We start from the raw sequence: 66,852 nt of genomic DNA, 5'->3' as shown, positions 1-66,852 counted from the left end.
TGTGTGTGTGTGTGTGTGTGTGTGTGTGTGTGTGTGTGTGTGTGTGTGTGTGTGTGTGTGTGTTGGTGTGTGTTGGTGTGTGTCAGGCTCCTGATGGTCTCAAACTTTTTAAGCACTTTGGATACAAGTGATATGTAAATGTAGCCGTTCATTATTTATATCAAATCAAATCAAATTTTATTTGTACAGCCCAAAGTCACAAAGTACATTTCCCTCTGAGGGCTTTACAATCTGTACAGGGAGTGACACCCTCTGTCCTTAGACCCTCGGTTCCAGTGAGGAAAAACTTGCCCACAAAAAACCTTTAACAGGGAAAAAATGTGTAAGAAACCTCAGGAAGAGCCACAGAGGAGGGATCCCTCTCCCAGGATGGACAGACGTGCAATGGATGTCACATGTACAGAACAAATCAACACAGACATATTGTACAATTACAATGAATGATAAAATGACAATGAATCACAATGAATGATAAAATGACAATGAATTACAATGAATGATAAAATGATTACAGTAGCAGTGGAACATGTGATAGAGATAGAGAGACACAGATGCACAGCAGCAGCAAACCATGAACTAACTATAAACTGTAATGGAGATATGGTAACAATAATGACAGTAATAAATGTGTAGTGGACGTCATGCAGGACCACAGCAGCAGCCACGATCCATGAGAACCTGCTGGACGACAGAGCACAGAAACTCCAGGGAAGAAGTTTAGTTAGTAACATGCATTAACATGAATTAATACTATGCCTGACTAGGCATAACCCTGAAAGACACAGACAGACACAGACAGAGAGACTATACTATAAGCTCTATCAAAAAGGAAAGTCTTAAGTCTACTTAAAGGTGTTACCGTGTCTGCCTCCTGAACCCAGAATGGTAGTTTGTTCCACAGAAGAGGAGCCTGATAGCTGAAAGCTCTGGCTCCCAATCTACTTTTGGAGACTATAGGAACCACAAGGAACCCAGCATCCCGAGAGCGCAGTGTTCTAGAGGGGTAGTAAGGTATTATGAGCTCTTTTAGATACAATGGTGCCTGACCATGAAGAGCTTTGTAAGTAAAGAGAAGAATTTTAAATTCTATTCTAGATTTTACAGGTAGCCAATGCAAGGAAGCCAAAATGGGAGAGATGTGATCTCTGATCTTGGTTCCTGTCAGAACACGTGCAGCAGCATTCTGAATTAACTGCAAAGTCCTAAGAGACTTATTAGAGCAGCCTGATAACAAAGAGTTACAATAGTCCAGCCTTGAAGTAACAAATGCGTGGACTAGTTTTTCTGCATCTGCTTGAGAGACAATGTCGTAACGATGTTACGTAAGTGGAAGAATGCAGTCCTCGAAATTTGTTTTATGTGGACGTTAAAGGACAAATCCTGATCAAAAACAACTCCAAGATTCTTTACAGTGGAGCTGGAGGCCAGGGTGATCCCATCTAAAGTAACTAAGACTCTAGAAAGAGAGTTTCTGAGGTGTTTGGGTCCAATTACAAGAACTTCAGTTTTGTCTGAATTTAACATCAGAAAATTGTAGGTCATCCAACTTTTTATATCCTTAAGGCATGCTTGGAGTTTAGTTAACTGATTGTTTTCATCAGGCTTGATCGATAAATATAATTGGGTGTCGTCAGCATAACAACGAAAATTAATGGAGTGATTCCTAATAATGTTCCCTAAAGGAAGCATATATAAACTGAATAGAAGTGGTCCTAGTACAGAACCTTGTGGGACTCCATGACAAACTTTGGTCTGCATGGAGGATTCATCATTGACGTGAACAAACTGAGATCGATCTAAGAAATACGACTTAAACCAGCTTAGGGCGGTTCCTTTGATGCCAATTTGATGTTCCAGTCTCTGTAAAAGAATTTGATGATCATTGGTGTCAAATGCAGCACTAAGATCTAACAGGACAAGTACCGAGATGAGTCCTTTGTCTGATGCCATTAGGAGGTCATTTGTAACTTTGACTAATGCGGTCTCTGTGCTATGATGCACTCTAAATCCTGACTGGAGATGCTCAAATAGACTATTGTTATGGAGAAAGTCACACAGCTGATTAGCTACAGCTTTCTCAAGTATCTTAGACAGAAAGGGAAGGTTTGATATCGGTCTGTAGTTGGCTAAGACCTCTGGGTCTAGAGTGGGCTTTTTAAGAAGAGGTTTAATTACAGCTACCTTAAAGGACTGTGGTATATATCCCGATAATAAAGACAGATTAATCATATCCAATAAAGAAGGGCTAACTAGAGGTAAAACAACAAGAGACAGGTTGACGGCTTATTTGAGGAAATTATTAAAGTTATTTGATGAAGTTCGATGGGAGAAAAACAAGTCTAAATCACACAGAGCTTTATTTGTGTCAGGGTTTGTTCAGGATTAAGACTGAAGTCATGTTGTGATATTTCAAAACTGATGTGTCTGTAATACTTTTAAGTAAGGTGTGTAAAAGTGCCTATGGTAAATGTCTGCTAGATTTCTACTGATATATAAGTATACACAAAACAGTTACTTTAAAACATATGGGCTGAAATATGTGCTACCAGAAACAGAATTTGAATCATTTATATTTGAATTTGAATTGCTTAACTTAAATAATTGAATTGAATCTGAATTGTAATTTAAAACTGAATTTATTAGTTTGGAAATGAACATTCACTTCTCACAATTCAAATTTTTACATGAAGATGAGAGAGTACATTAATAAAAATGCTGGAAGCGGTTATTGATAATGCAACATGAGATAAATACAATCTACACTGCTTATTGTGAAGTTAATATGCTGACAGTGTTTCTCTGCACAAATGAAATACTCACAATGAAATATTGGTGTCCAGTGCAGTGAGTCAGTAAGTTATGTTATTGTATGAAGAGGTGACAGATTAGAATCTACAATAACTCAGAGAGAGAGAGACAGAGAAAGACTCAACAAACTGATCAAGAGGTCCAGCTCTGTCCTGGACTGTCCCCTAGACTCCATAGAGGAAGTGGGGAGAGGAGGAAGTTAGCAAAGCTGACATCATGAACAACTCCTCTCACCTCCAGCATGAGACTGTGGAGGCCTTAAACAGCTCCTTCAGCAACAAACTGCTACTCCCACCATGTAAGAAGGAGCTCTACCACAGGTCCTTCATTCCAACAGCTGACTGGGAAAAACTGTTCTTGTGGCATGAGGTTTTGGTCCTGATGGACTACAGCTTCCTGCCAGAGGGAAGTGTCCCAAAACGTTTGGGCCCAAGGTGTGAGGGGTTAGCCACAATCCCACCCACACATCTCAAAGTCTTGGAGGAGTACAGGTTGTCTCAGCTGACGACGGCCTTAGGCAGTAGCAGCAGTGTACAAGATGGTGATGGAGTTGTAGAAGTGCACCAGAATTGTCTTTGGCAGGTGATGAATTTCTTCAGGAAGTACATCCTCTGCTGGGCTTTCTTCACTTGAGGTCCTGGGAGATGATGTGCAAATATATGTGCACATGGATATAATATATTGCAGAAGTTCAGTGCAGCCTGCAAAGAGGCAGTCAGGGAGGGTTAGCAGGGTCCACACTTCTTTCCTTGTGTTTAGTTTTTCTGTCTTTATCTGATGGGTGTCATTGCCTTGGGCTGCCCACAGACTGTTCTCAGAAAACTGGCCCATCGTGAGGGAATAATTCTATTGTTGTTGTTGTTTGTTTTTTTTATCTCCACCAGGCATAAACCTGGAAAGGGCATACATCTGTGTGTGTCTGGAGTTAATTTAGCATTCTAACGCACATCAAGGGCCTTTGATGGTTGCGGCGATTCACAGTGTTTGAAAAACAGAGTTTATTGACTCTTCACCTGTTCCCCATTTCGGTGCTCAGTCCAGCAAGTACTCAATATTCATGTAATAATCACGTTGTAATGATTACTGAATATCCTACTTATGTGTCACAGCTGGGTGATCCCTTTGCAAGATGGTCTCTAGTCTGTATGGAAGCTTTCAGCTGTGGTTGTGTTGCAGCTGGGAGAGTACTCTGGTGTTGTCCCAAGTGTTTCCTTGTGTTTCTCTCCTGAAAAACTTAATACTGGCTCTAGATAAGGCCTTTCACCTTTTTCATGCATTTGGTGTAGCTTGTACCTACTCTAGAAAGTAAAAGAGACAGACTGACTGACTGAGGAACAAATCCATTTAAATGAGACAGACATGTGATTCTGTGTTGGCCTAACTCCTTGAGATCAGCATGAGTCTACTCTAGAAAGGAAAAGGTGAGGCGATCAGCAACTACACTGCTTTTATTGATGGCGCCTTCACAGATATGCAAGATGACATTTGAACTTTGCATTAGTAACAATCTGGATGATCCTTTACCTTGTTAGCCTGACCATGACTTTGTCAGTCCCTCTCAGATGAGGTGAGCCCTGAAGAAGTCAACAGTTTTTCTGAACATTATTCAATATCTGGCTTTCTCTTTGCATGTTAGAGTCTGAACTAATTAATGCAGCACTGTCTGAGGGGTTGAAGGTCACAGCCATCCAGTGTTGGTTTTTGCCTTGTCCCTTACACGCAGAGATTTCTCTGGATTCTCTGAGTTTTTTATTTTTTTAATTTATTCTTTATTGACAACCTGCATCAAACATACTCTTCTGTACAGTGCATTTCAGATATAGTACAGTGTATATAGTGATGTATGTTACAGGTCCTGAATTTTTTTTAAGAAAATAGGCCATGATGTGATGTAATATCTTATCAGACATTTCCAACCAAACTCCCTCCATTTCTGTGAGATGGTACATTGGTATCTCCAAATTGTTGTCCACTCTTCCTCTGATATGCTTACACCTTCTTCCTTCTACCATTTAGTTTTGACATAGTCAGTTGAACAAACTTTAAGATTTGACAGGCCTTATACACGCTTAAATAACTGTACCAAAAGTATTTGAATTATAGGCTTTTCTGAACACTTCTATGAAACATGAACTCTCAGTTACATCTTTCACCTTTACATTAACATAATACCGCATCCGCAGATATCGATAGAAGTCCTGTTTCTCTAATGGATATTTCTCTTTAAGTATTTCAAACTGAGCATTGTTCCTTTCTTTATTACGTTGCATAAAGCCGTTATTCCTTTAGCTGTCCAGTCCTTAAATCTATTATCCAGTTTATTTGGTGTAAAGCAGACCCCTTGGGTGATAAACAAACAGAACAGGGACCTCCATATGTTTGTTTTGTTGTTGTTGTTGTTGTTGTTGTTGTTGTTGTTTTTAAATGTGTCACATTTTAGGCCTGGCCTATAATAACTTTTATATTTACTATATTCACCTTTTATTTCACCTCATTAAATGTGACAAATGTATCCATTCAGCTTCACTTCATCAACTTACATTAAGTTATTGATTTATGTTCAAAGAACTGCTGTGTTTCACCCAACACCTTTCCTCACCTTTTCTTTTTTTCCCTATACTGTAGTTGCTGGCCATGTTATGTTAGTATCATATATAATTTTTTGTTATATTTTTTAATTCTCACAAATTATTTTAACAAAAATTGGCGGACCGACTGCAGTACAGTGATCCCTCGCTATATCGCGGTTCACTTTTCGCGGACTCGCTGTTTCGCGGATTTTTATCAGTGTAATTTTGCATGCTTTTTTTTTACTGCGTACTGTACAGTATGAGCGCGCATTGTGTTCTGCGTCCTAAATCGGCTAAGGGAGAACCGCACTGCGTCCTGATTAAGGAAGTACTGTACAAAATGCATGTAAAAAGGTGTATAAAAGTGTGTGGTTAGGGGTTTTACGGCCTTAAAACATGTATAATAATTGTAAAACTTACTTCGCGGATTTCGTTTATTGCGGGCTATTTTTGGAACGTATCCCCCGCGATAAACGAGGGTTCACTGTACCTCTGCGGACCCCCTAGGGGTCACGGACCCCCAGTTGAAGACCCCTGTCTTAAACACTTTGTGTTTTGTGGTGAACTTCACTCCATCCTTTCTGAGCCTTTCGAGGATGCCTCTTTCAAAACCAATTCTGATACTACCTCCTGATACCAATGCACCTGTTCACCTATGCTGTTTCTGTCCACAATGAGCATACAATTGAACCAGCATCTTCCTGTAAGACCTCTGCGTTAGTTTGAACTGTCAAGTTCGTGAATATTCATCATTTTAGTGGCTTTAAAAACACATTCTATCTGTTTGGGGAAGCCAGTCATGTCCGTTGATATTTCTGCTGACAAAGCATTTGAATGTATGTAGGGAACTTTTTTTTTTTGCTGCACATCTGCAATCCTTAAAACACAGTTTAAAGAGCCTTCACTGCGGCCACTGTGACTTCAGGGGTTGTCCAACAGTGTTCTAAGGTCAGAGAGGAAAGAGGTCAACGTCTCGGCAGACTGTGCTCCAGTTTTTCCGGGACAGCAGAAGATGCCACTCTTCCTTTGGACTCTGCTCTGTGAAAACAAACATTACATAAATAATTTGAGGGGTTGAGTTTTGAACCCTCCCCCGTTTTGCCAGCTTTGGTTGAGTCCAGGGTTCCAGCAGATCCAAGATGGCGGCCTGAGCAGCGACGAGCAGAAGTTGACTTTTCCCTGAAGCTGGACTGTCTGTCCTCCTCCGTGCTGTCGGCTGGGTGTGTGCTGAGAACGACAGTCGGTAAGTCTGAAAGCACTGACACGGTTCAGGTTCCGCGGCGCCCTCTCGGAGCTGAAGCCCGTTTTCTCCGCGGACTTGTGTGAGTAGCTGTCGTAGCCTCAGCCGCTAGCTGGAACGTTATTCCAGCTCCCGGTTCTCCCGTTGCTGTCGGGGATGGGGGTCGCTGGGAACTGTTCTGACGGGCTCAAAAACATGTGGACATGTCAGCACGGTGAAACGTGAGGGAGAGATGGTTCGGGTCACAGGTTCGGGTCAGAGTATCACCAGTGAACGCTGTTGTTAGCCGTGCTAACGTTAGCCACAGTCTGCCCAGACTGTTGCTTTACACATCCAGCTAGCTGTTAGCATGCTAGCTGGACCCCTCGACGAGCTGCTGGAGTAAAGTTTCTCCTCCATCACCGACCCGAGCGTTCCTCTTCTTTGTGACGTAATTGCACTGTTGTATGACGACACAGACGCGCGTGTGCTTTCATGTCGTATACCTGCTTGGTTTATTGTGGGGCAGCATGTTTCCATCAGTGTGAGGGCAAATGTGAGCCAGTGTTTTGGTGTCTGACGTTACCCTGATCACAGCTGCCGGGCTCAAGCTTCGATGTTCAGCCCGCTCCGGTCACAGCTGCCCGTCCACGTCCACGTCAGACCGAACTACTCAGCTGGAATCTCACAGAGCTTTACGGTCTGTCCTCCGTTTATCGCCCTGTGTAGCTAATTAGTGCAGAATAGAAGCAATGAAGCCAACTATTGATTGTGTGTGTGTGTGTGTGTGTGTGTGTGTGTGTGTGTGTGTGTGTGTGTGAGAGAGAGAGAGAGAGTTATTGTGAAATAAGTGTAGTGACTTGTTGAAAGAGGCTCTGTGAAAAGGTGTTTTACTCATGTTGTTCTCCGATGAATTATCATCTGTTAATGATGATAGATTAACAGTTCTGGGCGTGGACCTTAGTACTCTAATAAACTGTCTGTGATTATTGTAAAGGTTGACACGGGTGGTCAGTTTTTTTAGTAATGTTTACTGATCTGTGATCAGACATTAGCTGATATACCTGTGTTGTGTTGTGCAGTCCAGCTGCAATGATTAGCTGATTAATGGACCAGTCGTCAGATACTGAGTGCATCTTCATTGATCATTTGAATCAATATCTGATAAAGAAATTCTCTCCCGTGACCTGAGCTGAATATGTTTCTGACGTCTGACACATAGTCACCTCAGGCTTTGGGAAACACTCATTAACATTTTCTACAACTAATCGATTCTTTTTCTCAAGTTGTAATGACAAAAATCATTAGTTGTTGCTCCTGTTGTCTTTGGCAGTCACAGCTGACCGTTGTGGTGAACTGACTGCAGCTTGATGAGTTGTTATTAACAGAGAGCAGGAGAGAGCGTACATGTATGGACTGAAGGAAAAAAGAAGTGACACATGGACTTCTTTTGTTTATGATGTGGTGTCAGTACAGGGCTGTACCATACGGTCAAACATTATCACTGCAATATGATTTACTGTTTGTGGGAATAATCACAGTTAGACATGACATATGCACGTCTCCTGTATGAAAGGTGATACACTCGAGGAGCAGTGTACAGTGTGCTGACGCTGTATCTACACACCGCTGCTGCTCCCTGGATCATGCAAATGTTTGAATGTACTAAAAGCTTGTGAGTGCTGCTTGTGTTCTACTCAGTCATAGTCAGGTGCTAGTCCTGGATCATCACACCTAACATGAACGTCATGGTTGGACAGTGTTCCTGTTGATCTGCAGGATGTTTTGTCACAGTGTAAACCTTCCTTCCTGTGCACTGTTTTGATGTTTGTTATTCAAACTGGACTTCTAGGTTCTGTTCCGTTTGCTCTGTAGTTTTAATGCAGTGCTGTTTTAATGTGTTTACTTTATGGTATTGTCACATCTGTTTATGTTCTAATAATATCCAGAGAGCTCAGTAAACCTGCATCTTGGGACAGACCTAGAAAGCAGACCTCTGTTCATTTCCCTGCACCGTGTCCTCTCTGCAACATGACAACACTGTGCTCAGTTCACTTCATGCCCAGTGTGCCTGTTAGATTAATAGACACTTAGCCATGGACTGCCTGAGGAAACCTTAACCTCATGACAGCACTAGGAAAGGTCGCCAGGTTCACCCAAATCATCAGGAATCACCCTCTGGTGAGCATGACATGCTGTCTATCTGCTCTGGACAGACAGACAGACAGACCTGTGATTCTGTGTTGGCCTAACTCATTGAGATCAGCATGAGTGGCTGTGTTTAATGTGAAAGCAGACACTGATAGACTGTGTGCAGTTCTTCACTTATGTATTATGAATCACCTTTTCCCCATTCTAATTGGTTTGCTGGCGGAATTGAAACGAGCGAGGCTCTGAAGTGACAAATTGAGAATGAGGTGGCTATAAAAAGCTTATTTCCCTTCATGACATTCCCCGCTGTGATGACTGGCTTGTTCTTTTCTGCTTTTGAGTGGAGACCCAATTAGTGCTGAGCTGTAGGCCGAGGCCCACTTCTGTGTCAAGCTTATCACTGATGTCTGAGATAACACTTTGTAATTAAGAGGAAGGCCCCGGGGTAGTTTTCCCAGGGAGATGGTGTTTGTGGATGAGGGCGAGGCCATTAAAACTCTGCCCTGTGGTAAGTGGACCTACTTGATATCTCTGGTTACACTATAACATTTTATGGATTTCACACATGGACCGAAAGCTGCCAGGAGACAAAATATACTGGACAAAGCCAGTCTTATTTTAAAATTCAAGTCTTCAGACGAGTATGTTGAAGTTTCAGCCTAAATTTACGCCATGTTCTCTGTCTGTCTGTCTTCAGCTGTCTGTCTGTCTGCCTTCAGCTGTCTGTCTGTCTGTCTTCAGCTGTCTGTCTGTCTTCAGCTGTCCGCTCTCATAAGTTGAAAGCTGTCCAGAGTTCCCAGGGAGTCCTCTGTGAGTTTATTCAGCCACGTCTCTGTGATGCTACACTCTGCATACTCCCTCTCTAGCCTGGATAGTGCTGTTAGCTCCTCCATCTTACTGTGGACAGATCTTACGTTCGTTCAGACAGTACTCATGGTTTGTACCATCTTTAGATCCCGCTCTGCATCCCTGTCTCCTTTCCCCTCACTTTAGCACAGATCCCCGCTCTTTCCACGGAGAGTATGCTGACGCTGCCTAGTGCTAACTGTTGTTCTTGGGTGAAAGAGAGCCATGGATTCGTTTCATTGGGTGACCAGTATATCATGAAGCAGTCTGTATAAAAAGGAAAAGGAATCTCCATAGTTCAAATGCATGTTTGCACACAAGACAGATGATTGGTGTCGATGTCCAATCATGGTCCATGCACGGGTTTAAAAACAACCAGTTTAAAGAAAGATGAGACACAACTGTGTATTACTGTGTGAGAGAGACGGGGAGCAAGTAAGGCGGCGTTCACCTATAATACATTTTATAGTGTACCACCTACACAGCAGAGTCTGGCCTTTGGATTAAACTCTGAATTAAAACTCACTGAGTGTACATGCTGTACATCATAGACTGAGAGACGCAGAGATAGGCAGCTGTAGTCCCATGCGGAGTAAAACACCTCTCACCTAGTGTTCATTCTGATATGAACTCTGTCATAGTGTCAACAGTGAACACTTAAGTGTGCTTCATTTAACACTTCAGGTACTCTGACATCTGTTGCACATAGCGTACAGACAGAGAGCGGCTGCTATCGGTTCATGAGTTGTTATCACAGTTCGTCTTCACTGTATCTTAATGCCTCCAATGAATGCATCCTTTTTGTTGGCCAACTTGAGGGCAGATTAAGAAAAGGGCACAGAGGCTGATGGAAAAAGTGAAGATGAGAATGATGATGAAGGAAATGTGAGCAGATACCAACAGGTGAGTCACATGGTGTGGAAACGTTCCAAAAACAAACAGCATTGTGTTTTGCAACTCAACTGTTAGCTTGTTATCCAGAGAGGTGGAGCGCCTGAGGCCACCGTGTCATGCCCAGTAATTAAAAAGTTCGTCCTGTAGATTGTTCCATTGCTGTGGATCATAGGATTAACCAAAACTGGAGCAATATTTACCGTTACCTTGTAAACATTCCTTCAGTGCAGCTCTTGTGTCTTTTGTTACTGTGCAGACCGTACCATTTAACTTGAAGACATCGCGGTGCGTGGCAACAGAGGAGTTGTAAAGATGTATGAGCACCAGGAGAACTGTTGAATCATGCTACCAAACACTGAGTGAGGCTTCACAGATACCTGCAGCATCAGGCCACAAACCACTGCAGAGGAGTCTACATTTCAATTGAATTCTCCACTCTGAATAGAAAGTACTGACTCAATTTGTTTAGGTTCAGGGGGTTGAGCACAAATAAAGAGATCCTTCACTGAAATAACTAGTTTTGTTGTAGAGCTGCTGACTTGTGTCAGAAGTCTCTATCTGCTGTATATTTGCTGTACGTCTACACTGTACTTCAGAGACAAAGGGACTGGGCACATGTGAACATGTGCAAACATGAACACCTGGACGATATCATGTAACCAAATACATCAAGCTGCTAATTTACCTTTGGTAAAGTTTAAAATGTTCCGTTGTTGTAGAGACCCAGGCCCATACCATGAGGCAGGATACAGGCTTAGTGAGTTTAGTTCTGGGTTCTCCTTCGATAGTGCTTCACTTCTTTAATTTCCTCTTCATCTGTAAAGAGTGTCGCTCTGCTGCAACTCGTCCATGTTTGTGATTGCCCATATTCTGCAAACATTGCCACTTTTTGTCAACATACTCATAGCTGGATTGGATAACTCTGGGTTGACTTACTAAGTTTTTAACCAGCATCGTCTGACTGCCTAGCATGGTTGTTATTTGTTATTGAAGCCAGATATTGAAATATATATTGTGGGTATGTTGAACTGGCTTCATAGAGCAGTTCTCTGTTTGCTGGATGGTGACAAGCAGCATTTGATCCTTTTTGTGATGAATTGTTTGTCTCCCCTCCTGTGGAGTTTAGCAGTAACTGAGAGACATTACTGTCGAATGATAACATACATCTCACAGGAGTGCTTCACTAAAACATCCAGTGATCCAGAGTCAGAGATAGCACAGAGTAACATGAATGTACCTGAGCATGTCTGTGACAGGCTGAACATCATTAAGCAGCGCTGTGGAAGGGCACCGTCTTCCCAGACTACACCATAACAAGACACATTGATTTAGTTATCTGTCATTAGTTCTGTCTGGCAGACGGTTTCCGTTTAACTTTGGGGTGAAAGAGGTTGAGATAAAGAGTTGGAGTTGATGGAAGTCATTTGCTGTTAAATGTATCCGCATTAGTGTGGCTATGCTCTGAGTGTTTTTGCTAATGGGCTAAATGCTGGAACGAAGGCGTCCCCTGAGGAAGGAAGTTCTGTCCTCCCAGCCATGGTGTGTTGGTGTGTGTTGTCTGTGCCTCCCTCACTGTCAGCAGTTCAGCAGAGTTAATCATAACACATGACCTTCTCAGCAGAACTTTTTGAATAGAGACAAAGCAACAAAGTCCCGCCCACACCACAGGGGAACCAATTGATGCTCTCCGTTCACTTTGTATTGAGTGAAGCTGAAGAACACACAACTAAGCTGCCCAACTGAAGAACTAAAACTAGAAGAAACTGCAGGACTACAATAAACATGAGGCAGCATGAGTAGGGAGAGAACTGAAGCTAACACTCAGCATGTCTACGTGCGCACCAAGCATACGAAACTAGTTTTCAGAGTATGACCTCTTGACCCCATCTCAACATCAGCTATGATATTCTATAACAATGTCAACCAGGACCATAATTAATATTATCATTAGCATTATTGTGGGTTCAAGTGTTAAAGCTGAGTGAATTTGAACACCATAGGCAGGTGAGCAGTAACATGTTAGCTGATAGTCTGTGTGTGTGTGTGTGTGTGTGTGTGTGTGTTTGTGTTGTGTGTGTGTGTGTGTGTGTGTGTGTGTGTGTGTGTGTGTGTGTGTGTGTGTGTGGTATGAATGAAGAAACACTGGGTTCAGGGCATTATCTTGTGTGGAAAGTGTGTACCTAGAGGGCGACGTGGGAAGGTGTGTTAGAACATGTTAAGACTCGACCGGCAGGCTGTAATAAATAGTTTGTGCTGAAAGCTGTGCTCAGCCTCGCTCCCCCGCCCTGTGTTGTCTGTAGTCGGGCTCACAGGGATTTGCTTTGGAAGGTGTTACACTTTAATATAGATTCTTCTGTTTAGTTTTTTTAAATGTTTGAAATGGAAGTGCTGTTTGGATTTGTGACATTGTTTTAGATCATAGTGTTGTTACAGGAAGTTAAGGAGGACTGATTCTCCTTTTAGTATATTTTGTCTGGAAAGCAGGAGTCTCTGTGGACAAGAAAGTCTGTGACCGTAAAATGAAACCATTGTTTGGTCCAGTGGTGGAATTCCCTCATTGGTCGTTGCTCTTTCAAAATGAACAGGCAGGAACATTAGTTACATTCTGTAACTGTAACTCCACTTCTATGAGTGTAGGCACTGCATTAGTTTCTGCCCACTTAATACATGGGCCCCTCCCCATTCTCACCTAGTATATAGGTTGGACTTAGACTGAACAGTTTTCTTCACTTAAAGGGACAACAGGACCCGCAGCTTAGATGACTGTATACTCATAGAGTCTGGACTTACAGGATAGTAAAGCGCACAGCTCATGTATTAAGGTTAAACATCGTTGCTGCAAAAACCCAGGTTTGATTCCAGCCCGGGTCCTTTGCTGCATGTCATCCTCTCTCTCTCCCCTGAATTTCCAGCTGTGACAGAAAAAGACAAAAATAAAAGAAGTGGAGTTAGAGTATGGAACTAATGTTGTATTTTTGTATAATCTTCCTCTGCAGCATTCACTAGTGCTGGAAGCACATGTCATACTTTATGACAGATCAGTAACCAGTCCGTCGCACAGATGTGTCACAGCACAATGGTGCATCACAGTTCATCATATACACACAGATGACGCTACAGTACCTGTTGTTAATAGTGATGCACAATATGAAAAATTTCTACCGATAACCGATAATTTCCTGCTTCTCATGGCCGATAACGATAACCGATAACTTCATATTTCAACCCAGACAGCGTGAGATGCATGCATAATACAGACGATCAACGTCTGCTAGGAAGCACCAATCTTAACATGTAGCATACCAAAATGACGGGGAGAAACTCAGATAAAAACTCTACCAAGCACTGCTACCCAAACGAAACATAGTTCAACCCCCAAGCAAATATCTGGGCATGTAACAAAAACACAAACAGCGCATGTCCACTTTAGCGCCTTTGCTAATTTCACCACTTGAACTAAACCACGCAAACGTTATGTGAAAGCAGAGACTCCGCTGATTACAAAGATATGTGTCTCATGAAAACTCCTGACTCTGATTGGTCGATAGTTGATAGGTGTCAATCATCAAACACTCTGTGTTGTTTCAGCCTTAGCAGCACCGCTAGCTGCTACCTCGGCTGCTTCATATTCTTTTAATACCGCTTGTTTCAAACATCGCGTCGTATTAAAACTCAAGGTTTTCTTTCCTCCTCTCGGAATCCTTGCTGAAAAACTTTTGCAAACAGCAATGCTGTTGTTTCTGTTTCTATCTTCTGCCACTATGAAAAATGACCACACTGGTGAAGATACGTTCATTATTAGTCTGGCAGAGACAGGGCCAGGCTGCGGTCTTGCCAATAAGGCGCGACAGCTTTTGGGGCTACTCGGCCTGCAAACAATTTCCCCAATTTATTCATTTATTTATCAGATCTTTTTTATCGGTTTCCAGGGTCGATGGCCGATATTTTATCGGTCCGATAAATATCGTGCATCCCTAGTTGTTAACCATGAGGGAATGAAACAACAGAAAACATACGCCAATGGTTCTGCTGTGGAACAGTCCAGCATAGAGCAGAGGACAGAACACAACAGGTTTTTCTATTCATTTGAGTGGGAGCGAAAAACGTTTCAGCATGTGGGAAGAAGCTGAGCCACATCCAACTTTTGGAAAAACTGAAGCCAACATCATGCTTCGGCCGCCAGTCAGCAACCCACCTCAGAGTTACACAGGCTACGTTCATGATTTTGTATCAATATTGTTTGAGAATAAAGAAAAAGTTTCAGAATGTCCCCCATAACCATAGTAACTTTAGACCTGAGCTAACTATAATAACTCAGTTATAGGAGAGGTAGAGAGAGAAGAAGAAGAATGAAGCAGCTTACACAGATTTACTCTAGACAAAGTCCAGACCGGAGTCGTCGTTTCACACATGTAGCACACAACAGGAGACTCTATGTCAGACGTGTTCTCTCGTATTGACAAAACTTTATAAACTCTTTATAAAGTCTCAAAATGACAACAGGTCTGTGACACAGTCAGAGGTTAATGTGTGGCCCTAAACAACCATGTAGACCACTCATACCACTGGCCGGCCCTGAGTATTTCTCTTCACCCCCTCTTATGTAAGACACCACGCTGTAAGTGCAGTAGTGAAGGCTGACTGCGAGGGTCAGTCAAAGAATTGTGATACAATTATTGATGACCATTTGTTGCGTGCCATCATCACTACGCAGAGATAGAGCATGCTCAGTTCACTTCTTCTCAGTGCTGAGAGTTTGTATTGGAGTAGACATAGTTTTTAACAACCGGCCAATAGCAGCTGGGCTCATTTCTGTTTGTCATCATACATTTTTACTCACATTGGCAGTGGCAGGTCCTGATTTTGGCTCTTGATTGTATGTAATGCTGAAACAAATAGTTAAATAATGCATTAGCCAATTGACAGAAAATTAATTGGCAGAACGAATTACCGTATTTTCCGCACTATAAGGCGCACCTAAAAGCCTTAAATTTTCTCAAAAGCTGACAGTGCGCCTTATAATCCAATGTGCCTTATATATGGATCAATATTGGTTAATCATGGCTACCGTAGTCAGGGGGCGTCGCCGATGTAACCATAGACATATATATGTAGATGCTGCATTGAGCGCTGAATCGTACGTCGCCGCCATTTTGGATGTGGCAAAGTAGAGCGCAACCCTTTTTTCTTGTATTAGTTTACGGGCAGATCTGCCACATCCAATATGGCGGACGCGTTAACGTATCGCACCAACAGACCAACCTGCTCAATGAGGCGTCTATGTATATATGTCTATGGAAGTAACAACGGTAAGAATGGTAAAGAGGAATTCCAGTCCAACACCATTTGTGTCACGAAAATACCACGTCACTGACATTACCTCGGGAAAAATAATGAAACAGCTGTTTATTCATTTTGGGAGTGAACGGAGTTGTCAGAACGCTGGTTTGTATTCTATTAATAAAGTTTGGCTGACTTATCTGACTGTTTTGTTGACATTCCCTTTAGCGCAGCTCCATCTAGTGGATGCATAACGCAACCCCAGCCACTACTGTAGCTTCTATTCTATGCGCCTTATAATGCGGTGCGCCCTATATATGAAAACAGTTTTAAAATAGGCCATTCATTGAAGGTGCGCCTTAAGTCCAACTCACACCGGAGGCGTTACAGCAGCGGAACGGCAGTGCCGCGGTCACCGTAGCAAATAGCTGCCAGTCTAGTCAATGAGAGCACTCACACAGGGCGCGTCTCAGCAGCGTCCCAGAAGCGGCTCTCCGCGCCACGGCACGAGCTTTCCGTAGCATTTCTATTTTTGACGCGAGCTGCTGCTAAACCTCGTAAAGTTCAACAGAGCAGATCGCACCAGACAGGAAATCCAACATAGAATCAACGTAATAAACTTCCGCCCCCTTTCAAAATAAAACACAATACGCAGTTCATGTAGCTTTTTACAACTTCACATCAACGTTACGTCATAACCGGTGGCACCAGGTGACCAAAGATTGATCCAAAGGGTCTCAATATGAACGACGAGAGACTAATTGTTGAACTGGAACAACACACAATAATTTATGACACAACAGATGCTTTTTATAATCTCCTCCACATCAGAGAAGCAAAGTCAGCTGTTTGTTGTTGTTTTCTTTATACACTGTTTATCGCGGGGTCTCGCATATGTCCAGGATTCTCGCGTGATCTTGTGGTCTTGCATGAATACGGCCGGCTTGCTCCGCTGCCGCTCCGCGGCTGACACGCGTCCGGTGTGAGTTGACGCTGGGCAAAAGACGCAGCTAAACCGCAGCGCTGCCGTTCCGCTGCTGTAACGCCTCCTGTGTGAGTCCCGTGTTATAGTGCAGAAAATACGGTATTTATTAAATAATACTCTTATGTGATGGAAACTGAATATTTTTGGTCAGAGAAAACAAACAATGTGATGACATCACCTTGGACACAAGGAAACGTGCCAAAGGAAACAGTATTTTTGACTTGAAAACCTTTGAGTCATTTTATTATTTTGTAGACCAGCTCAGGCTGAAATTGGCCTGCCATCTTATTCACAGAATTAATGTTAGTTAATGACAGCTGATACGACTGGCTGCCACCGACATTTATCATTTCAACAGACTTCCTACAGCGCTTGTGATGCTGTGAACTAAAAAGGAGCACTAATTCTATGTAACATTTAAGCCTAATTATCGGAGTATCTGAAAACAAGTTGAATTCTTGCGACCTGTGAAGCAGACACTGACCAGCCCCTCCTCAGCCTGAGGCCTTTAGCAAACCATTCATTAGTCCAGCAGAATGTTCTGTCATTCTAATGGTTATGATGACCATTCTGAGCCACAGGGGGAAGAGAACAGGTCATCCACTGATCACAGGGTTGGTGATTCCATTCCCACCATCTGCTTTCCACATGTCCACATGTATGAACCCCAAATTGCTCTCACTGGTCAGGTGTGGGTTAATGAGCAGCAGTCATTGTGTCCATACAATGTCCAAAAATTATGAAAAATGTTGATCAGTGTTTCCCAAAGCCAGAGGTGACGTCCTCACATGACATGTTTTGTCCACAATCTAAAGATGTTCAGTTTACTGTCATAGAGGACGAAAGGAAGCACAACCTGTGAGAAGCCTTTTTTAAAGAAATAACTCTAAACAATTAATTGCAATTAATTGTTGACAATTATTGACAAATTGTTGCAACAGGAACAGCTAAGCAAAGATAAATCTATATTTTATCTTAAAAACACCAATGTTGAGAACATTCACTGTATATAAAAAGCACATTAAGATACTGTAAACATTTCGTTTGTATGTTTGTAATAATTGTCCTTTCTGCTTTTTCAGATGTTCCCAGCAATGTGGAGCTGAAGGTCTGTGACAGTGGAGGGAAAGCCAGTCCAAGCAAGTCAGTACACTTTATACATATTTGCTCTCAGCAGTAGTAACCATATCGTAACCAGAACACAGTCCATGTTACTGGAATTTCACAAGATATGGTTACATGATCTGACAGCCTCCTCATCTTGACTGGTGATCAGGTGTGCCTTCGGCATAGAGATGTAACCTCCCTGCCAGCTTGCCAGATGTTGTGGTTCATTTTCTTCCTTTGATCAGCCTTCAATAAGTTTAGATACACTGAGACTCAAACCAACAACTTTACTTCCCTCTTTTGTTTAAAAAGAACAAATAATAACAACCAAAATAACCCAAAGATAAACTACAAAATTACTATCTACCCACCATGTATGCCTTCATGGCTCCTACAGTGATCTTTTTCCTTTTATAGTGTATCATGATTGCATAATTGAACAACATATTTTCTCAAATATATTCAATAGTAGAAAGCACTTAGTGGGAAGGGGCTTGATCTCCAAAATCTATAATAAATTGGTTGGTGAATCTTCAGAATCCTGAGTAAATAAGCTCGAGTCCTGGAGAGAGGACCTACAGGAGAATATCTCCATTGAGGAGTGGGAGAAGGCATGTACCAAGGCACAATTACAAACAGTGAACACCCGTTTAAGATTTCTGCAGTACAACTGGCTAATGCGTTCTTATGATTCCAGTTAAACTGAATAAATTCAATAACGCTATACCTGATGTTTGCATAAAATGTGACAAAGAAAAGGGCACGATTTTTCATTGTTTGTGGCAGTGTTCTCTGGGAAGAAGTGAAACAGTGTATTGAAAATTATACATACACATACCCAAAATATTCCTATTGGGTATCTACCCAGCTAACTGTAACATAGGAAAGAAGCATAGATTATTTTTAGATATAGGCCAAAATAGTCATTCCATTAGCTTGGAAAGAGGTGGATAGACCAAGGATAGGTAAATGGTTTTCTGAATTAACAACAACTTTGCCCTTAGAAAAGATTCCGTATGCAATCAAAGGTAAACAACCCATTTTTGATAACATCTTGGGCCCCTTTAGAAATTTTCTTTCAAATAAAGACTTGTCTGGTTTGGTGAAAACACCTGGGCCTGACCTATAAGTAGCCCTCTGCAGTTCATTTGGGAAAATGATTACTGTCTGGAGTAGATTGACCACTTTCTAATTTATGTAATGCACCCTTGTGAACAGGATCAGTGTATGGTTGGTTTTGTACTTATTTTCCCCCATTTGTATTTCTGTTTATTTTTTTAAATTTTTTAAAAACTTTTACTTACGTAATCTTTGTATTGTGTATTTAAGTTCCTTTTCTTCGTAAGTGATTCTTATTTTTTTATTTGGGTTGCCGTTTTGTTGTTATGTCTTGTTCGTGAATTGAAGACGGTTCTACACGTTTGGGGCACAGTTTGAAGCCTCAGTAGTTATATGTATATGTATGTGTTAAGTGTCTGAAAATTAATAAAGACATTTTTGGGAAAGAAAGCCCTTAGTGCAGGATTTTAAATTAGGATCTTGCGATACACTGAGAAATGTAGACTAGCAGGCTTTATATACACGTTTGGGATTTGGGGTCTATAGGTGTGATTGGCAGTGGCAGCTGCCCCAGTTGAGACAGATGTTGAGAGATTAATTAAATCAAATTAATGCAGAAATCACATGATGGAATGTTACTTCCATCGAGTCTAATACAACAGTGTTTTATAAAAAATAAAAACAGGTGATCAAAGCAGCAGTAGTTGCCGTGGCTATCAGTGGCAGCTGTTGAGAGATTAATTAAGAAAACACAAATTATTGCAGAAATCACGTATTGGAAATGCTACTGCCAGCGAGTCTAATACAACTCTGATGACCGTTTTATAAAATAAAAAATAAAAGCAAATGCCCATAACAGCAGCAGTTGCCGTGGCAGGGCAGTGATAACTTTCCCAGACACCGGCAACTGCCGTGGCGCACGCACGCACGCACGCACGCACGCACGCACGCACGCGTAGGTGCTGATTGACCGAAGAGGTGTCCTGTGTGTCTGCGCTCTAGTGCTCTGCCTGTACCTGGATGTTTGTCACAGAAAAGAGAATTTGAATTGTGAGAACTAAATGTTAAGTTCCAAAGTTTTTTATTATTCAATTATTCAAGTTACACAATTCAAATTCAAATATAAATGGTTCAAATTCAGTTTCTGGTGGCACATATTTCAGCCCATAGTAACCCTTTCACATGCTTCCATACCTCCTGTCCTCTCACAATGATACTCTGTGTTACAATAACAACCAAAGTTCATTGACTTACTTTCTGATTCTTATTTTCTTTGATTAAAATAAACACATGTAGGTTAGAAGCAAGCAGCCACAAGCAGCCACTTGAAGCTGGCTACAGAACAAGTCAGTCTCCATAAGTCCCCATGTTCAAATGTCCAACTTCACAGCAGAAATAAACATGTTTACAGCCTGGTACAAAAAACTGTTTTGGTCTCTGTAGCTAATTTACCCGTTCATGACAACTGTACTGAGGGTGAATTTATATACAACTCACCTGTTCACATTATATTAAGATTTAAAGTTATGCAGGATTAACAGAGCGGACGCCTCGATTGACAGGTGGGTGTCGTTACATATGGCTTGTTTGAGCAACCAGGCATCATTCAGCCCGCATCAGGTCAGCAATAATCCACATCTTTGGCCATTTTAGATTAACTGGGAGGCGGAAGCGCCAGCACTACCAACATGGTGGTGGCCAGAGCCAGAGATCTGAGCTTCAGAATGGCTCTTGGGAAAACTGTGGGTGATGTCACACATACGCCATCCTATTTATAAACACAGTTTCCTTCAACAGCAGCAAAAGTCCTGTTGGTCTCATTCTACTCTATTGGTCCAGTAGTATGACTGGCTGTTCCCTCTAATACTGTAAACTTTGACCACAGGCAGAAATGAAGCTGACCTCTGACCTTTGAATTCTCACCCACTGCCTCCACTCAAATATTTTACCACTTCACAGGAAATATTAAGACCTGATGTGCAGATCATTGATAATTTATTAACACACCCCTCAGGATCAGCACCACATTATGAGCTTGGTTGCCCTCCATCCTGCTGGTTCTGTCCTGGTTCTTTAGTGTTGTTGTTGCTGCTGCCGGTCTGTCTTTGTGGATCCCAGAGGAGTGTTCAGCTCCACTCAGTAATCCATTAAACACCAGATGCTCATTATGACTGCAGTCTCCCCATACTGCTCCTCCAGCCTCCCGCACTCCATTTATTATCTATTCCTCCCCCTCGTCTTCCTCACCTTCAACCTATCAGTCTGTGTCTGTCTGGCATTTCATTATGCAGCGCTCGTAGGCCTCAGACAGGGAGCGGCTGAGTGTGTATTCAAATTTACCACTTGATACTCTTGGTAGTGTTTAGATGCTGTGTGTGGACAAAATAAGAGCAGTCTATTGTTACAGCTCTGCAGTAATTTCTACCTTTGCGAAGTGAATTTCACACGGCTAGTTTACCATGTATTGATGGGGTGGTGGGGGGGTTAAGTGTCTTCCCTAATTACATAGTTGTCTATCGTTTGTGACTAATGTACCAGTTGAGACAGTGGCTCTGTTGGTTTTCAGCCAAGAAAAGTGGATGACAGATTTCAGCAGACAGTCAAACTCAAAGTGAACGCTGAGTGTGTGCTGAAGTAACCAGCAGGGCAATGGGAATGTACAGTACATGAGGGAAGGTGTGTTAGTACAGTACAGTTAATGAATCATTAATGGAGCTCTGTGATCGCAGTGCATTATTAATGTCAGTTGTGACACTTGGCTGTGTCACTCACATGCCAGACTTTTTATTTAGGGAAGGCTTTGAAACCAGCACACACACACACACACACACACACACACACACACACACACACACACTTCTGTTGTCATGTAAAGCTTGTAAAATTTTCCTTGGCAAAAATCATGGCCATCACCTTGGAATTTCTTTTTATTATGTATGGGAGGTTATTGCCTAGTGCCAGCTGCAGCCAGCAGCTTTAAATGTGAATTGTAGAATTGGTCAGACAGTGTCAGAGCTGTAGGGTTCGAGTTATTATGTATTTGTCGCAGTGATGATCCAAGTCTTTGCCAATTTTTAGATTAGCCAGGAGGCGGAAGAGGACGGACTGCCAAGAAGATGACAGCCAGAGCCACATATTCATACTCATACTGTCAGTGTTACTAACTCTTCTATTCATGGATTATTGCTGTTATACAATCTCTCTAAAGTAAGTCAAGTTTTGTAACAACAACAAATGCATTCTAAAAAAACAACAGCTAAATATTCTGTCATTAAATGTAGATATTTAAGATCTTCTCCCATCTCGTCGCTTTCTTTTATTTACTAATTTTCCAACTCCTATGGAACAAATCCCATTCTCCCGTTCTCAGCAGGTCATACCACTTAGTTAGTCTTCACAGCATTACTCCAGGTAGCAGGCATTCAAATCTGATCAATATTTGGTATCTAAATGGACTTCACACTGCAAGCATGATTCAGTTTATTTGCACACAGGTTTATTCAGGACCAGATTTTTTTTCAGCACAGCTGCTGCAAACAGTAAAGTGTGCTCAGAGATGTGTTTTTAATAGTTAGCCTAACCACCTCTTTGTCCTGAACATCAATGGAGTTCATCAGGGTCCAGCTGTCTGTGTGTGTGTGTGTGTGTGTGTGTGTGTGTGTGTGTTCCATCCAATTAAGTTTGATCCATCACCTCAGCCTTTATCCATTCATTCTACTGTGTGTTCACATCTGATGAACACACACAGTCCACCACACAAAATGAACTGAAGCCCAAATAGAATGGGTCTTCTGCAGGCCGTGGTATTATCTGCTCTGTGTGAGTGTGTGTGTGTATATGTGTGAGTGATTCCTCACAGTATTCAAAGCATCCATTTGCTGCAGTTCGTTAATTAGCACTGCGAGCCAAAAGAATGGAGGTATGCGTGTGCACGCGTCCACACGTAGGGTTACTACACTCATACAAAGGCAGCACATTCTTTGTCTCCCATTCATAGCAGAATGACAGTGGTTGGACCACACACACTAATACAGGATACTTCCTCTGGGTGATCATTTAATTGTCTGAAACTTTGATGAATTAATAAATAAATAGAAAAAGCAGGTAAGCATCAGAGTTTTCATTGTCTGTTCTGATTTTCTTTGTGTGGCACAAAGTATTTGAGATCATATTCTTTGTGTTACTTAACCATTAGTTCAGTTTGGGCACATACTCTGTCCTCTGTGTGTTCAATACTCATGTCTCCTTGATGATTTAACCATACTATAAGTTTCATGTTATGTCCATAAGTTTAAATGATTTGGCATTCATTAGGTTTTTTTTGTTTGCTATGGCTGCTCGCTCTAAATATGATTCCCATTATACTTGGCCGCTATTGCTATGAAGAAGAAGTCAGTCAGAGGCATGAACCTGAAAGTGATTTTTAAACTGTGGATCTGTAAGTTTAGTCTAATCTTTAGCTTCTGTTTGCTGTTAGCAGAATTTTAAGCTTAGTGATTGGATGTTTTGTACAGCAGTGCGCACTGGACATCAGAAAAGACAAGTGTCAGTACATGTATTGCTTATTCAGCCAGGGTCAATCATGTCTTAAGTCTTCCATCTGTCTGTTAGCTAAGGTATCTCTGCAGAAAATGAATGACCTTTTTCCTCAAGTCAACCCAAGTAACTAAGTTAAGTTGAAACTTTATTATTCATGTTATATTACATACATGAAATTATTCTTTCGCTTTTAACCCATCCAACTGACACCTGTCGGAACACTACTCTACCACAGTTCAGGCTGCCGCTACCTCAAAATTCAACAAGGCCGCGCTCTATGTTCATGTCTTTTGCGCATAATGTATGAAGCTTCTTGGATTTGGCTGTTGTCTAAAATAAACAGGCTTGAAACTTATTGTTATTGTTTGCCCTTTATAAAATAATCTAGATTTACAGTTTCTTTCCTCCCTCCCTCTCCTCTCTCTTGCAGAGGTTTTCCAGATTTGGAGCAGAAGGTTTTCAGATCTGCAGTGTTTTCCAGGTGAGATTTGCACACCTTTCCCCATCACAGATGGAGAAGCATTTTCTTTACATTTTTCTGGAGTACAGTCCTCTACACCCTTCACATTGTCTTCTTCACACTTCTCTGTCCTCATCTTCTAGGTGTCTCTTTCTGGGATGTCCAGGCCAGGTGGCCTGAGGGGGTCCAGCCCCAGAGCACAGGCCACCACCAGCACAGACATACTGCATAAACACCTGCAGATGGACACATCTACATGTACTGTAGAGACACCTGCACAGCTGCTTAAAGGAGAGAATTGAGCAAGCAGGAAGCGGGCTGAACTCTGGACCTGATCTTCAGGAACCAAGGGGTCTTTAGAGAGAAACCTTCTGTGTCACCTTTTATTCAGCCAACTTCCATTTTTCTCCCTTCAGTTCCCAGATAATTTAACATTCCATCCATCAAATAATCATCCATCCTTCCCTGCCTCCTGTCCCACTTCCCATTCAGTCATCAAAGAGTGTTTCTTGCACTGCAGAGGTACAAGTGGAGAGCAGGTAATGGATGATGCTGGCCATGGTGACCTAGTGTAAATGGCTATTCCTCAGCACAGCTCAGTGCCAGTATCTACTGCTCGATCTTCTGCCTCCACTCCCTCCTCCCCTCACTCCTACTCCACCTCTCCGCTCTCCTCCCCTGTTCACTGCTGCTGCTTGCTGCCCAGTCCTGCCTCTCCCCTCCAACACCATGGTAGGTTCAGGCTTGGGTGTGTGGAAGCTAATGAGAGGTGTCCGCCAGTTGGAGCTTCACCGCCTCATCCTGGCACTTATCATCTTCTGCTTGCTGTCCATGGCCTTCTTAGCTTACTACGTCTCCAACAGCCCCAAAATCAAAGAGGCCCCCCCTTTACCCTTCAGTGACTGCGGTGGGGGAGGGGGGATGTCACCTGGAGCGAGTACCGGGGCTGCCGGAGAAGGTCCAGGTGTCCAGAGGGCTCCGCTTTTCCTCCCCTCACGCCAGGGCAGACTACGACAGGTGAAAGCAGTGGACAATTCTAGGACACAGCCGGTAGTTCTGGTGTTTGTAGAGAGCATCTACTCCCAGCTGGGCCAGGAGATTGTAGCCATTTTAGAGTCTAGCCGCTTTCACTACCGGACAGAGATAGCTCCTGGTAAAGGTGACATGCCCACACTGACGGAGCATAACCGTGGACGCTACACATTGATCATCTATGAAAATGTGTTGAAATATGTCAATCTGGATGCATGGAATCGTGACTTGCTGGACAAGTACTGTGCTGAGTATGGAGTAGGTGTCATTGGCTTCTTCAAAGCTAATGAAAACTCGCTTCTCAGCGCACAGCTCAAAGGTTTCCCCCTCTTTCTACACTCACACCTGGGACTCAGGGACTACCGGATCAATCCCAATTCTCCTCTACTCTACATCACCAAGCCCAATCAGGTCGAGCAGGGCTCTTTACCAGGGGATGACTGGACCATTTTCCAATCTAACCACTCTACCTATGAACCAGTGCTTCTGGCCAGTACCAAATCGTCTGATGTACTGGCACATTTTGGACCCAGCCCACTGCGGGCCCTCCATGCCACAGTGGTCCAGGACTTAGGGCTCCATGATGGCATTCAAAGAGTCCTCTTCGGGAACAACCTTAACTATTGGCTTCACAAGTTGGTGTTTGTGGATGCCATTGCCTACCTGACAGGAAAGAGACTGTGTTTGTCCTTAGACCGCCACATCCTGGTGGACGTGGATGATATATTCGTTGGCAAAGAGGGAACCCGTATGAAGGTGTCAGATGTGGAGGTGGGTGAGCCTTGTTATTCATTGTCACCACAAATGTCTAGACATTCACTTGAGATAAAGATATATCCCTCAGGAAGTGGTAGAGACCAAACACAAAGTAAGGTTGCAAAGGGTCAGAAAGTTTCCGGTAAATGTCTTACTTTCCATAGGAAGTTAAATTGGGGAATTTTGGAAATATTCCAAATCGGAAACCATGGGAATTCTGAAAATGTATGGGGTAATTAAAACAAATATCACATCCAAACATAAATCTAAAGATTTTGCATGCTAAATAAAACAATTAAAAAACATTTCAACAGATTTATTTGTAAGTAGAACTTTATCTAGTTTAAATTATATTATTGAACAATATTATGTAGTCCAGAAGCTCAAATGTGTGTCTTCAATAGTCTCTGTGTGCTTTGGGCTCTAAAGTGTGGTCCAGCTACAGAAATCACCTGTGCAGGTAGGGGGCGTGGCCTCAATAGTCCTGCAGTAAGCAGTGTGCTATGTTCATGTGACTGAGGAATAGCAGATATTCAAGTGGACCTGCATGAAATCTGGTTGTTTTAGTCAAGATTATGCTAAAATATATTTTCCCCTGTTAGGGGCCAGCCTTCAATTTTGTAAATTCCTGTTTAATTCCCATTTATTCTCATAAATTCCCATAAATTCCCTTAATTCCCATGGAAAGTTTCCAACTTTGAAAATTCATGGAATAAGCAGTGCATCCACACACTGCATCCATAGTATGCTGAATGTGTTTTGTGGTGTTTATCAAAAGAATAACAAACAACTTGGTATGACGTAATGAAACTAGACGGGACGGTGTATAACAGAAAATATTTGAGCCACACCAGGTAAAATAAGGTGACACTAGGTGTGTGCTAATTCCCGGAAATGATAGCGATGCACATGTGCCATCTAAACAAATAAATAACACAAGCTCTATACACACACATTTTGGCTCCTACACTTGTTTTTGTGACTAATGACTGCAAGAAGTTTTGTATTCGGTCCAGTTTTAAGTGAGAGCGCTGTGACCTGCAGCCCGATACAGGCTTCATCTTCATTTTTACAGGTCATTGTCATCAAATTACATTAATTCTTCTCAAGTCTTGTTTTTGCCACTGGCTGGCTCAGATTGTTAACGTAAGTGTCTGACCACATCATGGCAAGGACTCCACAGAGAAAGGAAACATTTTCTGTACCTTCACTTTACTTGATCTGGTCTGTGTAATCACCTCTGTGAATAGATGATCACAGCCCACCACAGGAACAGCAACAGTCAAATCACAGAGAAGCAGGAGATAAGAGAAGTAGGACCCAGGTTTAAAAATACCAAAGTTGCACGTTAATGAAATCCATTGCAGACCCGCATCTAACTGTGACACATTGAGTTGATTTAAAAATGAAGAACTATTGGTACGGTTCCCTTTTTAACTGTGTGTGTGTGTGAATAGAGTGAGGTGTGTATCGATGACTCATACAAAGCTGGCACTTTCATCTATGGAGACGTATATTAAGAGCACTCTTGTAGTCTTTTATATTGTTAATTGCTTTAGATCTGACAAATCGACACCACCACGCCTACATCAGAAGGCTGCATGAACACTGAGCAGAGCTCTGCATGAGTGGTACTGGTTGGTATGGTGATTAAAGCAATCTGAAGGAGTGGAGGAGGTGGGGATAGGCAGCAGGACAGGCACTTAATTTAATGGAGGGTAAACCACTTAAACACGTTGTTGTAACTCGATAACCATGAGCCCAGTTGGCAGAATTTGTGTGTTAGGGTTAGGCAACTGACAATATATTTGTGCATTTGTATGTCTGCATTTCAGCGTTTGCACTGGGAGAGGTATCAAACTGTGAGTTTGATACATTTCAGTATCAAGAAAGAAACTCTTCGGATACACCTTAGCCTTAGTAAACTGAACACCTGAGTTTAACTTTGACCAAATTAAGACTAGTGTAATAGCTTTGTTAATTCATCGTAACGCACACTTTATTCACAACAAAATTGTTGTGATTAGTCTTTCCAACAATCACCAGCGTGTGGTTTGGTTGAAAGTCCCAAGTCTGGAGACCTATTTAAAGTTGCAATAATTTTCTTTTCTTTTTTTTTTTGACCCTGTAAATAAAAGCTACCTCCAACCATAAAACAAATTAAAGAGACAGTGGGCCAAATGACTCGATAGCAACACAACAGATAAACAAAACAAAACAAAACAAAACAAAGCCAGCATGATATTTTCTCCGATGGCACCATCTTACCCAGTTACCCAGAGAGCCATTCCTGAGATAGTGGGTCTACATCATCTTTCCACTTTATCATTACTTTCTGTTTGCCAATCATGATGCTTGTCTGGACCCAGTTAGCTAAAGATTTTACCATGTGGTTGATAACTTTAGGGTTCCCTAGTATGTAAAGTTCAGGACAGAGTTTGTAGTCTGTCCCTGCTATCTCTGAGAGATGCTGATGGATCCTGTACCTTTGGGTATGACCACAGTGCATGAACTAGGTGATGATTTCCTACATTTGTTTAGTTAACAAAAACAGTTGGGCGAGTTCTGATCAACCATTATATGTACATCCTGGACAAGTCGCCAGCTCACAGGACTCAGAGAGACAAACAAGCATTGACACCTACAGGCAATTTAAAGTCACCAATTAACCTGTTACAGTCGTGTCTTACCTGTGTACATGTCAGGAGTACCCAGAGAGAACTTACACAGACACGGGGAGAACATTCAAACTCCACACAGAAAGCCCCCAGCCGAGGTTCAAACCAGGAACCTTCTTGCTGTGAGGTGCTACAGTGCTATCCACTGCACCACCATGCCATCACCATGTCACACATTTAACACATGCAGCTGAAAATATGCAAAGCAGATGTCAGTCAATAAGGTTGCAGAAGACGAGGTAATTGCAAAGCACAGCTGAAAATGCAAAAATCTGAGATAAATTGTGTGAAGAATCTTAGAGCTCAGAGGCACTGCACTGCTGAACTGCTCTAGCTAAAGAAGCACAGAGGAGGTGGACTGGAGGAGGTTGAAGAGGATTGAAGGATTTGATTGTGAATCAGCAGTTTTTTTGAAAAGTCGCCGTTCAAACGCTCGATTCTGGTTACTTTTAAATGTGTATGTTCACCAGCCTGCACTCCTCTTCACTGTTTTTATTTTAAGTGAGTGATCATTGACTTGGGTTACCATGGCAATGTCTTTCAAGAGCCAGCATGTGCTGTTTTCTAACGCTGTTAGTTTTTCGGCAGAAGACGGAGTGGTTTAGTTGTTTTGAAGATTGTAGTGCAGTGCATTGTGGATAACATGCAAACAGCTCAGCATGCCGATGGAAAACGCCTTTCACATGTGGTTTGGTTTAGGTTTGGTTTGGTTTCACACAGCCTTGTGCTTGACCAAAGCATGGAGCTGCACAGTGGTTTACTGATACCACAGTGATGCAGTCACTTGGAACATTTTCTAGAGTTCGGTTCTCTGCCATGGACCTCTCTGTGTGCCTGTTGATGTTCTTCTGTTGTCTTAGTGTGGACTGTGTGAACTGCCTTTCACTCACTCCATACATCGTGTCATACATCGTGTGTGTGCCTGTGAGGCTGTGGGTGGTGGACTGTGGTGACACCATGGGTCCAATAGTCTGTTTTACTTAGGAAGGTTCCTCACTGCGTAAATCACCTGGAAGTATTAATGTAGCCGCCATGATAAGAGCTGTTGGAATTCTCTAAATGTTATCGGAAGGAGCTTCAGTGCTTCCTTTATTAGCTATCAGAGGATACTACATGTGACAGACAGAAACCTGTTACTCTACAGTTCTGTGGTTTGTCAGTACAGCCTGCAGTCTGTTAACAGGCACACCGACTCTCGTCTCCTCTATGCATCCTGCTCTGTGTTCTTCTAAACGCTGATCGCGGCTCGTTCATCTTCACCTCCTGCAATTCTCTGCATTCGTTCTCCTCAGGTGTTTAAGTTTGCTGTCTACTGTTGTGAAGAACTTTCTCAAAGTGTTGTTGATAACTAGATAGGCTAATAATTCATGTATAGTTTTTCAGTCAGCACCATAAAATGTATCGGACATAAAAACTGTTATTTCATTTGATTTATTCTTTGTTGGTCACTGAGGTTAGACAACAGTAGCTGATCATTTTCTTAGAGTAACCATGAGATAAAATCATGTTGTCACTGAGTATTTTTTATCCTTTCACAGGCGTTGCTCAACACTCAAAACAAGCTGAGAGCACTAGTCCCCAATTTCACCTTCAACTTGGGATTTTCTGGAAAGTTCTACCACACAGGTATTGGGCGTCTGACATGACTATGTTAATACTGCTTCCTGTTTTATAATCCAGCTTTGGATCTTTGTCAACGTGTGTGTGTGTGTGTGTGTGTGTGTGTGTGTGTGTGTGTGTCAGGAACGGATGAGGAGGATCGTGGAGATGACATGCTTCTGCAGCACAGGATGGACTTCTGGTGGTTTCCTCACATGTGGAGCCACATGCAGCCTCACCTCTTTCACAACGTCAGCGTCTTAGCTGAGCAGATGAGGCTCAACAAGGTCTTTGCTCAGGTCAGCAGCACTCATACACTGCAGACACGTGTGTAACAGAGCTGTTATAGATATTTGCAGTTCTTAGAAATGTACCCACCTGCATATGGGGTGAGGCATCTGCTTCCTTTCATAACTTTCTCCTCACCTTCCCACCTCTCCTGCTGCTACCTCCTCATATCCTCCCCCCACACCTCCCTCTCTCCAGGAGCACGGCATCCCGACAGATATGGGCTATGCAGTGGCTCCGCACCACTCTGGGGTTTATCCAGTTCACAGCCAGCTCTACGAGGCCTGGAAGTCTGTGTGGGGCATCAAGGTGACCAGCACTGAGGAGTACCCCCATCTGAGGCCAGCTCGTTACCGCCGTGGCTTCATCCACAACGGGATCCAGGTCAGTCTGCAGTTGCATCTCAACAGTGTTCCTGTGTGTAAACGTTTCTCCACACTGACACACTTTCAGGGAGAAATCAAAGTAAATGTGGAGGTGATAATGAAGCACAGCAGCTCTGCAGAGCAGAAAATAGTTCTGTGTGAAAACCTGTGGATTAACCTGAGTAAGTCAAATCACAAGGTGTCAGCATTATCAGTGTCACATAATAAATAAAAATAGTACTTAGGCAGACAAAGACACCTACGGAGTGTGGTGTATAGATGCAGGACTACGATATATTTTTTTACTGAAGGGAAAGAGGTGTCCTTGAAGCACAATGTTTTGTTGGACCTGCCAGAGGACAGAAGTGGAACAGATAATAATAAAATATGCTGTACATTGTCCTGTAGTTTTTAATTTTGTATCTGAGGCAGTCTCTCTGTGAGGATCAGCTGTGATAGGATTGGGATTTGTTGTTACTGCACCTCCAACAGAAGTTTAAATTCTGTTTTCAACCAAGAGCAGCACTTGAAACAAAACAAAAAGAAAAATATCACTCAAATCTACACAAAAAATGAAATACTGTGCTGCTCCACTGTTTTGGTGCAGTTAAATGGAGCCGTTGAGCAGTGCCAACAGACAAGGGATTAAAACAGGATCAGACTGTATAGGAATCCTGCCGATTCCATAACCAGGGTCCAGTCTTCCATTGACTTAACCCTGACTAATTACTGATTCCTGTCTTATTGTCAACTTTAGTCCTTTTCCAGCTAAAATATCATCCACTTATTAAAAAAAAAAAAATTGCATAAAGGTGGACCAGAAAACGCATTCACAATCTCACACACACACATCAAACAACTAATGATCTCATTGTGTGTTTTAGGTGCTGCCCAGACAGACGTGTGGTCTGTTCACACATACAATCTTCTACAATGAATACCCAGGAGGCTCAAAGGAGCTGGACAAAAGCATCAGAGGAGGAGAACTCTTCCTCACTGTCCTCCTAAACCCTGTAAGAAAACTACCCTCCATACACACTACACCTGTAGATGTGGATTTGACTCAACATCTGCCTTCAGACTGGACTTATATGTGACTTGACTGCCTGCCTGATTAGTACTCAACAGTTTATGTTCATGTTATGATGTTATACGTAGAGAAGGACTCAACTACTAAAAGACTTGTGTTTGTTCACTCGTAGAGTTGCTTCAAGTCTGATCCATTGTGGCTGCCTATGTATTAAAACTTCTACTTAAAAGCTGAGACTAAGCAGTTACCTTTTCAGATAAAAACCAGGAGCAGAAAGAATGTTTCAGACACACAAACCCCTGGCAGAGCTCAGCTTTAACACACTCAGACGTTCTGAATCATTTCTTGCAACTGGGCGTTTTTCTTTATTTCCATTCTGTATCAGTGTTTGGCGTGTCATTTTCATTCTAAGCACTGATGGACTAAAGCTGCAAGTCACACCTCAGAGACTTGGACTTGGTTCAAAAAACTGAAACAGCTCTGGCACACACACATCAAATCACACAGGTTGAATGGATGTATCCTATCTGGACTGGTGTGTTTTTAATTCTAAATAGTGAAAATGTTTTGTTCTGCATCTTTAAATTTGTCATTTATTTAATGACGGGTTCTGAGAATACATTTATCACAATGTGTTGAGACTGTTTGTCCTCTTAAACCTGATTGGTCAATACTACTCACACTACAAACTGAAAGCACAACAGTTCCTGTTCCAAACCCCGTGCCCTCACCGGCAATTCTGCATTTATATGCAGAGATATGATTGTAGAGATCACAGTAAAGTTAACAGCTGTTATTGACCTGACTATGACTCAGCCTGCAGACCTGTTGCTCTGACAACAGCTCTAGGTAAATACATTGTATCCTCTCAATCCAGATCAGTATCTTCATGACCCACCTGTCCAACTACGGCAACGATCGGCTGGGTCTGTACACCTTCGAGTCTCTGGTGAAGTTTGTCCAGTGCTGGACCAACCTCAGACTGCAGACGTTGCCCCCTGTCCGGCTCGCAGAGAAATACTTCCAGATCTTCCCTGAGGAGAGAGACCCCCTGTGGCAGGTCAGTACATTCATTTTTTTACAGGACAGGGAAGACTTAGAACTGAACATTTTAGCTTTATAAAATGTATTTTTGAGAGGAATAGTGATGAATTTCCTTAATTTCTCTGGGTATTTCTTAATTTACATGCTAGTCAATCACTCAGTCATAATTCAGTCTGCAGTACTGCAGACACTGCAACAACCCTGCTGGTCCATCTCACACTCCATTTTCCCATCACTCATGAACAAGACCCCGAGATACTTGAAGTCCTTCACTTGTGGCAGCAACTCACTCCTAACATGGATGGAGCATTCCACCGTTTTCCAGCAGAGAACCATGGCCTCAGACTTTGAGGTGCTGACTCTCATCCCTGAGTCACTGCACACTCACCCCAGTGAGTGCTGAAGGTCACGGCCCACTTAAACCAACAGAACCACATCACCTCCAAATAGCAGGGAAGCAATCCCAAATCAGACACCCTCCTTCAGATCCCACCTATGAATATTACAAACTGAATCGGGGAGAGTGAGAACATATTTGACTTGGCTTTCTTTAAGGTAAAGGGCGAAGACATCAACACTTGATGTGATAAAAAGGTGAAACAAGTTTTTGTTTTTCAGAACCCTTGTCATGACAAGAGACACAAAGATATCTGGTCTAAAGAAAAGACCTGTGACCGACTCCCCAAGTTCCTCATCATTGGACCACAGAAAACAGGTACAGCTATGTCCTGCTCTATTCTTTCTTTGTCTACATACATACATCTTCACTAATATAGTCTGATCACTGTCTTTTCTTTACTAAAAGGCACTACAGCGCTTCATTCATTCCTGAGCCTCCACCCAGCAATCACCAGCTCCTTCCCCAGTGCCGCCACCTTTGAGGAGATCCAGTTCTTCAGTGGAGCAAACTATGATAACGGGATTGACTGGTAAGAAGAGGAACAGCACACACTGTACAGAGCCTGAACATAACATGGCTGCAGTGTTTCTTCTTTTCTTCACGTGTTATTTTAAGGTTCAGTTTAGAGGTTCAAATTGTAGAACATCACATGACATACAGTATGTACAATGATCTTTCTACACTGTTAAAGATGGAGGGTAAAAGCCACAGTCCAGTTGTTTCACAATGCTGAACGGCAGAGGACTGGATCTGCTGCTGGCTTGTTGATGGAACACTAAACCTACATGTGGCTGCCAAGGCAAACATACCCACTCTGGACTGAATGAATAATTAACAGTGCCTCCAAACATAAATCCAAAGCTTCAAAACAAAAGATGTCCTGGTGAGACCAGTCTGAGTCTAGAACCTCCATCTTATCCAGGATGTGTCAAAGTGCTGCTCGCTCACAGAGCTCGAGCTGCACACTGACTCGAGGGTGTAAACACTTTTTCTTTATTTATTCTTTTTGTATATGATTTGTGGAGATGTGTTTGACATCGAAGAGTCTTCTCTGTTCACTAGTGTCACAGATTAGAGTAATTCACATGCCAGCTCATTAAAATGTGAAGTGAAGCTACGTGGACGTGTGAATCCTCCCTCGCTCGAGCTAACAAGCACACGGTTTGTTTGTGCTCTCTTCAGGTACATGGACTTCTTCCCATTCCCTTCCAACGTCAGCACAGATTTCATGTTTGAAAAGAGTGCCAACTACTTCGACACAGAGGTCGCTCCGAAGAGAGCTGCTGCTCTGCTTCCCAGAGCCAAAATCCTGGCAGTGCTCATCAACCCGTCTGACAGAGCGTACTCCTGGTACCAGGTGAGAACCATCATCTGCTTCGTGTCAGACTGTACAGGATCCTCAGAGAAGCTGAGCTTGTCTTCACTCTAACGTGTGTGTGTGTGTGTGTGTGTGTGTGTGTGTGTGTCTCCACAGCACCAGAGGGCCCACCAGGACCCCGCAGCCCTCAACAACACTTTCCATGTGGTGGTGACTGCAGGCCCCTCTGCCCCCAAAGACCTGCAGGCGCTTCAGAGACGCTGCCTTCACCCCGGGGCCTACGCTACTCATCTGGAGCGCTGGCTGCAGCACTACCAGCCCAGCCAGGTAACACACACACTGCAGCAGGTGGACATTAGTACGGTCCAGTTACCTCACTTAGTTAACACAGTTACCTTACTGTCACGGTCCAGGTTGTTTTCCATAGAGACAGTCTGATAATCTGAATGTCTCACATCTCTACTTTGTGGATGAATTCCCTGCAAATGGATGTATGAAGGTTATACTTAAGTTAGTCTCATTACAACATCTGGAAGAACAATATCAGCACTAGTCAGTAATGTTGCCATAGATACCATTCAGCATAGAAACATCTTAAGGAAATGCAAGGACTCCCAACAGCTCTCAGCTGCCCTTGTCATTGGTAATGTTAGCTCTTTACATTCACTTCATTATCATAAAGGACGAGGACCGTCCACCCATGGGTGAGTCAGAGGTCCAGGTGAAGCAGCTACTTCCTCCAGTCTAGAATGATGTCACAGAGAAGAGCTCACATCACTGTAACATCCTGCCTCCTGTTACTGTGTTCATATTCTTCATCTTTGCCTGCAGTTATTTCAACACAGTAAGATGGAACCAGATGGTTATGATGTCAGCTGTTAGTCACCTGTCCTGTTTTCCGTTACATGGAAGCAGCAGTAGTTCCTCCTTGTATCAAGATATCATGTGCTGTGTGTGTGTGTGTGTGTGTGTGTGTGTGTGTGTGTGTGTGTGTGTGTTGCAGTTGCACATCGTGGATGGGGCCCTGCTGCGATCCAACCCGGCACTAGTGATGGAGGGGATCCAGAGATTCCTCGGTGTCACTCCAGTCTTCAACTACACCCAGGCTCTCATGTTTGTAACACACACACTCATACTGTTAATGAAGAGAAGCTCCATCCTTTAAAGGGACAGTTGATGTAGCACAGGGATGTGGAGTAACACGCCGTGTTCCTGCAGGTTCGATGACAGCAAAGGTTTCTGGTGTCAGCGGGTGGAAGGAGGTCGAGCCAAATGTCTGGGGAAGAGTAAAGGCAGGAAGTACCCAGAGATGAGTCCTGAGGTACGACATCACACCGCTTCACTGACTCACATGTAATTTAGTGTTCGAGGGTGTTTTCGAGGTGAACACAGTCTGGTTCAATACTTTTCTTCTTGTCAACATGAGAGCCCAAAACAACAATGAACGGAGCCCATCAACAAGACACACTGTAGTCTATGATGACTCAGTCCCACACACACACCATCCTGCTGCCACAGATCCTATCTCACACGGTGTGTGAGCTGCAGCACCTCTCCACAGATGGAGTGTGAGTCCGCAGACAGCAGACTCCTTGTCTTGTTCTTCAGACGTCACGCTGAGATCAGCAGCTTCGCTGAATATCACTGATGACTGTCAGCGCTCCGCTCAGCGCTAAACTCTGATCCGCGCGCCTTCGAGCTTTGCATCGCTTGGTGCTGTCACTGCTTCTGTGTCACCATGACAACACTGGGAGCAACTGGGAGCTGTGGCATAACTACATATTAAACAGGGTGTCGGTGAGGTGAAAGATGAAAATGTTGCATCTTAAACGTTTTAAATAAAATAACTCAAGGGGACTGGAGCCCGGGAGGTTTATTTAATCCACTGAACAAAATAGTCCTCACTCAGTTATTTACATCCATCCTCCACCACATGAAGTATTGGGTTGGGTCACGTTGGCAGCAGGTTTATCAGGCCTCTCCACACGACCTTCTTCAGCAACACATTGCAGCTCCTCCTGTCGGATCCTGTGGCGTTCCCACAATAGATGGGCTATATAATCCCTTCAGCAGGTTCTGCGTTCACCCCAGGGTCTCCTCCCAGTTGGATGTCCTACAACACCTCCAAAGGAAGGCACACGGGGGGGCGTCCTAATCAGATTTCAAACCACCTCAGCTAGCTCCTTTAGACACGAAGGAGCAGCAGCTGTACTCGGAGCTCCCTCAGGATGTCCAAGCGAGTCCACAGCGACTCACTCCCAACCTGGAGGGAGCATTCCACCGAGAACCAAGGCCTCAAACTCGGAGGTGCTGACTCTCATCCCAACTGCTTCACCCTCGGCTGCAGTCCCAAAATAACCTCAGTCATTTCATCCAAACAAAGTGCTTCACACAAAATAAGATGATGTAACAGATTAAAATGGAAATGGAAATACAATGAATAGATGAATTCATAAATATAGATCAAATAAAAGTCAAACTAAATAGATAAATAGATGGTCTCTGCTACCCTCGGGTCTTCATAGACTCTCCTGTCAGTGTAGTGTTTGTTCAAGCTGAGTGTCTCCAGCTGTTTTTAGGGAATGACTGAGCCTTTTATCAACTTTCTTCTTGACAATTAGAAAAATATTGAATAACACTAATTTATTGTTTCAAAGCTCAGAAGACAGACTGAAGAATGTCATCACACTTTGAACCTTTACATGTTGCAGCCAATTGTTTTTACTCTACTTCTGCTGATCTTTGACTTTTCTCCATGTTTTTGTGTGTCTGTGTGTGCACAGTCGCGTGCCTTCTTGGCCGAGTACTACCGTGAGCACAACATGGAGCTGCTGCATCTGCTGAATCGGTTGGGCCAACCGCTTCCATCCTGGCTCCGCCAAGAACTCCAGAGCACGAGCTGGAGCTGAGGCCACTTACTCACACACACACACACACACACACAAACACTCACACGCAAACATACACACACAAACACACACACAGCCACGCCACAGAAAAGCTGGGACTTGGAGTCGAGTTGGCTCTGGATTAGATTGGACTACCTGATCTGGAATCAACAGCAGCTCTGTCACTAGAAGAGCTCCACGGTTAGCTGATGTCACACGTCCTCCTGTTCCATGGCAGAAAGATGAGCTTACCACGTGACGCCTTTCTGGCAGAAGGACATTAGTGGATCCCTGAACCTCTTTCAGCCTCAGTGTGTGTGTCGGACGTGGATAAGGGGGCTCACACTGTATGCCTCTCTTGGCTTTGGATCCAGATGACTGGTCGACCAGCACGTTTGAGGCATAAAGAGCAGATCAGACAGCCTTAATGTGAGGAGAGAAACTCACAGGAAGAGACTGTGCAGATGTGTGTGTGTGTGTGTATGTGACTGGATACAGGACTATCACACACACACACACAAATCTTTTCTCTCCGCAAGAATGATGATTGTAAAACAGTCGATTTTCAAAAACAGTTGTATATGTTAGGTTTGAGGCCAGCAGACAGACCAGACAGACAGTCCACATCCTGGTCCAAATTTCTCACACACACACACACACACACACACACACACACACACACACACACACACAGGTCTAGCCAACAGTTTGGGGTGCTGCATTCCCTTTTTCCACAGTCTGTTGGCTGTAGTGACAGATATGTTGAAGCTTGTGTGATGACAGGTCAATGTAAATATCATGTGTCGTGGTCCAGGCTGTGCCCCACATCAACATCTTGTCAGTCAACAGCTGATACTCAGTTTATTGACTAAAGTAAAGATGATTTTTAAATGATGATCGACATCCTCTCTCTGTTCTGCAGTTTGATTTTAGCTCACTTCTATACTTTCTGATAACCTATGTAGTGTTTTTTTTAAAAAGAGCGGGAACCACACAGACTGTTTTTTAGTTATTTCAGCAACGTAGTTACTGTGATCAAACATGAGAAGCTGAGAGGTCTTCAAGTGGCCACTTGAGGCTGGCTCCAGAAGTGAGTCAGTCTCCATAAGTCCCCATGTTCAAATGTCCAACTTCACAGCAGAAATAAACATGTTTACAGCCTGGTACAAAAAACTGTTTTGGTCTCTGTAGCTAACTTCCCCGTTCATGACAACTGTACTGAGGGTGAATTTATATACAACTCACCTGTTCAGATTATATTAAGACTTACAGTTATGCAGGATTAAGAGATTGACAGATGGGTGTCTTATAGATACTGTAAATGTCCAAGTTGATTTTGTCCGTAGAGACAGATGTGACCCTGCAGGATGTTGTAGTGATTTAGTATTGCACTTCTATGAAGTCAGAGAAACTGAAGAGACAGAATTATTATTTTTAAACATGGTAGAAGTTGAAGCGTCAGATCTTTCAAACTTCACTTCTCAGTTCTGTGGGGCTTTTCCCGAACACAGCTGCTCCACACTTATGGAAGACATTTAATAAATGTTTGACACAAACACAGGACCAACTGTCACCACTAAATTGACTTGAAAAAATTAGAGTGAACCTAATCATCTCCAGCAGTATTATTAGGTATATAAATTGCGCCTTTTATTTATTTAGTCATCAATCAAAGTGTTTTTATTAGTGATATGTTGTTGATCGGCTATATGCAGTGATCCTGACACGATGTGATCATGCGGTGCAGCCCTGGACCAGAGCTATTTAAAAACCCTGTTTGGGTAGTGTTTCGCTGTGAGAGGAAGATAAGCACCTCAGTCAGTAAGAGCACTGAACCCTCCAAACAGGAAAAAGCCCATTACATGTCCAACATCTCCTGACAACACAGAATGACACACACACACGCACACACACACGCACACACACACTTAGTCACGTCTCCATCCAAGGACAGTAACCCACAAATGTCATTGGACGAGAGCATACATAGGAGTCAGTATGGAGACGAATCAGAAGCTGCTGTCTTGTTTTCTGTTTGTTTTGTATAAATGTCAAAAAGGCCAACACTGTATCATCTCTAATAAACACATAGGGAGGTTGGACACGACGGCTCCTGCATCTTTTTTTTTTTTTTTTTTTTTTTTTTAACCTCACCCCTTCAACACCGTGCAAGCCTCATCCAGGACCGTTCAACACGTCATCACAGTCCGCTGTGGGGAGGATGTTTGTGTGATGTGTATGTATGTGTAACACACTCTGAATAGATTAATGATGAGGCCAATTGATTGTAAATTATCAAGGATAGTAACATGTTGTGTGCAGTGACATGCTGTACAGAGCTGATCTTCTCAGTTTGTTCATGCTGCTGCTGGGGCTCAGGGTGCGCACACGGGGGGCGTCCTAATCAGATTTCAAACCACCTCAGCTAGCTCCTTTAGACACGAAGGATCAGCAGCTGTACTCGGAGCTCCCTCAGGATGTCCGAGCGAGTCCACAGCGACTCACTCCCAACCTGGAGGGAGCATTCCACCGAGAACCAAGGCCTCAAACTCGGAGGTGCTGACTCTCATCCCAACTGCTTCACCCTCGGCTGCAGTCCCAAAATAACCTCAGTCATTTCATCCAAACAAAGTGCTTCACACAAAATAAGATGATGTAACAGATTAAAATGGAAATGGAAATACAATGAATAGATGAATTCATAAATATAGATCAAATAAAAGTCAAACTAAATAGATAAATAGATGGTCTCTGCTACCCTCTTCATAGACTCTCCTGTCAGTGTAGTGTTTGTTCAAGCTGAGTGTCTCCAGCTGTTTTTAGGGAATGACTGAGCCTTTTATCAACTTTCTTCTTGACAATTAGAAAAATATTGAATAACACTAATTTATTGTTTCAAAGCTCAGAAGACAGACTGAAGAATGTCATCACACTTTGAACCTTTACATGTTGCAGGCAATTGTTTTTACTCTACTTCTCCTGATCTTTGACTTTTCTCCATGTTTTTGTGTGTCTGTAAGAAACTGGTTGGAAAATGACCAAACGTCTCCCCCTTGTGGGCAGCCTGATCAATGAGACAGAGGGTCTTCTTATAGGTCAGGCGATCAGGATGATGGACTCTGGTGGTTGGTGCACCAGAGGGACAAAAGACAGTGAGGGAACATTCACTGTCTCTCAGGAAAAATCCTTTACAGGAGCACAGAGCGCAGTGATCAGCTCTGTGCACACTGAGGCATAATGAAAGAACAACTTGAGGATTACATCTGAAGCAGCTACACACACACTGCAAACAGAAATGTACTGAAATACTTTAAAACTCACATGAATTATAAGCACACACACACACAGCTGCTCTATGAAACTCTTAGCTCTTAATCTGTGCACAGCTGTCCGTTAACCCTCCCCAGCAGATAAGCAGGCCTCTAATTTAATGATTTCGGAATCATCTGCCTTTACAGGCACGTGCAGCTGAGCTTCATCAGTCCAGCACTTAGAATGAATTCCGTGACTGTGTTTTAGGGCTCTATTTAGAGAATATAATATTCATAACTCTGTTTTCATTAGTGTTTAACCACCTGAAAATAAGATAATTCCGTTGTTGTTACCTTAGAATGAACCTTTTATATCCGCCATGTTCCTACAGCAGCCCAGAGCAGACAAACGGCTTTTTATTATTTACATTTTCCGTACATTTCATGGTCACTTCATGCCTACAAGGAGAGGATGAAGCAGCAGGGTTGCAATCAGCAACATCACCGCTAGATAGCACTAAATGTTACACACTGGACTTTTAAAAGAAGAGGTGATGAACAGAGTGGTTAACATGACCCTGAACAATGTTTTTCAAATGTTGCTGTCATCAAATTCAAAAATGAATTTATCAGTTGAAACATTTGGTAAGTTATCTTTGTGCTTTTTTCAGTTAAATATGTCAAATATTTCATTCTATTTACATTTTACAGTTGCAGTGTACCAGATCTTTAAAAAGTTTAATGGCCCAGTGTCTGAAGATGGTACTAACAGACTAACAGGGATTCAACATGTGAATATTGTACTATTGATTTGAAGTAGCAGCAAATGAAGAACTCATTTGGTATCTCATCTATTTTTGTGCAGAACAGAGCAACTAACACACAGCTGCTGCTGAGTACATTTGGCTTCAGTGTCAAAATGAAATGTAGGTTATTGGTTATTGTTACTGATGAAGTGAGGCGAGAGAGGCAGCACACCATTCCATTGTGTCATTATATTATTTGCTTTCCAGTCTTCTGCAGGAACTTAAGAGCATATTTCTTCAGTTGAAAGAGGCGCAGCTGATTCTAGAAGACTAGAAAAGGCTCTTTCAACAGAGCCTGTCGCTACAGCGAAAGGAACCAGGAGCACAAGCAGCCACATGCAGGTCAAGTTGATGGAGTAATTGGTAAGTACGTCAGCAGCAACAGTACAAACTGAAGAAAAAAAGTGATCAGAGATGTGACAGAGCAGAAACCACATGATAGAATCAAGTTAAAGCTGTTAGCACTGCAGTTCAAACACAAACTGAGTGAAACCAAAAGGCTTTAGTCACTCTGTTGCCCTGAACAGCGCACTTCATACTTGATGTAGATGGTTTGAATAAAGAGTCTCACAAACTGACTCATAGATTAAGGCGACATCTTGTCTCGTAGCCCAAGCACAGTGACATTGGTATATTCAGGTGGAGGAGCACTTGTTTTTTAGCTGTGTGAGTCCTTTGTTGCTCAAAAAACAGACGAACAGAACACATGCTGAAAGAGCCAGTCCCTTCAAGTGAAACTGCTGAATATGAAAAAGGTGTGGGTGTTGAGAGGTGAGTCACAATCCAGAGTCGATGCTCCAACAAAAGACAATGTATTTGTAAATGTGGTGAAGGGATGGTTCTGTTCTGTCACTGCTCTGTGGTATCTGGGAAGAGGAATGAATGGTGGGTAAGAAGCAGCAGAGGCTATTAGGATGGAAGTCCAGTATCCTCCAGCTTGCCAAGTGGTTCTGTCTCAGGTAAAAATGCGTCTAATTGGCTCAGCTTTGTTCTCTCTGACCTGAAGAGGTGACAGTGGTACCTGACCAGCACTCCTAGCTGGTGCAGATGAGTGAATGTTGGGTTCCTTGATAATCTGCATACTAGCATAAGTACATATTGTCCTGTTGTCAGAAACCTGGATATTAATCCACACATGCTGGTTGGAGTGCTCAGGCTGAAACTGGGACACTGTGGCACGTCAACACCTCCTCCAGGTTTCAGATCCTTCTCCACCATGTTGATGTAAGACCTGCTGGATGTGGCCGGCCAAAGACCCACCTGCAGCGCTACAGATGATGAGATAACTGAGCTGAATAAGCAGGTTTCTCACGGCCAGCTTGTTATGTCTGCATCCAAACACACATCATCGTCTCACAACAGTATTTCCTCATTCATTTCCCACCTGGTGTGGAACCCTCTACTCTAACATGGTGATGGATGGAAGGCAGCAGGGCTAATGATAGACCGTGCATCTGCTGTCTGACTGTATTCATGTTTTTAAAAAAATGTCCTAAAACATTTTTAGTTGTGGTGATATGGATGTCAGTCTTTATTTCTTTCTTTATTTAAAGGTTTCCCATCAGTTAATGCCGTGACAAACAGCCACGACAAGTGTCATAATGTGAACAAGGTCCCAACTCAAAACTTGCAGTAGTAGAACCACTGCAATGCCACACAGTACATCAGTCAATTCAATTAATTTCACTTGAATTCATTTTTATTTATATAGCATAATATCATAACTTCAGTTATCTCATGACACTTTTCATGCAGAGCAGGTCTAGACCGTACTCTTCATAACAGTTCCACCATGAGCAAGCACTTAATGACGGTGGCGAGGAAAAACTTCCTTTGAACAGGCAGAAACCTCGAGCAGACCCAAACAAGGCTCATTGGTAGACAGTCATCCACCATGACCAGTTAAAGAGAGAGAGAGAGCTCAGCTGTACGTGTCTGTAAAGGCAAATGATTCCTAAATTAAATCAGATCTGATCAATCTGCTTATCTACTGTGAAAAACAAGATATCACATAACTTCCTGATGCTGCTCATCAGCTCCACTCCATAGAAGGGGACCCTAAGAGTCTGTAGGTATAAAAGGTTCATTCTAAAGTAACAAAAAACATAATTATCTTATTTTCAGGTGGTTAAACACTAATGAAAACAGAGTTATGAATATTATATTCTGTAAACAGAGCCCCCTAAATCTGACACACTGGACCTTTAACAACATTCTGTGAGTGGTCTGTGAACTGAGGAGTCTTTGTAATCGTTAATGTGGGATGCGTTCACATTCTTATTTGATTTCAGCATTTCATTTCAAGTCTGGACAGCAGGTGGTTCTGTTTAGCACCTGGACTCTTTGACCACATTGAGCCATGCTGTTCTTCACAAATGTGCAGGTTACCCATCATGCCATGTGCACTAATGCACCCCCATACCATCATAGATGCTAGTTTTTAAACTGTTTGCCGATAACAAGCAGGATGGTCCCTCTCCTCTTTAGCCCAGAGGACACAGGGTCCATGATTTCCAAACAGAATTTCAAATGTGGACTCATCAGAACAGAGGACAGTTTTCCACTTCACCTCAGTCCATCTGAAATGGTATCGATAAATCCACATAAACATTTTCTGGTGTGACATGTGGAGAACCTCAGGGCTCTGTTCTTTGCCCTCTGTTCTTGTTTCTTATTTCACCTCTTGGCCAAACTAAACACAGTCATGGAATTCATTAATGAATATATAATAAGCAGATGGCATCTTGTATGAATGGGTGAATGTAATGCGTGTGACCATTTACTCCTAAATGTGACTGAATTCAAGGAGATGATTATAGACTTCAGGAGTATTTTCTGGGAGAAGAGGTGGACGTGGTGGATACATACCAATACTTTGGAGGTCACCTTGACAGCAGACTGAACCGGAAATGTAACACAGAAGAAGAGACAGAGCAGACCCTACTTCCTTTAATGTGTGCAATATGATGTTGGAGATCTTCACTCTGTTCTTGCAAGAACAATTTTCTTTTCTGCAATGTGCTGAGGCAGTGGCATCAGAGTCGTTCTGGGAACTACCCTGGAGCCGACAGTGGTGGTGAAGAAGATGATGTACACAGTTTTTTTGCATGGAAAATGCCTCACGACCTCTTGACAACCTTCTGGTCAAACAGCGGGGCACATTCAGTACCAGACTGATCCAGCTCTGTTGTGACAAGGACCACTGCATGAGATTCTCTCTGCCAGCTGCCATCTCTGTGTGACTGCTCTCCTCTGCGACAGGACAGCAGGGGGCTGGGAGATGAAGCCTCACGCTTCACCTAACAGACTGAGACTACAGACACCATCAAGCTCTGGGCTCATACACCTTTCAACATCTGTCAACCATCCATCCATCCATCCATCCATCCATCCATCCATCCATCCATCCAGTGGAAAGCTGATTTTGCTTGTCAAGGTTTGACCAGATTAGATAAAGCGAGAAGATGGGAACTGAATTTCATGTTTGAAATTAACATGTTTTGGCTTATATATTTACATGATTGACAGGCATCACAACTGATCACAGTCAACTATGGATGGGGTGGCTGTGGCTTGGAGGTAGAGCGGGTCGTCCATTAATCAGATGATGGGTGGTTCAGTCCCCTCCAGTCTGCATGTGGAAGTGTCCTTGGGCAAGATACTGAACCCCAAATTGCTCCTGAAGGCTGAACCATCAGTGTGTGAATGTGTGTGAATGAGATACATACTGTAAAGCGCTTTGAGTGGTCGGAAGACTAGAAAGGAGATATATAAGTACAGTCCATTTAACACTACCTGAAGCTTAGCTCCACCTAGGTCTCCTCCTGTTTGACCATATTTAGATTTCCTTCATCACAAACCTGTGAGTGACATCACACAGACTATGTCTACGTTGTCTGCAGCCTGTGCTCATCACATTTGTTCCCTGTATGTTTCCTGACATATATGTAAATGAGTTCCTGTGTGAAACCGTCTGCGGCTGAATCAACCACAAACATGAACAGTTCCCAGATGATTTGTTGTCTCATTGCCGGCTGAAAAACACACAATTACACACACACACCCATTGAGTACTGCAGTTTCCATAGCAACAGGGATAGTGATAGAGTGGGTTGGTATTGGTGGGAGGGTTATAGGGAGGTTGAGCGAGAGAACAACAGTGTGAAACTGAACCAGTGACTGAGTTCAGTGGAACCGAGTGTGGACGTGAGCGAAGACAAGAGGAAGGAGTGCAGAACAGAGACAAAGAGACAGGAAGCGGCTTTTTTCTTTCTTCTCTCTCAAGTACACACATTCATTCATGCATCAGTCCTGCTCCCCTCTCCCCAGGTGGAGGAATAGTGACGTTGGATGCCTGACTATCTCTTCTCATCATTCCCCCACCCCCCTCCATTCGTCTCCCACTACAGCCGGATAAGCCTACCACTAACCAGTTCCACTCGCTCTCTTACACAGCAGGGATTTGAAGATTGCATCCTCACATTTGTAATCAGATGTACAAGAGGATTATCCCAAGGTCTCCTCCATCTTGTTCACAGCTGAGGGGCTGCTGAGACAAAAGGCGGGAGAGAAGAGGAGGCTGTGGAGGAGAGCAGAGAGGGATCGCAAGCAGCTCAGTGAATGGAGTGGAGTTAAAGATAGAGAGAGAGAGGGAGGAAGGGAGAGGTCACCTGTGGATGTGAGGAGGAGGAGGAGGAGGGGGAGGAGGGGGAAGAAGAGGAGGAGGATGAAGGCTTTCTAAGGAACTGCACCCATCACCCGATTCATCTGCAAGGGAGAGGACAGAAGGGAGGATAGAGGCTGAGCAGCAAGTATTTCACTGTGAAAGGTAAGATGGTGGATGGAAATGTCGGAAACCTCTTTTCTCCTCTCTCTGTCTGTGTGTGTGTGTGTGTGTGTGTGCGTGCGTGCGTGTGTGTGTGTGTGCGCGCGCGCGCGTGTGTGTGTGTGCGCGCGTGCATCTGTTTGTTTGTGCGTAGTGCATGTGTGTCTGTTTTGTGTTCATGGGTGTGAATGTGATTGTGTGCAGAGACGCTGCACGTCGTTTTCTCGAATGAGTCAGTATCTGGAGATGTTATCTGTGTCAGAATTTAATAAATCAGAAAATCAGGTTTTGAAGTTTAATGTCGTAAAACTAACAGCTCCTGAAACCTATTGACAGAATTGAATCTGAACCCAGAGTGTGTTGAATCCCTGCATGTAGTGTCTCTGATTTACCACACGTCAGACTCGGCACTGTTAGCAAACACTGACTTGTTGCTGTCTGGATCCTGACAGGTTCTGACACACGTTCTCATGACGTAATGTGGATCCAGTCAGTCAGATGATCAGAATCATCCTGCCTCTATTTTTAAACATTTTGGGAAGTATTTACATATTTCTTTCTGTGAGATTAGAGGAACAACATCAGTCACATCACGTGTGTGTTGAGGAGCTGTAGTCAGGAGCCTTCAACACTTTAGGATAACAGCCTCCAAAGCTGACTGAGCACCTTGTAATTGTTTTTTCTGTTCTAAAATAGAAAAATGTGTAGTTCCAGTTACCTGTTGGGAGTGTTTTTTTTATACACAACAGGCAGTGCAGCATCTGTGCACAGCTTCATGAAGTTATTACAGTAAGGTTGCCAGGCTTACTAACTGTATCTAGCAGCCGACACTGTAGACAGTGATGCTGCACAGAGGTGCTGGGCGGGGTAGGAAACCTGTTGTATGATACAGATACATATTGTGTACATGGTGGCCATTTTCCCTTCTACGTCACACTCGGATACCTGGATATGTCCACTTGTGCTACTGCAGTGAAAAATTCTCCTGCTAGAATAACAGACCCGCCATCATAAAGGAGATGTCTGTAAAACTGTTGACACCTCCAGCTGCAAACAAGATCAATCTCTTTTAGAGCTTTTTTGATTTCATATTTGTTAAACTCTTCTCCATTTAAAAATTTGTGACATCATCACAAAGTAAAGTTTGAGCAGTCTGAACAGGCCGGACCAGTGAGAAAAACACTGCTTGTATTCAGTAAAGATATGAGGGAGTAAACCTGTAAAATAGAAAACTTTTTTGGTGTTGGCACTAGGTGATTCATTCTCATTGGACTGAATAGGCATCATGTCTGGTTATGTAGTCAGTTCCAAAAATATCTCCATCCAGAGCAAAATGGCCGCTGTGTGAATATGGTGAACTATTCCTTTAACTTGGGTTATAAAAAGGTTGCCAGTGAGCTGAAGGAAATTAACTGATGTGTGGTGAGTGTGGATAATTGAACGAGTTTAATCTGTTTATTTTTGTTTTCCTTATCCATGAAAGTAGTGTGTAACAGACGTCCATTTGAATGAGGGTTAAAGGTCCAGTGTGATTTTTGGGCAGAAATGCAACATAACACACATATCTATGTTTTCTATGATATATAAACACCTTATGAACAAATCATTATGTTTATACCTTATAAACATATAAGGCCTATAGCCTTTTCATCTACATATACTATGGGTCGAAAATATACAGCATCCACATCTTGCAGTGCCATGTTTGTTACAGTAAACCAGATGGATAAAGGGTGGTGAAGACCACGTTGCGCCACTATATTGCCAACGTAGCATGAAATGAAATATGTGAAGAGAATTAAGATAAGGACAGATGTGACATAGAGGGAGAAGTGTTTGGCTTTGTTAGAAGTTTGAGAAGGTAAATTTAGACAAATGGACGATCATAGTTATTATTTATCAGAAGAAGAGCCAAGAGAGCAGGAATCTTTGCATCTAAAAAGGGAAAACTTTATAAAGCAAAACTGACTTTGCAGGTTACTATGTTCCTATTAGACAATCCTCATCATAACTGACATGGGTTTATAATCAGAGCTGTAAATAATAAGAGAGTGCTGTATTTGTTAATATTCTATATCGTCAGCTATCATAAAAATATTCTGACAGTCAAGACAACAAGCAATGAGGGAAGAGTGAAATAAGGATTTTTAAGGACAGTTTTAATATGGTCATGTTTTTTGGTGTGGATCAGTGGTGTGAAGATTTTTTCCAGCTGTTTGAAGGTGTGGGCCTGTTGGTCCTCGTAGCAATAGAGCTGACTCAAATGTGCCTTTACCGTCCACCTATCTGATCAAGCCACTTGTTGAACTGCCTACACATTTTGTCTTGTACATTTCACCAAAATAATTACTGTCAACAATTGCAGGTTGAACATTGAGGCAGCATCGGTTTGAGTTCATACACCATCAAGACTTAAGACTACTTTAAATCAAAATCAAATCAAATCAAATTTTATTTGTATAGCCCAAAGTCACAAAGTACATTTTCCTCTGAAGGCTTTACAATCTGTACAGGGAGTGACACCCTCTGTCCTTAGACCCTCGGTTCGACCACGTTCAGTGATCAGAAAAATAAAAACTCTGCTTCTGCAAAACAAATGGACTTTTTACTTCATATGTGTGTTTGTACACAACCTGTGGCTAAATGAATATGTTCATAATTAAACAGTGGACAGGAACATACAACTATCCACGTTGACCAATTTGTGCCTGTGCTCTTTATTGATACACAGTTATAATATGTGCCAAATGCCAAGCAAGCATATCACAGCATTCTGTCTCCAACAATGATTTGACTAAAGGTAACAAATGCACTTCTGCCATGTTGAAACACTGTAAAAAAGTCTTCCTGTGCACGTGAGCTGTCGTTAACATGTAAGAGCTGAAATCAGCATGGAGACTAGAACATTTCATACATCATTATGGAACAGCTTCTGCAGCCTGCTGATTTCAGATTGTGATCCATGCTCTCAAACATCACCACAGAGATGACATATTTCTTAGATGCATAATGACTGAAGAGTTGTTCATTAGAGATTCATAATTATGTAGGTCACGTCTATCAGCTGTAAATCAATGTTTTCCTTTAGTGCAGTTGGTGTGGTGTGTGACATAGACAGGCACTCTGACCATGTGCTCCGTTCCTAAGGTCCAGGTTAGTGTGTGTGCTGGTTCACTGCTGGTTTACACATGAATAAAACATGATCAACCATTGCTGTGGGAAGTTAAACTGTGTCAAAATGTTGTAAGACTTGAAGGTCTCAGACACCTTTACCTGCCCCAGTGACATATCAGTCACGTCTCAGACACCTTTACCTGCCCCAGTGACATATCAGTCACACATGTTCCTTTTCCTTACAGTATCTGGACAGATTGGACTGAGCAGTCTGTCTGTGGATAATCCAAAGACATGTTTCTTTCCTTCAGTTACATTTATCATAATAATCTCTAAATGTTCTGTCCTACTATGTTTGACAGTGTGAAGTGTGTTCATACATCAAATCACATTTTATTTGTATAGCCCAAAGTCACAAAGTACATTTTCCTCTGAGGGTTTTACAATCTGTACAGGGAGTGACACCCTCTGTCCTTAGACCCTCGGTTCCAGTGAGGAAAAACTTGCCCACAAAAAACCTTTAACAGAAAAAAAATGTGTAAGAAACCTCAGGAAGAGCCACAGAGGAGGGATCCCTCTCCCAGGACGGACAGCCGTGCAATGGATGTCACGTGTACAGAACAAATCAACACAAACATATAGTACAATTACAATGAATGAGAAAATGACAATGAATTACAATGAATGATAAAATGATTACAGTAGCAGTGGAACCTGTGATAGAGATAGAGACACAGATGCACAGCAGCAGCAAATCATGAACTAACTATAAACTGTAATGGAGATATGGTAACAATAATGACAGTAATAATATATGTAGAGGACGTCATGCAGGACCACAGCAGCAGCCACGATCCATGAGAACCTGCTGGACGACAGAGCACAGAAACTCCAGGGAAGAAGTTTAGTTAGTAACATGCATTAATGAGACATGTATGTTTACAGATGGTGGTGGTAATGGGGAGAGAGAGGTTTCGGTAAGGGAGATGTGACTGCATCTTCAACCAATACCGTGCCTGGCTAGGCATAACCCTGAAAGAGACAGACAGACAGGGAGAGAGGGTAGTCTAGTCCTATAGCAGCATAACTAAGGGATGACCTGAGCCAGCCCTAACTATAGGCTTTATCAAAAAGGAAAGTCTTAAGTCTATTCTTAAAAGTGTTGACCGTGTCTGCCTCCTGAACCCAGAAAGGTAGTTTGTTCCACAGAAGAGGAGCCTGATAGCTGAAAGCTCTGGCTCCCAATCTACATTTGGAGACTATTGGAACCACAAGGAACCCAGCATCCTGAGAGTGCAGCGTTCTAGAGGGGTAGTAAGGTACTATGAGCGCTTTTAGATATGATGGTGCCTGATCTCGGTCTCTGTCAGAACACGTGCAGCAGCATTCTGAATTAGCTGCAAAGTCCTAAGAGACTTATTAGAGCAGCCTGATAACAAAGAGTTACAATAGTCCAGCCTAGAAGTAACAAATGTGTGGACTAGTTTTTCTGAATCCGCTTGAGACACAATGCGTCTGATTTTAGCGATGTTACGTAAGTGGAAGAATGCAGTCCTCGAAATTTGTTTTATGTGGACGTTAAAGGACAAATCCTGATCAAAAACAACTCCAAGATTCTTTACAGTGGAGCTGGAGGCCAGGGTGATCCCGTCTAAAGTAACTAAGTCTCTAGAAAGAGAGTTTCTGAGGTGTTTGGGTCCAATTACAAGAACTTCAGTTTTGTCTGAATTTAACATCAAAAAATTGTAGGTCATCCAACTTTTTATATCCTTAAGGCATGCTTGGAGTTTAGTTAACTGATTGGTTGCATCAGGCTTGATCGATAAATATAATTGGGTGTCGTCAGCATAACAATGAAAATTGATAGAGTGATTCCTAATAATGTTCCCTAAAGGAAGCATATATAAACTGAATAGAAGTGGTCCAAGTACAGAACCTTGTGGGACTCCATGACAAACTTTGGTCTGCATGGAGGATTCATCATTGACGTGAACAAACTGAGATCGATCTAAAAAGTACGATTTAAACCAGCTTAGGGCGGTTCCTTTGATGCCAATTCGATGTTCCAGTCTCTGTAAAAGAATTTGATGGTCAATGGTGTCAAATGCAGCACTAAGATCTAACAGGACAAGTACAGAGATGAGTCCTTTGTCTGATGCCATTAGGAGGTCATTTGTAACTTTGACTAATGCGGTCTCTGTGCTATGATGCACTCTAAATCCTGACTGAAAATCCTCAAATAGACTATTGTTATGGAGAAAGTCACACAGCTGATTAGCTACAGCTTTCTCAAGTATCTTAGACAGAAAGGGAAGGTTTGATATCGGTCTGTAGTTGGCTAAGACCTCTGGGTCTAGAGTGGGCTTTTTAAGAAGAGGTTTAATTACAGCTACCTTAAAGGACTGTGGTACATATCCTGATAATAAAGACAGATTAATCATATCCAATAACGAATTACTAACTACAGGTAAAACATCCTTGAGCAACCTGGTTGGGATGGAGTCTAAGAGACAGGATGACGGCTTAGCTGCAGAAATGATTAAAGTTATTTGATGAAGGTCGATGGGGGAAAAACAGTCTAAATACATATCAGGTTTTACAGCTGTTTCAAAACTTGCTGTATCAGAATGCAGATCAATGCCTGTTGAGGGCAAGAGGTGATGGATTTTGTCTCTAATAGTTATAATCTTATCATTAAAGAAGCTCATGAAGTCATTGCTACTTAGACCTAAAGGAATAGATGGTTCAGTAGAGCTGTGATTCTCTGTTAGCCTGGCTACAGTGCTGAAGAGAAACCTGGGGTTGTTCTTATTCTCCTCAATTAAAGAAGAGTAATAGGCTGCTCTGGCATTACGGAGAGCCTTCCTGTATGTTTTGAGATTATCTTGCCAGACTAGATGAGATTCTTCCAGTTTAGTGGCACGCCATTTGCGTTCAGATTTACGTGCCTCTTGCTTTAATTTACGAGTCTGCTGGCTATACCATGGTGCTAGCCTTCTTTGTTTAATTATCTTCTTTTTCAGAGGTGCAATAGAGTCTAGAGTTGTCCGTAATGAGCCTGTAATACTATCAACAAGATGGTCTATTTGTGGGTGGCTAAAGGAAGTAGACAAGTCCTCTGTTACAGTTAGACATGGCATTTGATTCAATGCTGAAGGAATCACTTCCTTAAATTTGGCTACAGCACTATCAGATAAACATCTGCTGTAGAAGCTTCTACACAAAGGCTTATAGTCCGGTAGTATGAACTCAAAGGTTATTAAAAAATGGTCAGACAGAAGAGGATTCTGTGGGAAGACTATTATATTATCAATTTCAATGCCATATGAAAGAACAAGATCAAGAGTGTGGTTCAGACAATGAGTCGGTTTATTTACACTTTGACAAAAGCCAATTGAGTCTAATAGAGAGATAAACGCAGTACTAAGACTATCATTGTGGTTGTCCACATGAATGTTAAAATCACCTACAATAATTACTTTATCTGTTTTAAGGATCAAGCCTGATGCAAATTCAGATTAAAAATTCAGAATAAGGACCTGGAGCTCGATATACTGTAACAAATAAAATTGGCTGCGATGTTTTCCAGGTTGGGTGAGTGAGGCTAAGAACAGGACTTTCAAATCAATTCTAATTTAGTTTAGGTTTAGGATTTATTAATAGACTTGAGTCAAATATGGCTCCAACTCCACCACCTCGACCAGTACTTCGAGGAACATGAGTATTATAATGACTCGGAGGAGTGGATTCATTTAAGCTAACATATTCATCCTCCTGCAGCCAGGTTTCAGTGAGACAAAATAAATCAATATCATAGTCTGATATTAATTTATTGACTAAGACAGCTTTAGAGGACAAAGACCTGATATTCAATAGTCCACATTTAATTCTCTTATTTTGGACTGTGGGAGATGTTGATTTAATTTTTATTAAGTTTTTATGATGAACTCCTCTTCTGTTTGTTTTATCTTTAAATAATGTGGTGGACGGGGGACAGACACAGTCTCTATACTAAAGGACTGGGTGGGCCACTGCTCTAATGGAGGCGCAGAGAAGCGTGTAAGACTGCAGCTCTGCTTCCTGGTCTCAACTCTGGGTTGTCGACATGGTTTTGGTCAGCTAATAAACTTGGCCATGTTTCTAGATATGAGAGCTGCTCCATCCAAAGTGGGATGGATGCCGTCTCTCCTAATCAGACCAGGTTTTCCCCAGAAAGGTGTCCAATTATCTATGAAGCCCACATCGTTTGCTGGACACCACCTCGACAGCCAGCGGTGAAATGACGACATGCGGCTAAACATGTCATCACTGGTCACATTGAGGAGGGGACCAGAGAAAGGAGAAGAGAGAGGAGGAGAGAGAAGCCATTGCTATGGCTAGGCTAGTTAGTGTGACTAACAGAAACTGGTAAAACTTTTGGATTGTACTTACTAAAGTTAAGAGACCTGTTCGTGCACAAACAGAACAATAGTAAACAATAGTGTAGAGATATGTAGATAACTGCTTATGTGAAAAATATACAAAAATCTGTTTAAGTGAGCAGAGCAGAGAGCACCGTGGCAGTAACACAAGAAGTGACAGAATACGCTTACTGTTAAGTGAGTCAGTTATTTTAAGTATGAAATACAGATTGTCTGCAGGTCATTCCCAATCTTAACTTCAATTTATTATTAGTAGTAGTACAATCATTATTATTGTAATTAATAAATTGATTGAGCTCACAAAATGCAATTATGGCGTGTCTAGAAAATACATAAATATATTGGCTGGTCATATCCTAGTTCTTTATCTATTTGTTCTTTGGGGAGACTCATTGTAAGAGTGTAGAGTAGAATGAACCTCAGGTGATAGCAGCAGGTGATTCACTCTTCTTGTGTTTGAGGTTTGGTTACACGGTTTAAAGAGTAACCTCTTCTAGTCTAAATATGACCTGCTCCATCAACTAGTGCTGAGCAGTGATGTACCATGGCACTACAGCACTGCATGTGACATCATTGCTGGGTGTAGTCTGAAGTACTAGAACACACACCTGTGATGTTATTAAAGATTTTTTTAGCCTTTTCAAACTTTATATTGACAGAGACAGCTGAAGAGTGACAGGAATGTGGGGAGAGAGAGATGGGGAATGACATGTAGCAAAGAGCCACAGGTCAGATTCAAACCCTGGGCTTCCACAGCAAGGACTGAGCCTTTGTACATGGGGCAGATGCTCTACCAACTGAGCTAACTAACACCCCTGTCTGGGTTAAAAAAAAATGATGACTGTTGCAACTGTACAATTACCTGGGCAAAGCGGGTGTTGAATCAAACTAGCACAGGGCAAGCCTCGGACTATAAAATATTCCAGCACAGTACTGCTGTACATGTTGCACAGGGAGGAGGAAGAATGGAGCTAACTTTCTTTTTGCCCTGTTGCCTGCATCTGCTTTATCTGGTGAGAGTTTATGGAGCAGCCTTCTGTGAGTGAGGTGCATTTGAGGACCTCAATGCATTATGATTGGTGGACATGTAAAGCCTTATGGGTAAATAATAATCATTTTAAAGTCTGATTTATGAGCCACATTTTCAATTGATTCTAAAATCTTGGTTGGTAATTTTAGAATGTGACAAAAAAACAAAGCATGGGAGTGATACAACTTCAGATAAAATCCAAATATATTAACGAATCTTAGCTCAGAAATTATAATTAAATAATAATTGAATGTTTTGTTCTTTTTTATTTACATTATATTGTGAAAAATTACTCAATATCCGTGTTGCAATATATAGTAGTGATCAATGGTCAAACAAAACTTTGTGTGTGTGTGTGTGTGTGTGTGTGTGTGTGTGTGTGTGTGTGTGTGTGTGTGTGTGTGTGTGTGTGTATTGTATATGAGCTGATCAAGTGAAACATCCAAACTCTATTTTTGATTTCTCATAAAGGGGTTCCATGGCAGCTGCTGGGCATCCTGTGTCGGAGCTGAACCCACTGGGGGGAGCTGTTTCCTTGGACTCTACGCTCTCTGGTCAGTCGCTCTTTGACACCTCCAAAAGCTCCACACAGGCAATATTACCTGCCAGGCTGGCTGGAGGACCAGGTTACACCTGCCAGGAGAAGCCAAAGGAGGCCGTCACTGAGATCTGTAAAGAACATTCAGCAACTCCTCCTACACAAGAAACTAACAGCAGGAGTCTGAGAACTGAACAGAAACAAAGCCTGCCTGAACACTACATGCCCTCCCAGGATTCAAGCCACTCTCATAGTCTGGCTGAGCCGCTTCAACAGGAGATAGTCGTGAACGTAAGCAATGAACACCCTCAGGCTGACAGGACTGGGCAGAGCATCAAGCCAGCCTCCCTGCCTGTCTACAGGAGTCACTCAGGCACTTTACCTCTGGTTAAACAGGGACTGCACCCCCTAGCTCCAGACAGTGATACATGTGGACTTGTTTACCATGGAGAAGATAAGAGTATCTTAGAGGGTGTGAGTCACTCCATGTTAGCCTGCAAGCAGCCCATGCAGCTGCAACAGTGCAACATTATCACTACTATGTGCAGAGGGGCCAACAGTGGAGAAGGTGGTATACATCAGCCTCCGAGCAGGTGTGTCTGTATCCCGTCCCCCAGGGCAGCAGCCAAAGCGGAGGGTGTTCAAAAAAATAGCCATCCTCCTCCTAAATGTGACAACGCACCCTGCTGTGGCTCTTACATCCAGCATGCCAATTTTGAGGACACATTTGCTGCCTACTGCCACCCCCAGCCCATTCCAGCCCCCTCCCAGGTGCTGCCACGCCACATGGAGTCAAGCTACGACATCCAGCGTCAAGCAGCACCTCCCTTAGCGATGAACCACCTCACCCTGCCTCGCCTCATCTCCTCTGTCAGTGAGACGGGCCTGGATGCTAAACACCTGCTGCGGTGCTGCAACCTCAACTGCTCTTGGATCAGCACACTACCTGCTGGTGCTGGACCGCAATCCCAAAAACATTTCGGTTTAGAAGAGTGCTGCAGTAGTCCCGCTGGCCATGTTAGAACCATGACCCGGGACATGAGTACTATGACCACCCATAAAGAGCTGAGGGATGTTGGGGTGCAGACAGGACAGACAATCACACCCCATGTGTTCCCCCAGATCTGTCTGGCAGAGGAAAACAGGAGTGAGACGTCCTGTAGCCAAACCACAAACACCGACACCGATGGAGGCAAGAAACCAGGTGGGGCTCCCAAGTCTCCAGTGAAGGAGGTGAAGTGGGATGCAGAAGGGATGACATGGGAAGTGTATGGGGCATCTGTTGACCCTGAGGAGCTGGGCCTGGCCATCCAGAGACACCTGGAGCTGCAGATCAAGGAGACGGCAAGCCATGCGGCCAAGCTCTCTCGCCAGGACACCAACACCTCCCGGAAGAACGGGAACTGTCAGAGAAAAAGGAGCAGGGTGATGGGTGCCATCCGAGCCCCGGCCTGTTGTGCCCGCACCACTACAGCTGTCGACTAACTGAGCAGCTGATTGACGGACGGACAGAACCTGAACACTGTGTTCAGTAGCCAGTATGGCTACTCATAGCCTCAGCCTCAAATGTCACCCATCTGATCTGAATGTCTACGGGCGGTAGAAAAGTCTGTATACCAGAACCAATGGAAAACCTTGAAATGATGATTAGAGATTTGTGTAATCATTGTGAAATCAAAATAAAAAAGTGCCAGACAGGAGGCTAATGAACTAACAACAGATTTATATTTCATTATTTGTTGTCCTATTGTAAATATGATTCCTTCAGCTGTGCACTGCCAGTGTTTTCAGAGGGCCACTACACACACGTATGTCTTCAAAATAAAGTGCTTACAGGACAGAGAGACCATGAAACAACACCTGTATAGTGGAAGGCAATCTGATGCAACAGTTGTGCAATAAATACTACACCTGTACTGCTTATAATGAATGTGAGGAATGGGGAATGAAATTTAATTTAATACAGAGACCTACCTAACCCTTACCTTTGACCAGTGGCTTTCTGTAATCCTAACTGTCTCAGGTCAACCCCTACAAGTTTTTTCTCCCTCTCCTCCCTCTCTCCCCTGGTTGCGGTGTTCCCCCTCCTATCTGACTGGGCTGTGACATGGATTTGTGATATTGGATGCCTGGCAAGAAGAGCCACTGACAATATCTTACCTAACCCTCATCCCTCACGTCCTAGTCTACACCTTCAGAAATGACCATAGAGTCAAATCAACACCTCTCTTAAAGTTACAACCAAAACTTGAGCAGCACACACATGCACACACTGACAAATGAAAATGAGTATCATTAGAATATTATAGAAAAAGTAAAAGTAGCGTACAAATGAACTTACAGTACACTAACAGTATATGCTAAAACAACAAGATAGATTGATCATGTCCTCTGAAAGGGAGTTCCATACCTCATGGCCAATTTAATGCTCCACATCTTTTATGTGTTTGGGGAATTTGGACTATATGGAAACAGTCTTTTACTGAGCACAGATATAATTAGGTACTTCAATGTGATTGACCTGTTTAGCCTACCTGTGTTTTCATAAACATGGTTTAAGCTCTTGAGTTTGCAGTTTCAGTATATCTTTCTTTCCTGCATATTTATTCTGAGTTTTATGTTTGTTTCTGTTTTGCAAATATATGAGTATGATTAAAATGATATGAAACTTACTGGATATACTTTCTTAATGACTGTATGAACATACATGGACATGATCAATCATCAACAACATTGGAACATTTCAAGGCTTTCTAGAACTCTTCACCTGTTTTCTGTACAGCTCATAGATTCTTGTTGGGATACAGAATTAAGAATTAAGAATTAAGAATTTAGTTATCTGCAAACAGATGAACAGGAAAACTGCAACACTGTTCACATCACTGTTCCATAGGCCAAAAGAATAAGTGGTCCATGAACAGATCCCAGTGGGATCCCAGTGAGCTTCATTGTGTACTTCATCCAATGCTGAATTATTTTTTGTCTTCACTGATTTTGTTTTCAACTAGCCTTGAGTTACTTCTGAGATAATATCAGCTAAATGAAGTTAGTCAGTAAAATTTGTATTTAATGTGTCAAAAACATTTTTTCTTATTACATTTTGCTTATTGGATGTTGGCTACTCAAAAAGACTCAAGTTCTGAAGTGAGTACAGTGGAAATATGGAAACATTTTAGGGTGACTTTTAAAAGTATAAATTACTTTGTTTGCATTCACCAAAATCATAAAAACAAAAGCAAAAATTGAGTCAATATTAATATTTATTTATTTTTTAAAGATAGATATTTGTTTATCTTGCCGTAATATATTACATAAATACTAAAAAATAAATACCTTTTCCCTTTTTATTTTTCACTTCCACACTTTTCACATTTACCTGGGTGTCACCATCATTTCAAATGTCCAAGTCTAATGGATAGATTGCCATGAAATGTAATGAACACGGTCATTCATTCATTCTAAGGGGATAAACAGTTCTCTTATGGTGTGCAGCTTTTGTTTCAATATGTCAGTTTTCAGTGCTGAGCTGCTGTGTGGCATGTAAGGACATATATCATTTGTGTTCAGGTGCAGTCCTGGCCCTAACCAATTTGGCGCCCTAGGCAAGATTTAAGGTGATGCACCCCTTGCATCACAGCACTGCCAATTTACATACAAACACACAAGAAACTGACTAGCTTTGCCTTTGATGTTTTATTCAATTAAAACAGTAAACATAAGGATAATAAAATGAAAATACAAAAAAATAATAACAAAAATAGGTAATGTACAAAAATACTTCAGATTCAGTCTTATTATCATTACAGTGAACTGCTGATTATCAGAATGCAAAGAAGCGGTAAACTGCAGTATAATATAACATATGGGAATGCTTTATTTTGTTATGAAGTATTAACATGAATGATGTGCATGATGTAAAGTTTAACACTATAAACACACTTTAGACAATATGAACTGTAACACAACAAACAACCAGCCTCACAACTCTAATATACAAAGGCGTGGTAAATGAAAAGCATTTTGATTGATTATTACAAGCAGAGCAAACAGTAGATAACCACATGTCAATAAACATGTAGACAGATGTAAACACCTGCTGAACAGATCTAATCTTTACCAATGACCCTGAGAAATGTAAGGTGGGAGGAGTTACATGTGCAATAACAGCTGTTAGGTCCCTCCATCACATTAACTGACGTTAAAACAAGCTAATGCTATTTATTGATTATCAAACCTTGTTAGACTGAAAATTACTATCGTTCTGCTACAGACAAATAAATACAGGCTTAGGAAATTTTTGTTGTTATTATTATTATTTAATAGGCTTTGCTGTTCAGTTAAATTAATGTGCTATTTTTTTCATATCAAGAAATAATAGTACCAACTAGTTTTAGTAGAAGAAAAGTGAAAGTTACTCTTTTTTTTCTTCCCCCATTTGTGGCGCCCCTTGGATGGACGGCGTCCTTAACATTTGCCTATAGTGCATATGCCACGGGCCGGCTCTGTTCAGGTGCCACAGTGTAAAGCTGCTAGTTTAAGATGAAGATAAATCACTCCTCCAGAACTTTAGCATTCATTATGGGGTGAAATAATATACTATTTACACAAGTGAAAGTCATTTATGCTGAAACTATAGGTGACATATGAATATTCCCAGTTATAGTATTATTGCATGCTTCAAGTGAAAACATTTCTCTTATTGAACATTTTTATAATTCAGACATGAATCCATTCCAGTGCCCACTTTATTGTCTCATCTGTATTGTATTGTATCAATAAATTATATCAATAAAGTATTAGAGACACCAGAAATGGAAAATATTGGGTGATATAAAACAAGTCAACCTTTCAGTGTGCTTTGAACATACATACAGTAAAGACAAACAATATCCTGTGAGGATTCATTATTGTCATGTGTGAATAAAGCAGACTTGAGGAATGAAATATGATGTTCATGAAGTCTTAAATATCATGATATTCTGTGTGAACTAACAGACAGACTATTCATCTAAAGTTTAAATAGACAATCTGACATGCTGAGAAATCCATTGACATTTTAGAAGTCATTTGTCATCTTCCCCATCTCTTTTTGTCCAGTACAGAGACAGTACAGAAAAGCCTAAACCATGCCTAAACCATAAAGCCATGGTTGGTGCCTATCTGCTTACAGGACATACAGAGATATACCTGATACTGATATACCTGTATGTTGTTGAAAGTTATTCTCTGAATGTAAAAAAAAAAAAAAAAAAAGTCACCATCAAAGTGGACAACACAATGTTACAGTAGAGTTGCTAACATGTAATATGTCTTGGTACCCTCTGGGGTACCTGCTAAAAAGATTTAACAAAACAAGTAACTAAAGGTAACTAAAGTTCTATGGTGGGCCTGAACTGCAAATCACAACAAGAAATCAGAAAAGACAACAAGAAAACAGAAAACACATCAGCAAATCAGAAAACACAACAAGAAAACAAAAAACACATCGGCAAATCAGAAAACATCGTTACTGTGTTTTTTGATTTGCTATTGTGTTTTTTGATTTGTTGTTGTGTCTTTGATTTGTTGTTGTGATTTCTGATTTGTCGTTGTGATTTGCACTTCAGGGCCACTGTACTAAAGGGCCCCTAATAGAGGTCAACAATTGCTAAAACACTAAAACCCATTGGCTGAGCAACGTTCTCAGTTGCCTGAACTCATTTCGCTAACTGTTCAGTCTGTCGTCAATAGCTTAAACCATTTCACATGGTAAAACACAATGTGCAGATCTCACTTAGACTTTTCAGCAAAACTCTAAACACATTCTGCACTCTAATGCACATGTCATCCAAACTTATACAAATAGAGCAGACATGTCACTGATTAAACACAACCACTCAAAATTGATTTCACTTGTTTTAAATGATGTGACACAACCAATATAAGCCATATCAGAGAGCAAACAGGTTGTTGAAGGTGGGAATGAGAAACTCTGAGAATGGATAGAAGAAACTATGTGAGAGGACGAGTGTGTATGTGAGGTGGGGACGAGGAGGAAGAGGAGGAAGACAAAAAAGAAGAAGAGGAAGACAAAGAGGAAGAGGAAGACAAAGAGTGGAAATATCCGATGAAATTCAAGCAACAATCATAGAGCATGTTCTTGTCCATGGACTGACAATGAGGGAAGCAGGACTTAGAGTGCAACACAATTTGAGACGATTTTCTGTGTCCAGCATAGTAAGGACATTCAGAGAAGAGAACAGGTTCAGGTTTTGTAATTGCAATAAACAAATTGTCTGGCCCTGAACATTGTGCTTTCCATATGTTTACAGTACTGACTGCTCAATAGATTTTGACTGGTTGCAGGTTCGTATCAACAAAGAACAAGAATTACAGTATCACAGAGACAAAGGACAAGTTTGTGAGATGCAGGATACAGTACTGTGAAAATACAAGGAGGAGGAAGAACAAAAAAAACTGCAAAGAGAAAAGCAGAGTAGTAATTTCTGATCAATTTTGAGGTACTATGATAGAACATGTTTTCATTCATCAAAAGACAATGACGGAAAAATATGAAATTTGTTTTGAGATTAAAAATGTACTTATGTATGTTTTGAACAATGTGTTTTCTATTTTTTGGTGTATTGTTTACTGACTGATAGTCTATATCATTTTCATCGCTATGTTAATGATTTGAGAGGAGTGCTTGGTTTTGAGCAAAGGTAAATCTGTTTTGTAAATAGTGCTTGAAGATGAGGTTATATGATTAATGTTTTCAGAAAATGGAGCACGGTTTCAGAAATTGTGTTTTAGCAATTGAGAAACACTGTAAACAGGATGAGAAATGTGATTATGTGTTTTTTTTTTTTTTTTTTACATTTAATAAAGTATGAACCTAAAATAGAGTATAACATGGACTAAAATGGAATTACATTTGGTGAAGAGTGCATGTGCAGTTTTGGTCTCTATAGCTAATTTCCCCGTTCATGACAACTGTGCTAGACCTGCTCTGTATGTACAGTGTCATGAGATAACTGTAGTTATGATTTGGCTCTATATGAATAAAAATGAACTGACGCAGCATGGACAGTAACGCCCCGCTGATGACGCAGTATGACCGGAAGTGTGGGCGGAGCGCAACAGACTACTTGGCAAAATGGCGGCGACCATGAAGAACGTGGATGAAATACGGAATCGAGTGATCCTGGGAGAATTCGGTGTGAAGAATGTAAGTGTGTGTTTAAGACTAATTTCATGACAAGCACCGGCTGGCTGCACCGTGCACGAGTCCTCTGAGCAGCTGCACCGAGCCGCACGTGACTGACGCCGCGTGTGTCTGAACAGTTACTGTACTGCCGCGCGCTGTACGGATGTTTGACATGATGAAGTGACTTATTAACGTTTAATGAACAGCGGCATGTTTTATTGGTAATGACGAATACTAAAAAAATATAACACACAGGCCAACTGACAGAACAGTGACGCAGTTAGTTTGGCCTGCTTCTCACTGTACTCAGTAATATTGCTCATAAACAGCAGTAAGTATGTCTACTAAATTAATTAAAAACAAGTTTAGCATGTTAAGACCTGTATAGTATTCCTGTTATATCTCTGTCTGCACTCGGTACACTCCATAACTTACTATGAGTTAAAAACAATTCAACTTAAACTTCTATGTCCTTTCAAATATGACTTATGTTCAAAATATTCATATCAAAAGTTTATTATGTTCTGTTGTTACATCTCGTGGCAGACCCATCATCCTAATGCCATATGTGTATGATATTTGTTTTATGTGATATCAGTATGATATGATGTTGGTCTGTTAGAGACTCTAGAGACAGAGGCGGTCAGATGTGCTGTTGTAGTCTGCACACACTGAATAGTCATAAACCTCCACATCAGGATCATCACGCTCAGCCGAGTGTTACTTTATCACAGAGGAGCAAGAGGCCATGCAGAAACAGTGTCATCACTGCAGGGCCAGGAAGAACACGTGCAACAGATCTGTCCTTATCAATAAAGATTTTACTCAACAGTTTTCTAATGATTGCTGGTTCAACTCCAAGATGATACAGTATGCATTGAACTCTAAAATGATATAAAAATGAATTCCCAGATTGAGATGTCTAACCACCTGTTTACATTTTGCAGTATTTTGGCTATTGCAGACTGCAGCACAGCATCCAAGAAAATGAACACACAGAGCTACGTCTAATGTATTTTTGCAACTTCTAAAAAGGAGAAAAATCGTTAAAAAAAATCTTTTCACTTAATAATTAAAAATGTTCAATGAAAATTCATATTGCCACCAAAGTCCACCAGTATAGCAAAGCCAAACTGAGGTCAGAGGTTCTACTGAATACCCTGTATGATCTGAACATCCTTATAAAATACAGAAGTGTTTGAAACAGCATCAAATTTTAAAATTAAATGTATGGTTTAAAAAGTAAAGCGTTGAGGAATCTTTCAGATGTGACATATAAACGTGTGTACATGAAACACTCATGAAAGCTGAATAAGTTCAGAATGTTTGCTACCGCATTAAGCTCATTAATTGATTGATTATTTGTTGCTTTCAGGTTCACACATCAGATTTCCCTGGAAACTACCCTGGCTATGATGATGCCTGGGATATGCATAAATTTCAAAAGGTAAGCGCCTTTCTGTCAGGTTAGACCTGAAAGTGGCTGCATGGAGCAGGTGCTATTCTCCAGGCTCCCTCTAAATGCCACATCTCTTACCTCGAAAGCTGAGCCTTCTTTGGGTCACTACCCAAAGCTCATCGCTGTAGGTGATAGTTGAACTAGTACATTGAAAGTTTTTACAACCAAATCATTCTACCTCAGTGCACAGAAAGCCTTAGTATGCTGTAAGAAATGTATGAAATGCGTTTGACCCAATGAGCGCTCAAGCTGATTAAACTTGTCTCTCCTGTCTATTTGCAGAACTTTAGAATTGATGTGGTGCATCTGGATGAGAGCAGTATGGAGTTTGACATGGTGGGGATAGATGCAGCCATCGCCAACGCCTTCAGGAGGATCTTATTAGCAGAGGTGGGTTTCTGCGGTGCTGAGCTTTATTTTCCGCAGCAGAAGATATTCACGTCCTCTGACAAGGGTCTTTGAAGAAGCTGAGTCATGTTTAAGAAAATGCTTTGAGGTTCACACAGTCAGCCTGTGTCCTGTGCTCGGTCTTGTCTCTCCTCCTTTCTCTTGTCCTACTCTGCCTCTGTCTCATCTGTATGACCTGTCAGTCTGTCTGTGGAATACATGTGAAGTAAAGTACTTGATTTAGAAAGCTGCGAAATTGAAATCAAATTACTTCTGGGTGTTTTCACAGTTCATCTACAGTACAGGAGGCAGAATACCAGCAGCTAGCCTCAGCGTCATCAGGAGCATCATCCACCTTTCTTTTCCTCACCAGCCAGTTCTCCAAACTTGTCAGAAAGTTCCAAATTGTATAGTTTGACTAACGAGGTACATGCACAGAGATGAACAGTGATCACATTTTGGAAATATTTTGTCTGTCAACATTTTCCAAAGATGACATTCAAATAGTCATTTAAAAATAAAATAGCCTGCACACGTTGAAATATATTTGAACCTCTGTTAACTGTTTAATGGACCTGTTGAATTTTTAACATTATAGTGAATTACAAACACACCAAAGCAAATCGAAAGGCCTACAGTACCTTTCACTGAGAGTCGAACAGTCACCTGCGCTGGAATGAGAGTTTAACATTCAATGAATTAGAGTCAGATTTAGATTAGGGCAAACAAATGACTATTGTTACACATAAAAACTCACTACAGCAGTTTCATGTTTAAACCATTTGATCCGTCTCCCCCAATACAACAATACTGATGGGACAAGTCATGCTTTTTCAAATTGTTGAGATTATTGAAATGATGTAACGCTACAGCGACTCAGCACTTTTTGTGTGTATGATCTGGCACAGAGTGGAATTTAATATTTTAGTGCTCCTTTATGTGTTGTGTCTCTTTGACTGTGCAGTCAGCTATAGACTTTTCATTAAGACAAAGAGTTCCTCCTCCGATAAATCGGACTTGCTGAACTTTGAGCTGTTCTGTGTCTCTTCATTGTAATAAGTAGATAGTGGAACCTTCGTTGCTGCCAGTTGCTAGCCAGTGGCTTTGGATAAATAAAACTACTCTGGCTGCGTAAAGTTGAGATGTCAAGTTTATTGCGTTTGTGGACATATTTTCTATAGCAGCAGTGCTTAACATTTAGCAGCAACACTGCACTTCTGTTTGATACATATTGGAGAAACATTGCATCAGTGTAACAACTTATATACTTAAATACATATATGACACCTCATGAGAAGACATTCTCAATTTTGTTTATCTGTGCAGTTTTTAAGAGAAAAAAGTTTAGAGTTTTTCATTTTAGGAGCTTTGATTTATCTTTGTTTTTGTAGGTGCCCACCATGGCTATAGAGAAGGTGTTCATCTATAACAACACATCCATCGTCCAGGATGAAGTCCTGGCCCACAGATTAGGCCTCATCCCCATCAAAGCTGACCCTCGTCTGTTTGAGTACAGAAATACTGGTAAGGCTACACAGTGGTGAAACTCACACGCACACACACACTGCTTTTTGTTCTCTTCAGGGATCTTATTAGCTGTAGCATTAAAGGTTGGTGAGTGATTACATTTAAAGATTGTTCTGTTGTCTCTGTCATTGTTGTTGAGTGTGCAGAAGCCAGTTTCTGTCATGTCATGTCTAATTAATTTATTTCATTCATTTATTTATTTATTCAATGGGACCATGTACAGTATTAAACATAAACACATAAACATAAATTTGTGTAGACGACCTCTAGCTTCAACCTGAAAAAGAGTCGGACAGCAGAAGAATGAAGTCCTCATTTATTCTGTATGTGATTCGATCATTTCGGTTGCTGACCAGTAGGGAAGCAGGGAAATGTTAATGATTTGTCAGGTTCTCTACGTTTATATGACCTGCAATGATTGCACTGATTGAATTTTCTTGACCGATTCTAACTTTTTAGAAAGTTGGACTCCCTGATTTCAACATTGTTGAACTTGTATAACCATAGTTATGTACACAGTTTTTTCACTGAACGTGTTTGGTTATATTTATTCCAGGTGAAGAGGCTGCAGAGGAGGAGGGTTCAGAAATAGACACAATTCAACTCCAGCTGAAGATTAAATGCAGCAGGAACCCCAGAGCCAGCAAAGACTCGTCTGACCCACGAGAGCTGTATCTGAACCACATGGGTAGGTTTCAGGTGACACCAAATGAACACATATTACTTGTGTTGTTTGCAGATTGATTAATTGATTAGTGATGTCCTGTGCGTCTCGTCTCAGTTTATTCCAAAGACATAAAGTGGGTCCCCATTGGGAACCAGGCAGACGTGTTTGCAGACTCCATCATCGGGCCGGTACATGATGACATCCTGATAGCTCAGCTACGACCGGGACAGGAGCTGGACATTATCATGCACTGTGTAAAAGGAATTGGTAAGAGCTTTAGTGTCTGTACCACCTGTGCTTTGGTCATGTGATCAGTTCAGATGGT

At 42.0% G+C, this 66,852-nt stretch overlaps 3 protein-coding genes across 3 annotated transcripts in view; all 3 read left to right on the top strand.

Moving 5' to 3' along the window:
• Positions 1–6,187: 6,187 nt before the first annotated feature.
• ndst2a (N-deacetylase/N-sulfotransferase (heparan glucosaminyl) 2a) lies at positions 6,188–38,288 on the top strand. Its single transcript, XM_027275840.1, has 16 exons — positions 6,188–6,621; positions 17,836–17,896; positions 23,889–23,939; positions 24,062–25,721; positions 29,923–30,010; positions 30,128–30,282; positions 30,470–30,655; positions 31,521–31,649; positions 32,544–32,726; positions 33,329–33,425; positions 33,516–33,639; positions 34,293–34,467; positions 34,585–34,755; positions 35,432–35,541; positions 35,647–35,749; positions 37,212–38,288. Exons 4-16 carry the CDS (start codon positions 24,648–24,650, stop codon positions 37,335–37,337), a joined length of 2,721 nt encoding a protein of 906 aa, XP_027131641.1. The 5' UTR covers positions 6,188–6,621; positions 17,836–17,896; positions 23,889–23,939; positions 24,062–24,647; the 3' UTR covers positions 37,338–38,288.
• Positions 38,289–45,529: 7,241 nt separating this feature from the next.
• Positions 45,530–57,895, top strand: si:dkey-191g9.7 (uncharacterized). The gene is made up of 2 exons (XM_019271535.2): positions 45,530–46,201; positions 55,235–57,895. The coding sequence occupies exon 2, from the start codon at positions 55,242–55,244 to the stop codon at positions 56,784–56,786; it is 1,545 nt and encodes a 514-aa protein (XP_019127080.1). The 5' UTR covers positions 45,530–46,201; positions 55,235–55,241; the 3' UTR covers positions 56,787–57,895.
• Positions 57,896–62,360: 4,465 nt separating this feature from the next.
• Positions 62,361–66,852, top strand: part of polr1c (RNA polymerase I and III subunit C) — a 6,544-nt gene continuing 2,052 nt past the window's right edge. Inside the window, exons 1-6 of the mRNA XM_010755460.3 lie at positions 62,361–62,508; positions 63,863–63,934; positions 64,229–64,336; positions 65,725–65,857; positions 66,417–66,548; positions 66,642–66,794. Of these exons, the coding sequence (XP_010753762.1) occupies positions 62,437–62,508; positions 63,863–63,934; positions 64,229–64,336; positions 65,725–65,857; positions 66,417–66,548; positions 66,642–66,794 (670 nt within the window). The 5' untranslated portion in view covers positions 62,361–62,436. The remainder of the gene's footprint in view (positions 62,509–63,862; positions 63,935–64,228; positions 64,337–65,724; positions 65,858–66,416; positions 66,549–66,641; positions 66,795–66,852) is intronic.

Source organism: Larimichthys crocea, unplaced genomic scaffold (assembly GCF_000972845.2).
Source record: "Larimichthys crocea isolate SSNF unplaced genomic scaffold, L_crocea_2.0 scaffold220, whole genome shotgun sequence".
NCBI lineage: Eukaryota > Metazoa > Chordata > Actinopteri > Sciaenidae > Larimichthys > Larimichthys crocea.
The sequence above is the reverse complement of the archived record's forward strand: the minus strand, read 5'-3'. Positions and strand labels throughout refer to the sequence as shown.

Bases quoted from the DNA above. Each gene is read 5' to 3' on its own strand.
- ndst2a (XM_027275840.1), top strand. From the start codon at position 24,648: ATGGTAGGTTCAGGCTTGGGTGTGTGGAAGCTAATGAGAGGTGTCCGC. The intron at 25,722-29,922 runs GTGGGTGAGCCT...ATCCTTTCACAG, and splicing joins TGAAGGTGTCAGATGTGGAG to GCGTTGCTCAACACTCAAAA. The intron at 30,011-30,127 runs GTATTGGGCGTC...TGTGTGTGTCAG, and splicing joins TGGAAAGTTCTACCACACAG to GAACGGATGAGGAGGATCGT.
- si:dkey-191g9.7 (XM_019271535.2), top strand. From the start codon at position 55,242: ATGGCAGCTGCTGGGCATCCTGTGTCGGAGCTGAACCCACTGGGGGGA.